The 67,465-nt window shown below is 45.1% G+C and overlaps 1 protein-coding gene across 2 annotated transcripts; it reads right to left on the reverse strand.

Moving 5' to 3' along the window:
- Positions 1 to 23,789: 23,789 nt before the first annotated feature.
- Positions 23,790 to 60,358, reverse strand: midn (midnolin). Of its 2 annotated transcripts, XM_071345145.1 has the most exons (9): positions 60,342 to 60,358; positions 60,141 to 60,218; positions 56,797 to 57,024; positions 54,744 to 54,831; positions 54,463 to 54,525; positions 39,676 to 40,218; positions 37,556 to 37,706; positions 36,943 to 37,272; positions 23,790 to 27,366 (listed from the first exon to the last, which is right to left on the reverse strand). In XM_071345145.1, exons 3-9 carry the CDS (start codon positions 57,015 to 57,017, stop codon positions 27,104 to 27,106), a joined length of 1,659 nt encoding a protein of 552 aa, XP_071201246.1. In that variant the 5' UTR covers positions 57,018 to 57,024; positions 60,141 to 60,218; positions 60,342 to 60,358; the 3' UTR covers positions 23,790 to 27,103. The 2 variants fall into 2 exon arrangements, with proteins under 2 accessions (XP_071201246.1, XP_071201245.1); XM_071345144.1 differs by lacking the exons at positions 60,141 to 60,218; positions 60,342 to 60,358 and having other exon boundaries at positions 56,797 to 57,737.
- Between the last annotated feature and the right edge of the window lie 7,107 nt (positions 60,359 to 67,465).

Consider the following 67,465-nt stretch of genomic DNA (forward strand, 5'->3'; position numbering starts at 1 on the left):
TAGCCAAATAACTAAATATGAGTCTTTCATCTGATGTATTGATTATGCTGTTATCCTGGGTGGCAGGTAGCATAGTGGTTAAGAGCATTGGGCCAGTATCTGAAAGGTTGCTGGTTTGAATCCCCAAGCTGACTAGGTGAAAAATCTGCCGATGTGCTCTTGAGCAAGGCACTTAACCCTTTTTTTTTTTTTTTTTTTTTTTTTTTTTAATTTTATCCCCTTTTCTCCCCAATTTTTCGTGGTATCCAATCGCTAGTAATTACTATCTTGTCTCATCGCTACAACTCCCGTACGGGCTCGGGAGAGACGAAGGTCGAAAGTCATGCGTCCTCCGAAGCACAACCCAACCTAGCCGCACTGCTTCTTAACACAGCGCGCCTCCAACCCGGAAGCCAGCCGCACCAATGTGTCGGAGGAAACACCGTGCACCCGCCCCCTCGGTTAGCGCGCACTGCGCCCGGCCCGCCACAGGAGTCGCTGGAGCGCGATGAGACAAGGATATCCCTACCGGCCAAACCCTCCCTAACCCGGACGACGCTAAGCCAATTGTGCGTCGCCCCACGGACCTCCCGGTCGCGGCCGGCTGCGACAGAGCCTGGGCGCGAACCCAGACTCTGGTGGCGCAGCATAGCACTGCGATGCAGTGCTCTAGACCACTGCGCCACCCGGGAGGCCTCAAGGCACTTAACCCTTATTCCTCTGGATAAGAGCGTCTGCTGAAATCTTATATTACATCATGTGCTGATCTATATGATTTGCTGTAACTTGGTTTCAGAACCTTGTTCTTTATCAAGCACTTTGCTAAACAGTGTATCTCTTATTTACTTCATTCTCTCAAGTTCAAACTAAGCACAACAGAAGACCCTGGCACACTGAAATAAACCAGATAGAACTTAACAGCTTAAATAATCTTAGAATCCCATCCATCTAGCTCAGCGGCGTGAGGCCTCTGTGAGGTGATGGTGGACAGGGTCACAGCGGTCAGCCAGCCCGTCAGACACTGCTCTAAACACTGCCCTATTGTTTCTGCTTGTCTTCCGGCCGGCTGTTAGCTCTGGTCTGTGTGTGATGCAGTCCAGACTCTGCCGTGTGTGGTGGGTGTGCCTCATACTCAGCCCTGTGACACTAGACACAGACAGACACCAACAAGAAGCAAGGAAGGAAGGAAGTGGATCTCAGAGTCCACTCAGCCACCAGCCAAATGGCCGTCCAGCAGCCAGCTCACACTAGTCAACAGTTCAACGGGTTTGTTCTGCTTTCACAGGCTTCCAGAAGAGGAAATGGGAGAGTCAACTAAAATAAATTCCTGGCTAGCCCTTTCCTGCAGTCAAATGACTAGTGGCCTCACGGGTGGAATATTTTAAATATTTTTTATAATTTCATAATTAATAAACATTATTATTTTTTAAATCTGCCCAAAATCTGGTGTTTCTATGTCAAACTGTTTTGTTATATTTCAGTCTTCTGTGATGTGTATAAAGAGTCATATTGGAATGGAAATTCAAAATTTAATACATTTCAACTCAGTATTTGAGATGGTACTGGTGTCTTCTTTTTTTAAGCCCATTTAAAAAATATATATATTTCACCTTTATTTAACCAGGTAGGCTAATTGAGAACAAGTTCTCATTTGCAACTGCGACCTGGCCAAAATAAAGCAAAGCAGTTCGACACATACAGCAACACAGAGTTACACATGGAATAAACAAACATACAGTCAATAATACAGTAGAAACATGTGCATGTGCAAATGAGGTAGGATAAGAGAGGTAAGGCAATACATAGGCTATGGTGGCAAGGTAATTACAATATAGCAGTTAAACACTGGAATGGTAGGATGTGCAGAAGATGAATGTGCAAGTTGAGATACTGGGGTGCAAAGGAGCAAGATAAATAAATAACAGTATGGGGATGAGGTAGATTGGATGGGCTATTTACAGATTAGCTATATACAGTTGCAGTGATCTGTGAGCTGCTCTGACAGCTGGTGCTTAAAGCTAGTGAGGGAGGTAAGAGTCTCCAGCTTCAGAGATTTTTGCAGTTCGTTCCAGTCATTGGCAGCAGAGAACTGGAAGGAGAGGCGGCCAAAGGAAGAATTGGCTTTGGGGGTGACCAGTGAGATATACCTAATGGAGCGCGTGCTACGGGTGGGTGCTGCTATGGTGACCAGTGAGCTGAGATAAGGCGGGGCTTTACCTAGCAGAGACTTGTAGATGATCTGGAGCCAGTGGGTTTGAAACGAGTATGAAGCGAGGTCCAGCCAACGAGATCATACAGGTCGCAGTGGTGGGTAGTATATGGGGCTTTGGTGACAAAACGGATGGCACTGTGATAGACTGCATCCAATTGGTTGAGTGTTGGAGGCTATTTTGTAAATGACATCGCCGAAGTCGAGGATCGGTAGGATAGTCAGTTTTATGAGGGTATGTTTGGCAGCATGAGTGAAGGAGGCTTTGTTTTGCGAAATAGGAAGCCAATTCTAGATTTAACTTTGGATTGGAGATGTTTGATGTGAGTCTGGAAGGAGAGTTTACAGTTTAACCAGACACCTAGGTATTTGCAGTTATTTGCAGTCCACATATTCTAAGTCAGAACCGTCCAGAGTAGTGATACTGGGCGGGCGGGCAGGTGCGGTCAGCGATCGGTTGAAGAGCATGCATTTAGTTTAACTTGCATTTAAGAGCAGTTGGAGGCCACGGAAGGAGAGTTGTATGGCATTGAAGCTCATCTGGAGGTTAGTTAACACAGTGTCCAACGAAGGGCCAGAGGTATACAGAATGGTGTCGTCTGCGAAGAGGTGGATCAAAGAATCACCAGCAGCGAGAGCGACATCATTGATGTATACAGAGAAGAGAGTCGGCCCGAGAATTGAACCCTGTGGCACCCCCATAGAGACTGTGTGTGAGGTGTATACTTTTGTTTCAAAGTAGATTTGTTAATGACTACCAAGAAACACTCTGTGTGACCCTGATTTAGCCCACTGCAGTAAAAGGTTAAATTGTTGACCTGCGAAATAAGGACCTAAAAATGGCCAAGCTACGAATCATATTAATTTCACATTAACACACCTAATACTACCTAATACCTGCTTCTATGTATTTCCCCTCACAAACTACTGAATCATCATGGTTTTGAGGAGCTGGGGCTGGAGCTGAGAGTTGAATGTTTGGGCGGCAGTTAGTCAGAAGTCATGGGAGTGTTTGGCAGGCGGTGTTTCCTGTTTCCTGTTGAGGGGCGAAGAGGAGTCTCATGGTTCCCTGCAAAGACAGGCAGTGGAGGGTAAACAGAGGGAATCCCACCCCTGCCATCACTACACACCAGCATGGAAATTTCAGAATAGTTTCCACAGAGGGATCCCCGTCCCCTGGCCTTTCAGCATGACAAAGGAAGTCAGTGTGTCTGTCTGCCCGGCTCAGCCAATGAGAGGCAGATATGGTGATTTAAATCCAATCAAATCACAGAAATGTATATGCTGTTTGAAAACTACATCTAGGCCTACTTGGGAAAATATATATGGTGTCGATATTATAATGCAAGTTTTATTGAATTAAGCCCTATGTTTTTTTCTGATACCATCATATGAAACTTTCAATCACAACAAAGACAACACAACAAAGAGAAATCCGTTTTATTATATTTCCTCTGGTTCAGGGTTATTATTTGTGGGCCCTTTGTTGTGATTCGTGTCAAGTCTTTGAAAAATGAACAGCATTGAAAAACAATGACAGATACAGATGTAGGATCTTAATTTGATCACCCTGCAGCAGAAAATGTAAAACTTGTAGTGTATTTGAGGTTTAAAAAGGCTTCTGAAGTTATTAATTTCCACTTTGGAAAAATGTATCAACCCCTACAAGAATGCCTATTAATTATAATCCACATAATTCAAATTAAGATTCTACATCTGTACATGAAGAGCAACACGACTATGAGAGAAAGGTTGTGAACATATCACCATGATGCAATGGTGTGCAACCATGGTGCCCTTTGTGAATGTTCTGGGGGATTAGCCTAGTTTGGGAAATGTCATAGTCTTTGCTTACCTCCGCACAGCGCACAGTCTTCACTTAGATGGTGACCTTATTTTTGTCTTATCTATGCCATCCATGTGAGACCTCTGTTCATACATTTATAATTCAAAATAATTTCTCAAGTTCAAAATGTGCATTTCAGGAGAATTGGGAGTCTGATTTGCATTCACATCCGGAGGTAGCAGCATTTGTTTTGACAACGTTGTAAAACCGCCGATCTGCTTAATGGTGAAGTGATTTGGTGCCCCTAAATATTTGATGTTAATGTAATAGGAAAGTCATGAAAGCTTTTCAAATCTCAATTTATCGTGTCAACCGATCATTGATTTAACCTGCAAATGTATGGAACCTTTCCTCCACTTCCTGGAGGGCAAAAGGATGAATGGTTGGACTGTAAATAGCATGTCCAACTCCCAATGAGAAATGTTTCCACATTTTATATTGCAAAGGGGCTTATCTCATTTTAATTATTTACTTGCGAGTGTGATGGAGTGCCTCAGGGAGAAATATTGATTACACAGATTTAGGACCTGCTGCCTGGCTAAATGGCATACTGGGATACTTAAATGTGAATGTCAATGTAGGGAGGTCTGGCTATCTCACACCCCAAAGACAAAACACACAAATAAACTGAGGCGACAAAACATAAGATTGGATACACAGGGAAAGGTCAGTCATTTCTGCATTAAATCAAATCTCATCTGCCTTACTGTATGACCAGTGAATAGGACTATTATTACGGTAAATATAGTAATGGAACTGGCCTTGTAAGTAGCTTCTAACTTTCTCGTGTTCTTCTTATTTCTTATTTTTATTTCTTGTGTATTTTTGTTCTTCCTTATGTTATGTATAGTATTACATTGGTATTGATTACTGGAGCTGGCAAGAAAGGCATGTCACTGTACTTGTGCACGTGACATTAAAACTTGAAACTAGGAAAGCTAGTTTCAGACAAAATTTTTGACATATTGACAGAAAATGGACATTAAAATACGCGTATCCATCGGTTTCTGACAAGCAAGAGATCCAATCCATACCACTCATTATGTTCCAGATCCTGCCTGTTCAAACACAACGATATGAATCCACACACAAGTTCTATTCTGTCAGACAGACAGGGTTAACACCCATAACTGGGTCTTGGTTAGTACCCTGTCTGTTCCTCTACTTGTCATCAACAACAGCTGTACATGAATAGTGTAGCAGAAGGAACACCACTGATCTGGAGCTCAGACAGAGACTGAGACCCTTCTGTGATGATCAGGGGCAGTCACACTGGCGGGTCAAGGATCGTCCGTCCTGCATGGGGGCCAACGCACACAGATCAATACATAATATCTTACTAATTGAATTCGACCTGGATCGACCCAGAGGGCGGCTGGCTGCGATCTGTGGGCGAGTGCACAGTAAATACTAATGATCAGCATGGGGTAGGGGGTGAGGGATGGCGACTGGGGGTCTGGGGGGGCAGGCGGGGGGGAATGTCTGCTCTGAGGGGGAGATGAGAGGTGGGGGTTGAGGAGAGGGGTTTGGGTGGGCAGGGATGGGGGAATGCGGTATCAGTTGATCACATGAAGCCAGGGGGTCAGCCAGATTCCCCTATCATTACCTTAAAATGTTTTCACCTCAAAATGAATCTCCATAATAGTGTTCTTGTTTGGACATGGTCAATTTGACAGTCTCTGTAAAGTTGTTTGTGTGTGCAAGTGTGTGTGTGTGTGTGTGTGTGTGCGTGTGTTTGTGTGTGTGTTCGTGTGTGTTTGTTTTACCCCCATGTCTACTGGAAATAGCTGACGGAGTCATCTTGTGCTTTTCTAACAGTACCCCAGCCTCTTCAGACTCTGGCATGGCATCATTATATGTACTGTGCATACAGCAGTAATTCCACATATATCAATAGAAATGAAACGGTTAGTTGTTTTTCCAACTACACTGAACAAAAATATAAACACAACGTGCGACAATTTCAAAGATTTTACTGAATTACAGTTCATATAAGGAAATCAGTCAAATGAAATAAATTCATTAGGCCCTAATCTATGGATTTCACATGACTGGGAATACAGATATGCATCTGTTGGTCACAGATACCTTAAAATAAACGTAGGGTCGTGGATCAGAACACTAGTCAGTATCTGATGTGACCACCTTTTGCAGCGTGACACATCTCCTTCACATAGAGTTGATCAGGCTGTTGATTGTGGCCTGTGGAACGTTGTCTCACTCCTCTTCAATGTCTGAAGTTGCTGGACATTGCCGGGAACTGGAACACGTGGTCGTACGCGTTGATCCAGAGGATCCCAAACATGCTCAACATGTCTGGTGAGTATTCAGGCCATGGAAGAACTTGGACATTTTCAGCTTCCAGTAATTGTTTACAGATCTTTGCGACATGGGGCCGTGTATTATCATGCTGAAACATGAGGTGATGGCGGCGGATGAATGGCACGTCAATGGGCCTCAGGATCTTCTCATGTTATATCTGTGCATTGCATAAAGTGCAATTGTGTTTGTTGTCTGTAGCTTATGCCTGCCCATACCATAACCCGACCGCCACCATGAGGCACTCTGTTCACAACGTTGACATCAGCAAACCGCTCGCACACACAACGCCTTACACGTGGTCTGTGGTTGTGAGGCCTGTTGGACATACTGTCAAATTCTCTAAAACGATGTTGGAGGCAGCTTATGGTAGAGAAATGAACATTCAATTCTCTGGCAACAGCTCTGGTGGACATTCCTGCAGTCAGCATGCCAATTGCAGGCTCCCTGAAACTTTTAGACATCTTTGTTGTGTGACAAAACTGCACATTTTAGAGTGACATTTTATTGCCCCCAGCACAAGGTGCACCTGTGTAATGATCATGCTGTTTAATCAGCTTCTAGATGTGCCACACCTGTCAGATGGATGGATTATCTTGACAAAGAAGAAATGTTCACTAACAGGGATGTAAACACATTTGTGCACAACATTTGAGAGAAATAAGCTTGTTGTGCCTAAGGAACATTTCTGGGATATTTTATTTCAGCTCATGAAACATGGGTCCAACCCTTTACATGTTGCGTTCATATTTTTGTTCAGTATAAATATGTGTTTGTATTTTTCTAAGAAATATATGTTTGGTTTTCTCTCTGTGTAATAATCTCTTTCGGGCAAGATAATACAAAGGCCGTTTGGATCATTTTTCTCCTTTCCTAATGTGATATCTATCTGATGCAACATAACATACATTCATTGTAACATGTAGTTCTCTATTCCTCAAAAAAATAAAGGTCACATACTGAACGTCAACGTTCACATCAAGATTTCACTTTATCCTATTTCCACTACCACTATGACAGGTCACACGGTCACACCATGACAGGTCACACTGTTAAGCCCTGCTGAAAGTCGTTTACCAGAAATGAGTGCAGAATTGTCTACAGTAAGCTAATCATACTGAGAATTAACAGATTCTCCATACCAGGAACAAAAACACTCCTTGGCAGTTTCTTTGGCCAGTTTAGTTTTTCTAACGACAGATTACTATGTTTGTTTTTACAGAACCGGCGTCTGTCGAAGCAATAAGCGAGGACATCTGTGTATCTGACAGCCTTCAATGGGGTCAAACTGAAGAACAATCTGTGGCAAAAAGCTCTCGGTCAATTCCACCCAGCAACACAGCTCTCGCGACAAGGCCAATGTGTTGGTATCATTTACATGGCCAGGGGAGGGTACATTTATTTGAGTCCATCTAATTGACATTTGTGGATCGATGTAACAAAAAGCCTCTCTGCAGAGTCTGCCAATACACACCTATTCCCAGGAGACCCCTGGGTCCACAATGCCACGTGCATGGGGCCTGGCACCTCATCTGTCACAACTATCTGCCCGGTCCAGAGGACCTCTTCCCATTCTGCACCTGCCCCACCACACAATCTCCATTGATCAACGGGGGTACCTATCCCTCCTCTAAGACGCTTATATTGTTGGAGGCACAGCTCACCGGGGGTCCTGACTGATCCCACCATGGACAATTGGATCACACAAGAGGTATATATTTGATGGGTTAGTAGATGTGTCACTGTGGGAAACGCTTCGTCTATTGTCAACCAATTCCCAGAGCATACCTCAGCTATGATAGAATGAAATAGAATACAGATATTACTCATAGAAATCATTATCCCAGGATTCCTACGATAAGTCATGATGACTGTTGTGCATTAAAATGCCTTAATAACGTCAGTGTTGTAGAACCGCTGGCCCTTTGAAGATAAGTGGTCCTATGTAACCTGATGACGTGGACTAGTTCTAATCACAGTCCAATTTGGCCGTTTCAGCTCGGAAACATGACCATGCTGAACAGCACCCACAGATGTTTTCTGTGGATTGGTCTTCTGAGTGGATTTAAGTTCTTGGTTGGATCATCATAACTGACACTCATTGGTCAGTCATTGTAACACTCTGGTACTATTGACTTGCATCACTTCCTGGTGGAATCCCAGAGCATCTGGTTCCTCAGTGGGGGGGGGGGGGGGGGGGAGCACAGCCTAATGAGTGTAAGACACGTTCTGAGAGGAGTGAAACCCAGGCTGCCCCAGCACCTGTCACCCGTCTTTCAACTGGCTGTTTCAGGAGAAAGAGGGAGGGAAGGGAGGGAGGGAATGAGAGAAGGCAGGGCGGGGTGGGGTGGAGAACAAGTCTGTCTGGATGATTATAGGGGGCAAACAAGCAGACGTGCAGGTGGTGAGTGGGTGAGGGGCAGGGTGTGTGTACACACTGTAAGTGTTTGTGTGTGTGTGTGTGTGTGTGTGTGTGTGTGTGTGTGTGTGTGTGTGTGGGTGTGTGTGTGTGTGTGTGTGTGTGTGTGTGTGTGTGTGTGTGGGGGTGTGTGTGTGTGTGTGTGTGTCTGCGCGTGCGCGTGCGCGTGCTTGTATGTGTGTGTGTTTGGGGGGGGGGGGGGGGGGTTAGTAACCCAAGCTGAGATGCCCTCTCCCCCCAAGCCCACAGATTTAGGTGGCATTTCAGAGAAGGCTCAGCGTGGGTGGCTCAGGGTTAAGTCTTCCCCCCATCCCACTCCTCCTCCTCCGCACCCCAGACCCCCCGCCCAGTCCCCCTCTGCAACCCCCTACCTCCACCACGTGCCCAAAGCACTATCAGTTCCCCCACTCTACCCCCTCCCTCCACCAACGCCACCGCCCACCCTTCGCCTAACTCCCGTTCTAAGTAGGGCCTCCTTTATGGATATAGTCTGAGCCCCACCTCCAAGCCTCCATGCTAATAGACCAGTAGCCCCATCAGCATTAGCCCGGGCCTAATTACCATCAGTGAAGCCATAATTAGTGAGGGGTTTTTGTAGCGTTGGTGCAAATGCTGCGGTTTAATGAGCCAGTGGGGAGAGAGGTCAGGACGAGGGGAGCAGAGACAAGAGGGAGCATCACCCTCAGAGGAAGCTCAACCACTCAGGGTCATACAGCATACATCTGCTCCAATGGGGTTGTACAGTTATTGTTTTTTTAGGGAATGATTTGTGTTACACAGACAACACTTAAGGAACCAAAATAATATGCATTCACGACAAGTGATTCTACTGAGGCAGTTTTGGGCATTTATTCACATAGTTAGGGTAGGAGTGCTGATATAGAATCAGTTTATCCTTTTAGATCATAATGAATAACATTATATGGACAGGGGGACCTGATCCGAGATCAGCACGTCTCTGAGCTCAATTACTTATTTTCCTCAGTACATACAGTATATGATGCAAATGAATACAGCAGAGTTGTTTCTGCAATATAAAATGAGATGGGAAGTAGGCTATGTGAATAGTGTCACTAACTTATATCCAGCGTCACTGACAGAATTACAAACCAAGCTATGGCTGACTGGATATGTGTTTTCAATACAGATCACAAGACAAAATCCAAACAGGGTAACAAGGTTCTGAGGTTACTTGAATAATACATTGAAATAATGGCATCAGAAAATCCCAATGCATTGTTATTATTTCTCTCCTATTGTGGTGTTTGCACAATAACATATTTCTATTTGTTACACTTAAGTAATGGCTGTCATTATTTAGACTGCACTACTTAAACACTGTCCTTGATTGCGTACAGTACATAGTGAACATATGGCCTTTGCCAAGAGAGCCATTTTCTTAAAGGACAAAGCTGTCAAAACATTTGGCAGCGCTCTCATCGTTTTCTGTAAGCATTCAAAAGTTCCTCAGAGTCTTTGTTTGTTTTATGTCTCCCGCAGCTGCTCCCTCTTGGTCTCTCTGTGCTAGAAATGACGTCAAGCGAACGAGAAAGGCGAGCCTTCCTCGCTGCTTATGGTTTCAGTTTGTTACCATGGCAGCACGCCCCACTTCCTGCCAGAGTAGGGCTTCCTGTGTTCATACATTTTTTTGTGCGTGCACTCCAGAGGAGATACTAAGATGTGTTTACAATACAATATGAGGGGTTTTATGAACAATGAGCTCAGGGCTTTCCTTAAATTATATCAACGTGGTCAAGGACATATCTGTGGTCATCGTAAGCCTGTCTGTCTTCCTGGTGAACGTGAATTCCTTTCGTACCCGTGAGGATACACTATATGATTTTAGATTTTTTATTTTAGTTTATTATTATGGTATCAAGAATCTTCAGGATACACAGCCCACATGGACTTATAGTACACTGTATTTGCTGTAGCCAGAAACAACAACAAAAATATAATAGTTGTATGTGCACATGCAGTACATACGTACATGTAGTCATGGATATCCACATACATACATACATACATACATACATACATACATACATACATACCAGTGGTGTGTATTCATGGGTGCCACAGGCTTCCCCCAAAACATTTACCAAGAAAAAAAATACTAAAACAAAATAATGTATCTTTCGTCTCTCTTTGTTTCATCATTTTCCTTCAATTTGCAAGAAGCTGAATGTATCTCACAGGAGAAAGCATCCGAGCAAGCGAAACAGCGCCCCTATGTCTCTATATGTGTAGCCCATCTGTCTGATCCTGTCTGGTCAAAACGAGTATGATATTACTGATGCTTGTAGTGTTGAATGCAAGGAAAGCCCGTGAGCATTTGGCCTCCCTTGATAAAAAAAGGGTATACAATAATAGTCCATCAGAATTGAGTGAGCTCAACTGTGAATGGTCCTCGCACACCAAAACAAAATGTCAAGGGAAGCCAGTTTGGATTTGTCTTCACACCAATCGCATCACATCAAAAGCCAAACGTCACTGGCAGAAAAAAACTTGAATTGTTGCATCTCTTTGTGTTGTTGTCTTCCGGTGGCTAGCTAGCTCAAATTGTCCATTTCCTAAAAGGGTGGAGATAGGGGTTTGGACTTACTTAATTCTCCATACTGGCCAATGATTATAACGGTGATTCTGATCCAACCATAAATTCATACATTGTTCCTCTGACCTGAGAGGATGGAAGCTCAATATGTAGTATTGATAGTCTAGGACAACAAAAAATAAAAGTGTGTACTGTATGACAGAGTCATAGACCGGTTCGTCAACATGAAAGAGAGGAGGATGGCATTGGCGTTTCTCTACAAGTAGGGTGAGTCAACATGTTTTTCTACTTGCACGCACACACGCATGCACGTAACCCCCCCCCCCCCCCCCCCCACACACACACACACACACACACAAACACACACACACACACACAGAAATCAGAACCATGGACAGCCACATCATATCTTTTAGTTGTCATTGTATTAGACTAAGCATAGGTCATTTTATGATGTTGAAATGTTGATGTTGAAATGGTGCTGGAATAGTGGAGGCAGCGCCTGTTTTCTTTGTGACTTGCGGTAACTCTCCGTGGTTCTAAATCAATAGTTGTTTAGTAGTCCGAAAATGTCGGAAACGTTAACTTGCTTGACCATGCTGTAGGTCATGTAACTGTTTGTTACAGGCAATATGCTTTGTGGACTTCACAGGACAGATGTTGCACTCCGGTTTTGTGATGAAACAAAAGTGTGGTTGAATTTATTAAACCACTGTGTTTTCTTATTGTCTCTGCCTTAGGCCTATATATCACAGTGGCAAGGCATATGAACTAACAGGTTATAGAGCAAACAACACAATTATCACAACACATAGATTGTAATATGGCTTTTTTTCTTGTCTTGACTTCCCCAGTGATTTTACCAACACACCGCTAATGGTACGTACATTCATATTTGCCTTCCTACGGGAATTAAAAACGATTTAAAAACAAAAACCTTTAAATTATACAACTTGGAGTGGACGTGATGCCGCGGAGCTGAGCAGACGTTGACAAACCGAGCTCTTCAAAGTTATTCTATTATTACCTAAATAACAACGTTGAAACAATATTCTAACATCGGCTGATAAATTGTCAAGTACTTAACTTCCCAAAGAGCCATGGACCGCCGACCGAGAGGCAAGAAGAACGACCAAAACGTCGTTGATTCCCAAGATAACGATAACGCTAGCAAGATTAGCATTAGCCCTCATAACTCAAACGACAGTTCCAGACTGTTGCTCTCGGCCCCTTGCGAGCCTGCCGACATGCTGGCTACTCTCCTCCGGGAAATTCAGGACGGTAACAAAGGTCTTTCTATGAAAATCGATAAGAGAACGGCTGAACTCCATTCTTCCATCGACGACCTGAAATCCTCCATGAATGATCTCCTTTTGAGAACGACTGAGGCAGAGTTGCGCATTAGCACAGTTGAAGACACCATCGCTCGACATGACCAGGTCTTGATACAACTGCAAAAGGACAATGCCTACCTCAAAAACAAGGTAGATCAGATGGAGAACCAGAGCAGACGTAGTAATATCCGTGTGGTGGGATTGAAAGAGGACAGCGAGGGCCGTGACCCGGCCCGTTTCTTCACTCAATGGATCCCGGATGTCCTAGGCACAATCAACTTCACCAAGCCACTGGAAATCGAACGCGCCCACAGAACATCAGCGCCGAAACCCCGGCCAGATGAGCCCCCACGGGCCGTCCTGATCAGGTTCCTCCGTTTCCAAGACAGAGAGAAGGTACTGCAACTCGCAAAAGCCAAAGGGGACATAACCATTGATGGCAAGAGGGTCAGCCTTTTCCCGGATATGAGCGCGGATCTCGCAAGACGTCGCAAGCAGTTCAGACCTGCCGCCAAAGCACTGAAGGAGAAGAACATCATCGGCTACCTCATCCACCCTGCGCGGATGAAAGTTCAGTACAAAGGCCGAAGCCATCTCTTCAACACACCGGGAGAAGTGTACACTTTTCTCAAAGAACTGAGCAACGTCTGAGCCAGGACGGTCTCTTTGGGGGATAAGATGCAGTTTGTTTGTTTTCTCTTATCCGGACTGAACCGCTGATATCCTCCGGTCGCTATAATTGATTTGTACATTTTCAACTAACCGTATCTTTCCGGGGTGAGTTCTATTACATTTACAGGAGAGTATATTTTGGTTTAGTCCATATCACTGGGCGAAGCAAATAAGTGGGTTTAGGCCCACTGCTTTCCCCCTCATTTATGTTAATCTTTCGAAAAGAGACTCAAGCAGCCCTTACCGTGGGCAGTAAATATTCAGCCATAAATGTCTATTCACAACGTTTGTTTTCAATTTAGAGAGCTCGCAGGTTTTAGTTTACGCCAAGGTTTAGCTAGTAAGAGCAAGATGGAAAGCGAGCAGCAACGTATCTCTACAAGTGTATTCATGTTTGATTGTTGGGATTGTGGTTTTAGTCTAACAATCGGGGTGGGGGGGGGGGGGGGGGGGATTCTTAATTCCCCCCCCCTTTTTTCTATGTTTATTGTTTCCTTCCTAAAGAGACACATAGGTCACTTCTGTGTTCAAACCAAAGTTGAAACATTTCCTAACTATCTACATATGATAGAATTCCATTCAGTTACATATTTGAAACCCAACTATGCTTAATCCACTAAAATATGTCACATTCAACGTAAAAGGTCTTAACAGCCCGATTAAAAGGAAGAGAGTCTATACATACCTTAAGAAATTAAAGGCTGACATTGTGTTTTTACAAGAAACACATCTCACAGCCAGTGAACACAAGAAATTGAAGAGGGAATGGGTAGGACAAGTTTTTGCGTCCTCTTTTAACTCCAAAGCAAGAGGAACTGCAATTTTGATAAGTAGACACATCCCCTTCTGCGTCAACAACACCATCTCTGATCCCTCTGGCAGGTTTGTTTTGGTGCAGGGGCATATGTTTTCAGAGTCTTGGACCCTATTGAATATCTATGCTCCTAACTTCGATGACCATATGTTTATTCAGAATGTCTTCCTTCAGGTTGCTCAAGCACCACCAGGATGGTTACTGGTTGGAGGAGATTTTAATTTTTGTTTAGATACAGTTCTTGATAGGTCCTCTGATAAACCCTCACTTCTTACCAAAGCCGGCAAACTCACCATGTCATTCATGAAAGATCTCAATTTACTAGACATCTGGAGACAGTTGCACCCACAGGATAGGGACTACTCTTTTTATTCACACCCACATAAGACACACACACGCATAGATAACTTTTTAATATCGACACAACTGTTTCATAGAGTGTTAGATGTTGAGTATCTCCCCAGATTGCTTAGTGACCATTCTCCCCTGGTATTATCAATCTCCATTCCTACCAAGGTAAATGGAGCATATAGATGGAGACTAAATTCTACACTCCTAAAGCAACCTGAATTTTGTGCATTCATCAAAGAGCAGATCAATATTTTCACTTTGACAAACAAACCCTCCGCTCCTGACAGTTTCATTCTTTGGGACACATTGAAGGCCTATCTGAGGGGACAGATCATTTCCTATACTAAAGGGCTGAAGAGAAAACACGGTGCGGAACTGAGTGCCCTTGAATCTGAAATCTCAGAGCGAGAGAAAACCTACCAAAGAGGCCCGACTAAAGATCTATACAGGCTTTTGGTAAATAAAAAACTGAAATATAATATTCTGAACACATATCAAGCTGAGAGGGCCATCACTAAATCAAAACAGCGTTATTACGAGCTTGGAGAGAAAGCTCACAAAGTATTGGCATGGCAACTGAAAGCAGAGGAAAGTAAGAGGACAATTAATGCTATAGAAACTCTTACTAATGAGATATCTTTCAACCCTACTGAAATTAATAATACTTTTAAGAAATACTATGAAGACCTCTACACTTCCCAATCAAGCGATGATCTATCAGAGATCGACTCCTTTCTCTCCTCTCTCAACCTCCCATGCCTGTCAGGGGAAGACAGCGAGCGCCTGAGTGAACACTTCTCAGTTCCTGAATTGTTGGAGGCCATTAAATCCTTACCTTCTAATAAATCTCCTGGGGAGGATGGCTTCCCTCCAGAGTTCTATAAAGAATTTAGGGAGCTGTTGGTCCCCTACCTTATGGAGGTACTTAAAAAAGCCAGGGAAGACAACTACTTTCCAGAGTCTTTCTCTCAAGCAGTGATTACTGTAATCCACAAGAAAGGGAAAAATCCACTAAAGTGCGCCTCATATAGACCAATCTCTCTCCTTAACACAGATTGTAAGCTGGTCACCAAGATGCTATCTAAGAGACTGGAGTCATGTCTTCCCCTGTTGGTCAACCCAGATCAGACTGGCTTCATAATTAATAGATTGTCCTCCAATAATCTCAGAAGGTTCTTTGATATAATTCACCTTGCTAACAAAAACAAAATACCTAGTGTCGCAGTCTCCCTCGATGCTGAAAAGGCCTTTGATAGGGTTGAATGGCCATACCTCTTTCGCGTCTTGGAAAAGTTTGGTTTAGGCACCGTGTTTGTAAATTTGATAAAATCACTCTACAAATCTCCTAAAGCTAGGATTGCTACCAACGGGATTACTTCCTCCTCTTTCCCTCTCTATAGGGGGAACAAACAAGGTTGCCCAATTAGCCCCCACCTCTTTGCCCTCGCCATCGAACCGTTGGCTGAGGCTATTAGAACGTGCCCTGACATACATGGCTTTGAGGTGGGCCCCCATACCCATAAATTATCACTCTTTGCGGACGACCTTATCTTATTTCTAACAAACCCAGAACACTCCCTCTCTCACTTGCAGATCCTGCTACAGTGTTATAGTTCTTTCTCTGGATATAAGGTCAATTTAGATAAAAGCGAAATCTTACCGTTGTCTGTCTTTGACCATCATACCATCAAGCACAAGTTCCCTTTTAGATGGTCGCCTATGTGCTTCACATATTTGGGCATAATGGTGGATGGTAACCTGAACAACCTCTATAAACTCAATCTGGCCAGTTTGTTACAAAAGGTGGAGGGTGACCTTTGTAAATGGATGGACTTACCTCTCACTCTACTGGGTAGAATCAATGTAATTAAAATGAATGTCCTGCCCAGATTTCTATATCTGTTTCAATCTCTCCCTATCCCTGTCCCCGCAGCATTCTTTTCCTCTCTCGACAAGATGACCAGACGGTTTATCTGGCACGGCAAAACCCCTAGGGTTGGCCTGGATAAACTGACCCTGGATTACAGTCAAGGAGGCTTAAACCTCCCCAATTTTAGAATGTACTACTGGGCAGCACAGTCGAGGTTTCTGGCTCAGAGGTTTGATAAGGGTCCCTCTCCCTCATGGTTGAACATTGAAAAGCTTGAGGTAAACGATGACACTGGGGCAGAATTGTTTTACAAATGGGACAGAAAATCTATTAAAACCATCACAGACAACCCTTTAATCATACATTCTGTCCTGACATGGTGCAAACTGCAAGAGCTGTTCGGACGAGGGGGATTCCTTTCCCCTAAAACCCCTTTATGGAACAATAGATTGATTCCTATGTTTTTCCAGAATAGTAACTTTAGACCATGGTCTGATAAGGGGATCACTCTTCTGGAACATTGTTACGAGGAGGGAGTTCTTATGTCTTTTGATCAGCTGAAACAGAAATACCACTTGCCTAACAGGGACTTCTTTAGCTACCTACAACTACGAAACTTTATTAGGGTGTCTCTCAAGGGACAATGGAACCTACCTAAGATGTCACCTATTGAACAACTCTGCCACGCAGACCAACCACTGTTCAAGACCATTTCCCGTGTTTACGATGCTCTTATGTCAGGACTAACACTGACCGGGCTAGATAAACCCCGACTTAGATGGGAAAAAGATCTGGGTATTGATCTTGATGAGGGTCTATGGAGTGACCTATGCAGGAATGGTGTCACATCCACACTGAACTCCAGATACAGACTGATCCAGTTTAATTTCCTCCATCAGCTCTATATCACGCCATCTAGACTGCACAAGTTCAACACTGATATCTCCTCCCTATGTTTTAGATGTGGCTCAGATGAAGGAACATTCCTCCATTCCACTTGGCAGTGTTCAAAACTACACGGTTTCTGGCAGGGGGTATGCGATACCATATCCTCAATTCATGGGGTTGCATTCCCTTTAGACCCGGAGGTCTGTCTACTGGGCAACTTTACTAACACCAATCTTAGGCAAAGCCATACTATAAAGCTAACAGAAATATTGCTAGCGATTGCCAAGAAATGTATTGCCTTGAAATGGAAATTGGATTCCCCCCTGCCAGTTGCAATGTGGCTATCAGAAGTTAATAGTTGTATCCCACTGGAGAAAATCACTTACCGCTTGAGGAATAAGTTAAATACATTTTACAGAATTTGGAAACCTTTTATTGACTATATGGAGAATCTCCCCCCACATCACATTGAATGAATCTCTATATTATCCTTATATAATGTTTCACACGTAATGTATAATATGTAACCTACGGCAGGTGACCATATGATCCAATGTCTCATTATAATCTTTTTTTATTGTATGTTTGTTTGTATATATAATTATAATTTGTTTGATTTTTACTTTTTGTTACGCTCATCTGTTACTGTCACTTTGTCCTATTGTTGTCTAATGTCTTTTCACGTTTGTCTTGAATGTTGTTAATTGGAAAATGCAAAAATAAAATATTCAAAAAAAAAAATTATACAACTTATCTTGTCGCATCTTCCAAGTCTTGGAAATACAATTTGCAACCAGGATTGTTTTTTCTTCTAAATAGCCATTCAAGTGTTTTTTTCATTACTAATCCACAAAAGCTACTCTCAAATCATCATATAAAGTACAACAACAATGCAGTGGATTCTCGACCTCCCTAAATCACCGACAGTACATAGTCGCTCTTCTTCATCTATGCCATTGAACCTTAGTACTACAATTGCCAGAGGCAGTATCTTCTGTACACACGCACGCACACACACACACACACACACACACACACACACACACACACACACACACACACACACACACACACACACACACACACACACACACACACACACACACACACACACACACACACACACACACACACACACACACACACCATTCTGTCCATTCCCAAACCTTGTCTGACATTCCCATCAACACCCATTTGCAATACAACTACTATAATTATCCCTTTACTTAAAACATTTTCTCCTGGAATGCAGATGTTTAGACATGTTATTTCAAAAGACCGTGAAATTGTAGATGCAAAACCAAAAAGTGGTATATCTTGGTCAAAATCTGCTCTTTGATGTGATTGAAAGTGCTCTTTGACGTTGCCATTAAATACATAAACACTGGTTGCAAATGATAAACCATGTTGTACGTGTGTGTTTTAAATGGTGTGAGATTCCCTGTGCCTGTCTGTGACGTTCACCAGAGATCTGCGTCAACTCGACTAGTACGTACAGCCATATGTCTTCCCAGCCACCTCCTCTTCCTCTGGTAACATGATACTGCTGAGCAGACAACTGTTATGTCATTAACACAGGCCTCTCTCTCTCGCTCTCTCTCTCTCTCTCTCTCTCTCTCTCTCTCTCTCTCTCTCTCTCTCTCTCTCTCTCTCTCTCTCTCTGCCTCTATTTCTCTCTGCCTCCATCTCTCTCTCTATCTGCCACCTCTCTCTGCCACTCTCTCTCTCTGCCTCTCTTTCTCTGCCTCTCTCTCTGCCTCTCTTTCTCTCTGCCTCTATCTCTTTCTCCCCCTCTGCCTCTCTCTCTATCTCTATTTCTCTCTCTGCCTCTCTATCTCTCCCTCTCTCTCTCTGCCTCTCTCTCTCTCTCTCGTACTCCAATGCCTAAAACGAGACCTTTGAGCTGGGTGCAGAGATTTGACTATGTGTGGGTTTATCATATTTTCCACTGAGGCGAGCATTGAGCATGTGACAGCAGTGTATACACAGCAAAGAGCTCTGTTGAGAGACTACCTTGAGGTCGACACCCTGGTAAAGAATCAATGCTGCATCTAAGAATGCAGAAGCTGCGATATTCTATTCTTGCAGCTGTATGCTATTTTATTATGCCGACTATCCCACGTATTTTGGGTTGGTTTGCAGAATCCCTGCCCTGGCGTCAGAGAGGGAGGGGCAGACAGGAAGACCATCCTCCCTCAGCCTCAGCCTCAGCTGCAGTGTGGAGTTGGAGTCATGCCAGTTCCCTTACATCCAGCCCTGTGCTGCACTCTGTATCAATGACCTCAGCTGTTTCTCCCCACTGTAATGCCATTCCATAACTCATAGTGCCACATTTACTGATGATGGGGGTGAGGAAGAGGGGGGTGCTTTCTGGGAAAGAAAAATGCGAACGAGGCCGGCCTAAAGTACTGGACTCTGGCTGCCCTATAGCACCTGTTGGAAGGCAACCAAAACGCTGCCTGCCTCACTCTGCCCTTTTAGAAGAGCAGCACACTATTAATCACGTGGTTTGTACAGCAGTCCTGGTCAGCTCGGAGCAGCAATACACATCACCATTAAGTTAGACAGCTTCATAAATAGGCAGGGAGCCTGAGTGTCTAACAGAGGTTCAGCCTACACTGAACACGCTGTGGTGGGAGTGTTGAGGGCTAGTGTGTAGGTCAGGTTAGGGCCCGTGTCACAGCCAGTAAATGGGAGGATGAGCAACAGGCGAGCAGCCAGCTTGACACTGATTATTAATTTGTAAAGGCACCCTGTGACTGGCTGTGGCTTTGTAGGCGAGAGGTGGTAGCAGCCAGGCGAGCAGAGCAGAGAGGAAGGCGGATGGGAGCAGGGCCTGTCGAGGTGAAACAAGCTCAGCTCAACTCGCCATCTTTCTCACCACAGCTGCTAAAGGTCACCGGAGCAACTGTACGCCAAGCCCTGCTCTTTACTAGAAAGAAGAAGAGAAAGAAACGCCTCAAAATACAGCGTTGAGCACATGACAGCCACAGCAGAGGCCACCAGCTAATTCTGCTGTGAGCGACCACAAAGTCTTTAGCAGGTGGGTACTTGGATGTACAGACCAGAATGTCAAACCTAAATGTTAACCCAAATTATCAAAAGAAGCTCACCTTCACTTTGTGGTACTTTTGAACATTGCATAATTAACAAAAGGCCCCCACAGTATATTGCTCCTATGCAATTTTTAAAAGTGACAATGGCTCAATCCGATCCTTCTCAGAAATGTTTGAACTTTCCTTTATCTTTCTAACCAACCATGGACAGTTGACAGTTGACTAGCGGCCAGTACGTGGTTGTGTTAGTCAACATCCTGTTTACACTAGGTCTACTCTAACCATGACTCCTGTGTCCTTCCCACTGGTCAGGAGGGCATGCGATAGGGTCAGCTCTGAGGGGTCAGTCTTCGTTGATGTGAATGGTCAGCTACCCCCGCAGTTTCACTCACTCTCCATGTGATGTTCTGTGCAGCGCATCACGGACGAGTGCATGAAGAGAGCCTGAACAGATATCAAAGGTCCCCTCGGATCACGGCTGCATTAATATCCACCATGTAATATTTCAAACATTCTTCTCTTTTAAGTGGGCAGGGGGACAAACAAGAACTGGACAAAAGGAAACAGAGTCCCAGCAGCATCTGACAGAAGTCATGAGAACTACAGCTGCACACAAGAGCCTGAGAGGATATTAGTTCTCGCTCAAATTCTTGTTTGTGTCCAGGAGAGCGCTCTTTCAATGTGTTCAGTCCATTACCCAGACTCTGACTTCAGCCAGGACTTATTGATCACAAGAGGTTGTTTTCTGATCGTGGACATGATTCTTATGCAACGCGATGTTCACAGAGTTGTGTAACCATCGGACACGAAGGAAGACTTCGTAAACAGTTGAGTTGAATCAAATGATTTTAGTTATCATTCAAATGTATCCAATCTTCTCAAAGTAAGCCTGGTTTCGCAAACAGAAAGTCATCAACATTATGTAGAGGATGTAACCTAATGTCCTATCATTTCACACTTGAACAACAAAAGGGCATAGTTGTTTAGTGAGATGTCAAGGTTTTTTCCGTTGGTGCGCACTTCTCTGTCACATGTCGAGGATACAGCTGAGGCTGACTGAAATGAGACAACATGTGAAAACCCAAGAACAGAGCCTCTTGTATCCCAGAACCACAGGATTTTCAGTTTGTGGTGGCAGTTGTGGTCTCAGTGAACACAGACGGTCTTTCTATCTCTTCCCTCCTGCTCAGTTTCACTCTAGAGTAGAAACTCACACACTCACACGCAAACACACTCACAATCACGCGCTCACAGATAGTGACACCAGGCCTGCCGGCATCACTCACAGTGTGGAGGCAGAGAAGTTTACCAAGTCAGAGTAGAAAAAGAGGGCCTCTTCTGGGAAATTCATCAACCCATGGTTGTAATATTACTGTGCACCCAGTATGTGAACACAATAGTTCTCTCTATCTCTGCTCTCGCTCTCTCTCGGTTCACACAGCAGGGTAATAGACAGCTACAGGGGCAAGGTGAATGCACAAACAACAAAGACACAAAAGGTACAGGGGGTGCAATTGGGTTTGCAATATTTTCAGCAAATGTATGTCAACATCTTTTTTTCTCAGCTGTGTTTTTGTTCATTTACAGCTATAGGTTTCTTTTAACAGATCAAAAGCCAGACCAGACAGACAGTTATGGCAGTTATTGTAACAGGCAAACCTCATTTCTTACACACCTGCACCAAGGGATGTCTGTCTGCTAGGGGTTTGATCTTTCCAATTCTACAGTAGATTACATTGTAATCTACTGGATATCAATGTCATCCGTACATTCTATTGTTTTCTGAGGAGTAACCAAATCAATAACTCCAGGGTACCCCAGGGTTCAATAATGTGTCTCCTTACATTTCTTCCCCAAATGGACTCGCATATCTATCATCGGAATAGTTACTTCTATGAATATGATAGAGGTTTCCCTCACAATATCTTCGAAGCTCTATCCCTGCTCTCAGCTAAAATGGTCCATCGAGAGTTTAGTTCTGGGAACTGATTCCTAAATCGAATGGCGGAGTTTGATCAATGGCTAATCTTTAGTTTCACCGATATTCTGCCTTCGTGTGGGATTCCTTATTAAAGTGGCATGTCAAGCATTTATTTCCTGCTGTAGGCTGTGTACATGCTTGTGTAGAGAAGGGCAGCGAGTGGGAGGGTTTGATTAGCTGCATCTATCATCATGGGGAAAGAAAGGGGTGAGGAGTTTCACCTCTACAGTCCTAGTCCATAGCTATCTTCCATAGCCAAGGTCTCAAAAAGGCTATACATCTGCTGGCTGGAGGATGGCACAGATGGTATTTATTGTATTGTAATCGGATAACAAAAGCACCACGCTCTGATACCACGTCAGAGATAAAAGTGTGTGGATCATCCAAGGCCTAAATACTACAAAAGGAAAGACCACATATTTGGTCAAAGTGGATCATTAGTGATTGCTAAAAGACTCAGAACTTCCTAGGAAAATACAGCACTTTACCACTTAATGCTAAAATGAAACAAATTGCTTCTTCCTCCTAAATGTTACCCTTATCTTCTTTTCTGTACAGATGTAAGATCTTAATTTGATCACCCTTTGAAAATAAATTAGACATTTCAAACTTAATTTTCCCTTCACCCCGAGAAAAATGTCCATGAATTATAATCCACACAATAATTCACATTTCCTGTTGCTGCAGGATTATTTTCCTGCCGTAGCAAACTGTATCAAATTAAGATCCTACATTTGTAATCCACAAACTTTAGTAGCTCTAAATTATTCTCTTCCTTTATTTAGCAGACCTCGTTACAAGATCACTATAGCAACACACCACTTTCAAAACAGCTTTTTCCCCCACAGCTTTGCTGCTTTCCCCTGTAAATAACATCCATCCAGGGAATGTGATGCAGCATTAGCCTGACACATTCTGAGCAGCAATGCCTTGACATACAGTAGCTTGGTCCTTTCAAGTGCAAGTCTTTCAGGCATTTCCTCATATCCAAGACATGCTGTTCTGTTCTGTTCTGAGCAGCCTTCCTTCTCCAATCTGAGTGTGTGCTTCAGAACCTGACACTCTAACTGCAGGAATTAGAGAGCTAGCTCATTTCACATGAACTACTTGCTTACCAACTGCTCTGCACTACCATCTCTCTCTCCAATCTGCCACTCCGTTCTCTTTTCTCTACTTCCTCTCATCCTCAGCCCGGCTGGGGATAAGTGGGAGATCTCATCTGTCTGTTCTTGCTCTCTTCTATCATTCTCCCCGGTGGTAGAGTGAGCCAGCTGGTATACTAGCTCAAATCTTTGCCATTGTATATGATGGGTAAAGTAATACTTTATCAATGTACTTCCTAGCTCTTCTTCTTTTTCCTAATGTCACTCCTATCTGATTACCTTATGAAACAGACTTTCATATGAAACCCAACTCTTATTCGGTACATTTCACTCAATACTCAAAATTCAATAATCTTCAATGTGGATTTGAACAACACCGACACAGACCATTGGGAGTACTCATTTTGTTTTTTATTTATTACCTAAAAAAGAAAAATGTTCTATCACAAGTCACACTGAAATGTATTGCTTAAGAAAAAAATATATGTAGACATTTTTTAGTTTTTTAGGGGAAACATGATTTCCGTTATATTTCACCAAAAACAAAATAGGACAGAGGCATTAGTCGTTTCTACGTCCCAACCACCTTCTCCCACTTAAAAAAATGCACAAAGAAATACAGAATTCACAGTTACCATTTTGGTTTCATAAATTAATACAGCCACACATGTGCTACACCGGTCTATAGCTAGAACATTGTAAATTGTATTCTTGACTCCTGTTATTATTTTTCAATGGTTGGCTACAAGAAAGAACAGGCAACTTAAATGATGTGATCAGAACTCCACCTACAAACTGTTTTGTAAATGCCCTCCCCACACCCTCTTTTGTCCCATCATCTCATCCCATGTCATCATTTTATGTTTTTTTTTTTTTTTCACACATAAGTGAGGCACACACAGAGTATAGTTCATACATATATCAAAAATCTAATTAAATTTAGGGGGTGGGGGTGAATTGTCCTTTGAAATGTCTTGTCCAAGGAGACAGGAAGTGCATGTCATGTGGTCTCACGTCCTCAGAAGACACCTGTCCAGTCAGAGTCAGGGCACTTTGTTGCCATAGTAGCACACTGCAGTCAAAACTTCCACCTCAGGTACTTTGTTTTGTCAATGTTGGTGGGCAGGACAGAGTGGGGTGTTCGGACAAAGAAGACAGACAAACATAGCAACACAATGGAGAGAAAATGGGAAGACCGATTGAGGAACAAACACAGATTACAAACACATCGATATTAATTCACTCAACGTGCTTACCCCTAAAAACTACAGCTCCCATGTGGTTACAGCCTTTTATATGAATTAATGAATTCATCAATGGAAATCATTTGTTCATCTTATATCTGACCCACACTGCAAGGGCAACGTTTTAAGGCACAGAAGCCTTGACATAATAGAGACTCCACCTGCTAAAAGCACAAACAAGAGATGCCCGAATCCTCAGTGACAATGGCGTCTTCACAAAACACAGGTAAAGAAACAAACAAACATCCCCACCGTGTCCCCCAGTCCCCACGTGTCTCGTTTAGTGAAAGGTAAGGCCACTGACAAAAAGACAAGGTTTACCAAACAGGTAATTTCCCACTGAAAACTCTGTGAGTGCAATCAAGGTAGGGTAGGGTCAGACATTGTGTTTGACATAGAAGTTTGGGTTCTGTGACGATGCGTACGCTGGTCCAATGGTTTTCCCTGTTAGTTAGTCCCAAACATGCACCTTGTTGAACACTATGTTATTGAGTTAGGCTGAGAGGACTAAGGGCTGGTTGCTGCCTGGGTCCTTGTCTCCATGTTGAGGAGAACGGTGTTGGTTGAACCAGCGTTTAGGGAGGAAAGTCAATTGCTCTTTGCTCATGATCATCACTGTCCAGGGAATGTTCAGTTCAGAGTGAGCAAGATATGAGTCCATTCTTACTTCATCTGTTTTGGTTTGCTTTGAGAATACTTGGAGCAGCTGCTGTTCTATGGAAATAATAACCTAACCAACAAAAGCAGCTAAGCATTATTTCTCCACAAATTCTCCAAAGCACCAGTTTCATGTATATATTTTTTCTTCCAACAATAAAAAGGTCAGGATAATTCACACTTTTTGCATGCAAAGAAAAGTCACTTTTCCCCCGTCTATCAAAGTCCCATGTAGCAGCAAATCTCTTAGTAAGTCTGTAAATGGCCTAATCTGATATGTGAGGGAATCCATTGGTGGAGGCACTGGTTGATGAAACTGGAGACAGGTTCCCTGCTTGGGATTTCTTAGCTTTCTTCCACCTCTCTTTTCCATTATTAGAAAGTAGCTTGACATAATCAAAATTTTCTAACAAATGCCTTGGTTTAGAGTGGGATGTTGGTTCAAAAAGGAATACATGGGAAAGATATCTAGAGCATCTGAATGGCGAGAAACGGAGAGTATTCTCTGTACTTGTTTGAGTGACGAAAGGGGTGAATCAGCCATCTTAACTGTCACACACAAACACCCATACGCACACGCTTATAAACCCCTGCTAAATATCATACAAATGTGAGATCCCCGCCTATATTTGAAATAGGCCTGTAGTTGGGTTCAATGGGATTTTTATCCATTATTTGTTTGTGGCTATATGACCCTAATGAGTGAATGAGCTGATGAATGATTGAATAAATATGTTTGTTAGCTATCAATTTAATGAATGGCTTGACCCAAGCCATACTTGGCTACTGTTTTTTGAAAACAGCAGATAAAAAGTGAAATAAAAATAGATTTGTTTCCATATACATTTTTTAATCATGATTTTAAAATCTTCTGAAGCACTCCATTAATATTTATTTTGTTTATTCATTAATTAATTCCTATTAATACCCTACTGTATGTTACTGACGTTGCTGTTTATGTAATAGTCAAAACTTTAGTCAAAACCCCATTTCCAATGAGTCATTGCTCCTCATATCCCACTTCCTGCACACTCTGACCTGCTGTTCCAAAATCATGAAAAATGTGCAAATCAACGACTACTTTTTAAACTGTTTATGAAAACCTGAATGCTTTTTGAACAATGCTACATATTTGTTTAGAAAAAATAAAATAATATTACGTTTCAAAATGGAAATAAAAAGATAACCCTATAGGTAAAAAGTCGACTCTGGTCGGTGAAGTGGAGACCTGGAATGCCCATTAGAGTAGTCCAGGGATGGCTCTGGGGGCAGGGGTTGTCTGTCTGTCTGTTTGTCCTGTGTGTAGTTACACCACGGCCCCAGCCACTGACAATCCTGCTCACAAGTCCAGTGTGAATCTCTCTCCAGAGTTCTCCTTGGAAAAATAAAACAGAAAAAAAGACCAAAACACCACCACCATCCAAGTCTGCTCTGCTCAGTTTTAGTTGTTCCTCATAGGAAGTACATATTTGCAGTCCGTATGCATAACGTAGTCTTGTAAGTCCATACATATCCGTTCCCAGTCCAAACGTCAAAAATCTTTTGTTGTTTTTGTTGTCTATTTCTAATGGTAGGAGGCTGTTGAGGACATGACAAGATGAAAGACAACAGGGAGCCTTTTGGTGTGACAGTTCGTTGTCCCAGCGAGAGAAGAGGATGACTAGGTTTCTTCCCTCTCTCTTTTTTTCATGCTCCAAACTCGGCTCCAGCCTGTTTTCCACCCCTCTGAAACCATCCCCAACTTCCTTAACCCGGGTTCTCTGCTGCCTCTTCATTATCCAGCCAATCAGTATCCTTGTCTTTGTCATTACGCCATGACGAACTCAGTCTTCATGTCGGCCTTTACGTCGGGCTTCCACACCGAGTCATCGAAGTCGAGGTCCATGGATCCCTCGCTGGACATGCTGCTGTTGCTGTTGCTGCGTCCCGCCTTGCGGTTGGGCAGCCAGTGGTAGGGCGCTCTGGAGTCCCGCCTTGCCTTCCGGCGCAGGCGCTTCTGCTGCATCAGGAGCTGTAGACGCTCCACCTTGCAGCGTGTCGCACGGTTCTCTGTCTGACGCACACGGTCACCTGGAGGGAGGAGAGGAAAACAGAAGGTCAAGCATTTTTCAAACAGTCATATTTTTCCATTACCTTTTGATACACCCTGCTTTGCAAGACGTACAGAGCATTGTCCAACAGAGCACAGTTCAACAGAGCACAGTCCAACAGAGCACAGTCCAACAGAGCACAGTACAACAGAGCACAGATCAACAGAGCACAGTCCAACAGAGCACAGTCCAACAGAGCACAGTCCAACAGAGCACAGTTCAACAGAGCACAGTCCAACAGAGCACAGTCCAACAGAGCACAGTCCAACAGAGCACAGTCCAACAGAGCACAGTCCAACAGAGCACAGTCCAACAGAGCACAGTCCAACAGAGCACAGTCCAACAGAGCACAGTCCAACAGAGCACAGTCCAACAGAGCACAGTCCAACAGAGCACAGTCCAACAGAGCAACAAATAAAAAATGAATAAAACATATGTAGGTTCTTAGAGGAGAATGTATTTTTGAGGGAACAGAGAGTTGTGTTCAGTATGTGCTCAGTGTGCGCTCAGTGTGTGTTCAGTGTGCGCTCAGTGTGCGTTCAGTGTGCGCTCAGTGTGTGTTCAGTGTGCGCTCAGTGTGCGTTCAGTGTGCGTTCAGTGTGCGTTCAGCGTGCGTTCAGTGTGCGTTCAGTGTGCGTTCAGTGTTATCTAAGGCCAGGCAGAGGACAAAAAAACATAGGCTGGTTTGGTAATGATGCTGGGGAGAGAGAGAAATAGACATGCTGCTGTGATCATTCTGTAGGCTCTGAGACACACGCACACACACACACACACACACACACACACACACACACACACACACACACACACACACACACACACACACACACACACACACACACACACACACACACACACACACACACTTTTGTTAGTGTCGGGTGTGTAATGAAATGCCCCACTGTGAAATATTAGCCCTGTGTCCTTCTTCTCAAACCCTTATCACTGGGAGAAAACCACTGGGACAGTCTCCTTGAGATTGCACAATCACCGAGAGAGCACACACTCACTACTGCACGTACCCTCTAATTTCTGCCTATCATATGCAGTCACATAACCATGGCTGACATCCCAAATGAGTGTCTTTGTCAGAGCTGTGCGACTAAGTGCATTTCTGGCTGTTGATGTGCCTATAGCAGAGGCTGATCTCCAGGGAAAGGCCTTCGGTTCCATTGTGAATGCCTGCCCACACCACCCAACTCAGCCTTCATTTCATTTAGAAATACATTCAGGAGCTGGAGAGGAAGGGACGGCAACCACAATCAATTAGCTAGCTCCATTAGTATCTGTCTCAGAATGAAATAATTAAATAATGGTCTAGAATGTCAATAACCCAAAGCACAGCCCATCTCTCCCTCTTTCTCAAAAACATACACACACACACACACACACACACACACGGACAAACACACAAAACGCACGCGCACACATGCAAGGACACACTCGACCACACTGAGGCACACACAGGCACACACACTTACACACCTCGCACACCAAACACACAAGCACGTACACACTGACACACAAACACACACGGCAGCCGCAGCAGAAGCAGTAGCTTTTAACATGGATCGATGGCAAATTAAAAAGACCTATTGATTAAACTTTAGCTCTAGTGCAGCCATCCATCTCCAGCCGAGGACACCGCTATTGGCTTTCAATAGAAAATGCAAGCGAATGGAAATGGTAAGCGAAGAGAGCCTGGGATTTTTTCTTTTTCCCCCTCTACTCCTTCTTTATGACTGCAGTTTCCTGCTTCCAGCTCATTGACCCAGCATCCCCCTCGACCTCCCACGGCTTCCCACTACCCCTCTACCCCCCCCCCCCCCCCCTCCTCCTCCATGGGCCAGTGTCCCCAGAGAGGGCTAGGTGGGGTGGAGGGGAAGGGCGCGGGCTGTGGAATTCCGCCCTACGGGTGATGGGGAAGGGAATGGGGTAGGTGGAAGTTTTTTCCAAATCGATTGTGCCTTCCCTCCTCCTCCTCCTCTTCCCCCATCGGAATGAATTCCAGACTCTGTGTGGGCTTAATTTACCTCTTCCCTTCATTTGCTTATCGGATTGAGCAGAGCGATTCTCTGGCTATAAATATTCACTAGTCCTGGCAGTGCATACTAACTAACTGCATTAAACAGAACAAGGACTGGGCTATTCAGCACGTTATTCAATGTTTTCCACACTAGATAAGAGTGTGTGTCTATATGATGTCGTATGCCACAGGACTATATCTCCTGCCTAGTGTATAAGGGTAACAAGGGGGTTCTTGTGCATTAGGGGCATTGTTCAGCTGCCTGCATGCAACGGCTATACATTCTGCCAGGGGCTTTGTTCCCGCTGCGCCCCCCCCCCCCTCCTCTCCCCTCCTCTCTTCTCTTACACAGGAAAGAAACCCCTCTATGTTCGCTCTCTCTCTTTCTATGAGAGAAAGGGGATTTCTCTCTCCTTCCGCTGCCCTTTATGTATCTCTCTCTGCCTCTCTCTCGCTCTCTCTACATCTCTCTCTAGTCTAAAGCCACAGACAAGCGTGGGGTTGTCTCCTGCACCTAAAAGCTGGTCAGGCGGGGGTTACACAGCTCAAGCCCTGCTGAATGAGGAAGGACTGGAGCCTGGGGCATGGCCTCATTATAGGACACACACACAAACAAATACACACACACACACACACACAAATGTGCCCATGCAGTTACACAAACTCCGGAGGTTCTTTACAAGTCATCAGACACACAACCTCTCTGTCTCCACACTTTAATACTGTGTAAAGACTACAGCCATTTTCCCTGCTTTTAAATGTCAAGTATATGTGAGTTTGGCTGCCGCACGCACTGACTTTAACCCAGTCTCACACACACGTTAACACACAGACACTCGCGTGGGCAGTGTGGTGTGGGGTCCTGAATGCATTCCCGGTGCAGCCATTCGTCCGGCCTTTAGCTTGGCTGGAACCCTGGGAATGTTTTTGGCTAGTCATTAACCACACAACACTGCTATTATTAGAGCACACACACACACACACACACACACACACACACACACACACACACACACACACACACACACACACACACACACACACACACACACACACACACACACACACACACACACACACACACACCGGCCTGCTTGTATAGATGCTGGAGCTGACGTGAGCAGTAGAACTGGAGGGAAGCAGGGAGGGAGAATACCTGACCACTGTGACTGACCCAAACTTGACTATTTACAGACTCAGTGAGCATAGCCTTGCTATTGAGAAAGACCGCCGTAGGCAGACCTGGCTCTCAAGAGAAGACAGGCTATGTGCACACTGCCCACAAAATGAGGTGGAAACTGAGCTGCACTTCCTAACCTCCTGCCAAATGTATGACCATATTAGAGACACATATTTCCCTCAGATTACACAGATCCACAAAGAATTCAAAAACAAACCCAATATTGATAAACTCCCATATCTACTGGGTGAAATACCACAATGTGGCATCACAGCAGCAAGATTTGTGACATGTTGCCACAAGAAAAGTGCAACCAGTGAAGAACAAACACCATTGTAAATACAACCCATATTTATGTTTATTTTCCCTTTTGTACTTTAACTATTTGCACATTGTTACAACACTGTATATAGACATAATAAGACATTTGAAATGTCTTTATTCTTTTGGAACTTTTGTGAGTGTAATGTTTACTGTTCATTTTTATTGTTTATTTCACTTTTGTTTATTATCTACTTCACTTGCTTTGTCAACGTTAACATATATTTCCCATGCCAATAAAGACCTTGAATTGAATTGAAATTGAATTGAGTTGAATTGATAGAAAGATAGAGGTGGATGGGAGGAAGGAAACAAGGACAAACACACCAGCAGGGAGAATCACATCTTCCTTCGTGTTCCTCTGTGACCTAACACTGCTCTCTGACGCATATCGCACAGAGAAAGAAGTAACAACACATCTTTTCTTGGGAATCACCAGAAGCAAATATTAGGCAAGGGACAGGTCAGGGGCAGAGAGAACAAGGAATACACTCCCTCCCTCCCTCCCTCCCTCCCTCCCTCCCTCCCTCCCTCCCTCCCTCCCTCCCTCCCTCCATGTACTCTCTCTCCCTCTCTGGTCACGCAACCCTCCTGCACCCTGTGCTGCTCCTCCATCAGCACTGTCTGTACCCGTCCTCCCCTGGAGCGGAGCTGTGTGTATGTGTCCTCAGTAGACACTCAGGGCTTTCACAGGCCCAGTTAAAGCCTACAGAGACTAAAGGCATTGACAGGAGTAAACCATAGACACAGTGCCGTAGCTGACTGAGCCATGAGGACAAAACCCTCTCCAACTTCCCCCCTGCTGTGCAGCTGCTCAGGGCACACCAATGAGAACCACGTACACCTGGCCTCACACTCCTCCCTTTACCATCCATCCCTCTCTCTCTACCTCCCCCACCCCCCTCTCGCTCTCTCTCTCTCTCTCTCTGTACCTTCTCCTGTCCTCTCATCTCACCCTGTGTGGACAAACCCCAAGAAACCAGAGGGAGGGGTGTGAGGTTGTTGGCGTGTGTGTATAGGGTGAGCATATGGAGATTACTCCAAAAGCCCATGTGGAATCCCTGAACTCCACCAAGCAGAAAAACAACCGGAGAGGCTCCCCCTACCCCTCACCCTCCACTGTGCCAGAGAATGACTGTAAACACCCCACTAACACACAAGCTATTTTACACACAGTACTGCATGCAGGTTGGGGGTGGGGTAGTATTTCAGCTGGACTTAGTAGCTACTGACCACTATGTTGCAAGGCAGAGAGACGAGAGAGAGAGAGAGAGAGAGAAAGAGGCTGATCTATGAATAATCAATGCGTTCTAGAGCCTGGCCAAAGAGGGAGGGAACGAGGGCGGCAGAGAAGGAGGAGGGCTGCGTAGGAAGGATGCAGAAGAGATTAAAGGAGCTTCTCCTCTATTGATCCCTTAAAGATTCCGCTTCATTAACAGTTGTCCAAGTGTTGTTGTTTGTTGTTGTTTGTTTGTTTGCCTTGATAATTCTTGTGATCTCACGGAAGGAGAGCTGTGTTTTCTGAGCATCAGGGGATCAGGCGGAGTGGGTGAGGGCTCAAACTACAGTGAAAACAACCTGGGTTTAATTACAGGAAAACCGTGCTTTTTAAGGTCTTCCAGTACATCCCACCAAAATCTGCAGTAGCCGAAGGGGGCTTGATACTTGTCCTCCATTTGTATGCAGTGGTATGGAGCCCCACCTATTCTAGAGTCAATCAAACGTAATTTTGCGTAACACTGAAAAAAACACTGTGTTCATACAGGCCTACTTCTCTGAGTAAAGCGTGACACAGAGCCAACCCCCTGAGGCCTTGCAGTTTCCCCGTGCTCCTCTACTCTCCTAATCCCTGTGGCATCCATAAATCACTGCAGCTACAGGCCCATCATCCAACACAGCCACATGTCATTCCTGGTTGGCCTGGGCCCTGGGCCAGCAGCAGAGCAGGGAACAGCCCAGAGGGTAAACACAGGCCTGGGAAACATAGACAGCACACAGCCCTGCCTTTGTCCTGCCATCCATCCTAACCATCTGGAGCCCAGGGAAGAAGACAGAGAGAGGAAAGGTAGAAAGGCAACCCAATGGAAAAGAAGGGTCCAAACTGAAGGAGTCAGACCAGTCAAAGGGAGCGAACGAACATCCCCGTTTTGACAGGCGTTGAAAGGGCATCGACAACCCTGCAGGGGAATGAGGTCTTAAATGACTTTTAGACGCAATTTGCATTTTCTCTTCTTTCCCCCCCGCTCTCTCTCTCTCTTGTCATTCGACAATGAAAGGGCACCTGACGCGGTTGGTTGGCTGTCGTTGCTATAGGTCGAGACAGATAGGCTGGGGGTTAGATGGCTCGGTTACTGTTGCTCAGCAGTGTGTGTGTCATTGGCCGCCGGGTGGCTGCTTACATGCTTGCTGACAGGCGGGTGATGAATTATGTACAGTGGCCTGCTGTCCTGGCCTGTTGTCCTAGCCTGGTGTCCTAGCCTGGTGGATCAACCACGGCTGAAGCACGACAGACAGGGAGAGCAGGGTGAGGGCTCAGGACACCTGTCAGACTGAATCTGACACACACAGGTCAGAAATGACGAGAAGAGACATAGTCCAGAGACGAAGTGAGGACTGAGACAGAAGTTAAAGGGGAGGACCATATGAAGGGCTACCACATTAGAACAGAGTTAGGTGTTCAGAATTAGCCATGTTGACAACTCTAACGCGACGCAGTGGCAGACTAAAGAGCGTTAACATTTTAACACAAATTAGTCTTCCAGTAGAATGCACCCACCGCAAAGGTAATTCGCTCTGGGCTGGATTAAACAAGCTGGGAGAGGAATTTAGCCATTCCCACCCAATCCCGCTTTCTCTCCTTCTCTCTCTCACTCTCTCTCTCTCTCTCTCTTTCTCTCCTTCTCTCTCTCTTTCTCTCTGTGCACACACAGCTCCACCCTGCCTCCCGCAGCCAGAGCCTGAACTAGACTAACCCGACCTGACAGATACTGAGTAGATCGGAGGGAGGAAGAGACAAGAGGGGGAGGAGAGGATATCTACCCCTCCTTTCCTTCTTTCAGGACTCATTTTGTTCATTTTCGTCCTCTCTGTTGAACCAGCAGCTGCAGTGGGAGTGGGTCTTAAAGCTAGGTCTAATCCTAAGGCATAGAGAGCTCTCTCACTCCCTCTTTTCCTCACTATTTTTCTCTTTCCTTCTCTCCTTCTCACTCGCTCAGCCCTACAATGGCGCAGCCTGGTTCCCTGGGGGGGGGGGGGGGGGGGGGGGTGTCCCACTGAGCAAAGGAATTCAGCTAACAATTAGCCTAACACCCCCTTCTTAAGCCCTGCCCTCAGACAAAAAGGCATTGGCCCCTGGGCCTAACAAAGCTCTGCACTCAGCAGTCACCACCACCAACACAACCAGCCACGCTGCCACATCACAACCAAAACCAAACTAATCTAGCTAGCTCACTAGGCTGACTTGTCCTGCTATCTCCGGATGGCTCGAATGCTCTTTATTCACCGCCGCCTCCTACCTTCTCCTCCCCTCTCTCCACATGAACTTGCAGTGGAAAGGGTAAAGGCTCTCCGGAGATAGCAGAGCTATGTGACATTTTCATGAGGCTGTCTCAACCTGAGGTAATGTAACACAGACAGCAGACTGGGAAGGCACTAAGCAGTAAGCATAGGTTATTCCTGTAGGCCAATGGAAGCGGGCTTCTGCGAAGAGTTAAGCTGTCGTCTTTCACCAGGTGTCGGCTGATAAGAACGTCGTCTCACGGTTTTACCGGAACACTTAGTCACCTGCCTTCTAAAATGTTCCTCACCAAGCATTCCACAGTCACACAGCCAGCCAACCAGACAGACAGCTTCCGTCCATACAGAAAAGCCCCAACATTAATTGGTAAGGAAGTTCGGCCGGTTGCCGGTCTGACTCGAAAGGCATTTCTTTTGCCTTTCTGTTTTTCCAGTGACGGCACAAATTAATCTGTGGGCAGTTAGCTGACGGCCGGATATAAAAACAATGTTATGAATGGAGGCTTAGTGTGTATGTTGTTTTTTCTTCCTCCCGCTGCGCCCCGAACACAATGCACATTCTTTCAGCGCTCACATTTCTGAATAAATCTATCTATTTAAAGTCTGAGTGGACACAGGCGACCATTGATGGCGAACAGGCTTGGAAGAGACCAGAGAGAGATGGCTTTTACAGATGAGGCTACTTTTGGACAGCGACGGAGGAAGCAGTGGGACGGTCCATTGACGGGAGAGACGGGGAGAATGGGACAAAGAAAGAGAGAAAAAAAGCAGGGGATGACGGCTGAGTGGAGGAATGGGAGGGGGGAGGAACGGGGGAAAGGGGCTTCCTGGGTTAAGAAAATAAGCTCTTATTATTTCAACTGTGCAGAACTTATTTTAAAAGGGCTCACTGGATACTGCAGAGTCCCCTGGACGTTGGGTGAACTTTTGGTCCATGCTTCGATGAAGTGCTCCATTCTATCGCAATGCCAAGTTACAATACATGGGCTGATATCAGTCTTTGTCTACCATGGACAATGGGATTCATGTTTTAATTTCAAACAAAGAGGCCACATAAAACTTTAATCAGGGCCATTCAGAGATCCTCCCCCACTATCCAACTCTATTCAACATGCAACAAGAGCAGCTCATGGAAGAAAAGTTAAATTTCCTCTGGCAAGGTTTAAAAAAGCAGAGTGGGGACAATGTGTTTCCGCACAAAGACTACCTGACACACGCCTGTGAATGTTATCAGTGGTGAGGATCTGTCCTAGCCTCTGTGTGGATGGGCAGTAATCCCCAGTCCAGCCCTCCGAGGGGTAAACCTATCCCCTCAGCACAGAGACAAAGACAAAGACATGTCTACTTCTGCTGCTTCTGCTGCTGCTGCGTCTGCCTGACAATCTGAGCCTTATGGAACAAGCCTAGAGAAGAGCTGCTGCATTCCCATGGAGGACCCCAATTCTCCCCCTCATACTCCTCTCCTCCACCTCATACTCCTCTCCTCCACCTCATACTCCTCTCCTCCCCCTCATACTCCTCTCCTCCTCCTCATACTCCTCTCCTCCTCCTCATACTCCTCTCCTCCTCCTCATACTCCTCTCCTCCTCATACTCCTCTCCTCCACCTCATACTCCTCTCCTTCCCCTCATACTCCTCTCCTCCACCTCATACTCCTCTCCTCCCCCTCATACTCCTCTCCTCCACCTCATACTCCTCTCCTCCCCCTCATACTCCTCTCCTCCTCCTCATACTCCTCTCCTCCCCCTCATACTCCTCTCCTCCCCCTCATACTCCTCTCCTCCTCCTCCTCCTCCTCTCCTCCCCCTCATACTCCTCTCCTCCCCTTCATACTCCTCTCCTCCCCCTCATACTCCTCTCCTCCACCCTTCCAACCTCTGTATTCCCTTTCTTTCTCTTTCCTTTTGAGCAAGGATATTATCTTTTCGAGTCCGGCAATAAATGTGGGGATAATACGTTTATTTTATTTTTTTAACCTTTATTTAACTGGGCAAGTCAGTTAAGAACAAATTCTTGTTTATAATGACGGCCTAGGAACAGTGGGTTAACTACCTTGTTCAGGGGCAGAACGACAGCTTTTTACCTTGTCAGCTCGGGGATTCAATCTAGCAACCTTTCAGTTACTAGTCCAACGCTCTAACCACTAGGCTACCTGCCGCCCCAAACAGTATTTGTTAAACAGTTAAACAGTATTTGAATAGAAACACAACGGCAGAAACAAAGTTGCTTATGAATCCTCTTATGGGCTCTACAATAGACCAGCGGCTCATCTAAATTCAAGCTCTTGACGACAGTCGTTTCAATCACTCTCATCCACAACAACAACAACTGGAGCAACATCTGTTGCTCTGCTGCACAGGGGCTCAAATACAGTGAAGGGCCTGTGTGTGTGTGTGTGTGTGTGTGTGTGTGTGTGTGTGTGTGTGTGTGTGTGTGTGTGTGTGTGTGTGTGTGTGTGTGTGTGTGTGTGTGTGTGTGTGTGTGTGTGTGTGTGTGTGGATATCACTACTCACCAGGGGGCTTGCACATGCGGATCTGGCTCTGACACTGCACCAGCGGGTGGAGGGGGGGTGAGATGGGGCTGCTGGCAGGCACCGAGGTAGCTTTGGCAGAGATGCCGGCAATGCCAGCGGTGGTGGCTGGGGGTGAGGGAGGGGGTGAAGGCGATGGGGAGGCAGGCGAGGGCGAGCCACACTGCGTCTGGTAGCGGAGCTGGGTGAGGGAGGGGGGCACGCCCTGGTAGTGGCGCGTGGCACTCAGGAGGTCGTTGAGGATCTGCAGGATGGTGCCGATGTCTCGCCTGGGCCGCCCGGTGCCATCCTGGCAGTTAGGATGCAAAGTGCCTGAGGGAGGAAAGAGAGAGAGAGAGAGAGAGAGAGAGAGAGAGAGAGAGAGAGAGAGAGAGAGAGAGAGAGAGAGAGAGAGAGAGAGAGAGAGAGAGAGAGAGAGAGAGAGAGAGCGATGGAGAGAGTGTTACAACGCCCCTCAGCTCCAGTCTAACCACATGTAACATCCCCAGACCAAGCCTAGTAAGACACAGTAGTAATCTGCGCCACTGAGAGTGTTAAGCCATAGTCTGGAAGTTAGTGCCTTAGTCTTAGTGCAATGCTATTAGGCCTCACTCACCTGAAAAAGTCCCTGAGAAGACCCCAGGAGCGTGGTTGACGAAGCTTTCAATAATGGCACCTGGTTTGCGGGAGGAGGAGGAGGAGGAGGAGGAAGAGGAGCGTGCTGAAGCACTGGTGCCGTTACTGGGGCTCTTAGCACTGCAGTTAGCCTGTGGAGGAGAGGAGACAGTCTGACATTAGAGACAAACCTTCAACACACCAACACTCTGCCTTCAGTGAGTGATAATAAATATAAATCCACTCGACAGCAATTGTGATTAGTTAAATTATGTCCATAAGATGTATGTATGTAATACGGGGTCATATAAAACATGCTACTGAAATAGAAAAGTTTACCACAGTTTATGTTATTGAGATGATGAGGCAGTGACTTGAAACTCGTAACAGCCATGCCGTAATAGCCATGTCGTAACAGCCATGTCGTAACAGCCATGCCGTAACAGCCATGTCGTAACAGCCATGCCGTAACAGCCATGCCGTAACAGCCATGCCGTAACAGCCATGTCGTAACAGCCATGCCGTAACAGCCATGCCGTAACAGCCATGTCGTAACATGGACCCTAATATTTACCATGTTGGTCCACGTATAGGGACACATTATGCGCTGAATTAACCTGAGCTGTGTCCTGAGAGCTCCTGTTACTCTCCCTGACATCAGACCCAGTCCCTGATCTTTTATTTGCCCTTTCTCTGCTCTGTGAACTGTGAAAGTAAAACTGTGAAAGTGAAAGTCTAACCCACAGGAGGAGGAGGAGGATGAGGAAGAGCTAAGAGGGAGAGGAAGGGAGACGTTTCAGAGTGAAGAAGAAAAATGACCGTTTCCTTTATTCACTGTTCTATGTGGCATCTCAAACTAAACTACACTAACCCGCATCTGGTTTTGTTTCTGAAAACTCACAGAGTTGAATTCAGGCGAAGAGAGATTGAAGAAAAAAAACAAACCAAGTTGGTGGAAATCAACTGCCATTAAAAGACAGACAGATAGCCTAGCTCCAGGCTGCCATTAAAAGACAGATAGATAGCCTAGCTCCAGTCTGCCATTAAAAGACAGATAGATAGCCTAGCTCCAGGCTGTCAATAAAAGACAGATAGATAGCCTAGCTCCAGGCTGCCAATAAAAGACAGATAGATAGCCTAGCTCCAGGCTGCCATTAAAAGACAGATAGATAGCCTAGCTCCAGGCTGCCATTAAAAGACAGATAGATAGCCTAGATCCAGGCTGCCATTAAAAGACAGATAGATAGCCTAGCTCCAGGCTGCCATTAAAAGACAGATAGATAGCCTAGCTCCAGGCTGCCATTAAAAGACAGATAGATAGCCTAGCTCCAGTCTGCCATTAAAAGACAAATAGATAGCCTAGCTCCAGTCTGCCATTAAAAGACAGATAGATAGCCTAGCTCCAGGCTGCCATTAAAAGACAGATAGATAGCCTAGCTCCAGTCTGCCATTAAAAGACAGATAGATAGCCTAGATCCAGGCTGCCATTAAAAGACAGATAGATAGCCTAGCTCCAGTCTGCCATTAAAAGACAGACAGATAGATAGCCTAGCTCCAGGCTGCCATTAAAAGACAGATAGATCGCCTAGGTCCAGTCTGCCATTAAAAGACAGATAGATCGCCTAGGTCCAGTCTGCCATTAAAAGACAGATAGATAGCCTAGCTTCAGGCTGCCATTAAAAGACAGATAGATAGCCTAGCTCCAGGCTGCCATTAAAAGACAGATAGATAGCCTAGCTCCAGGCTGCCATTAAAAGACAGATAGATAGCCTAGCTCCAGGCTGCCATTAAAATACAGATAGATAGCCTAGTCCAGTCTGCCATTAAAAGACAGATAGATAGCCTAGCTCCAGTCTGCCATTAAAAGACAGATAGATAGCCTAGCTCCAGGCTACAGTGAGAGAGGCCTGCTTACCAGCGAGGGGGCTGATGATCAACAAAACAACAACCTACGCAGACTAACTCATTAACTTCTTTCTCTCTCTCTTCCTTCCATTTCTATCTTTCATCCTTTCATCTTTCCTGCTGTGTTCTGGCCCTCCTTTGTGTAACCGTGGTACGCTGTGAGTAATACAGCATTAAGAAAGCAGTAGTAGGTTGATTGGTAAGTAAGGGTCTTACCTCAGGGCAGGGGACTGCAGTGGGGGTGCTTTGGGGGGCGGAGCCAGGGCTGGGGCTGGGTCGGCCCGGGAAGGGCTGGTGGGAGCGACTAAACATACTGCCGGGCAGCTGGGAGGGACGAGGAGCAGGAGGGGTGTTGCAGTGACTTGAAGAGAGGGAAGAGGAGGAGGGGTACATGGGAGGAGAGGGCTGGTGTGAGGGGGCAGGGGGGAAGGCTGCTGAGCTGGTGGAGGGAGGGGGCACTGGATGGGGCCGGGACAGGTGGGGGTGAGGATGGGAGTGGGATTGGGGGTGGGGATGTGGATGGGGGTGGTGGTGGTGGGGGGTGGGGACGCGGGGGTGATGCCCGCTGGTGGACCCTCCAGGTGCTCCTGTGGACTGTCCCATGGTGCCCTCTGCACCCCCACGGGCAATGAGGTGCCTGTGCTGTAACTGCTGCCCTCCAGACTGCTGGGCTGCCAACTGCAGCTGAACGAACATCATGTGATCACCCACTCGCAGCGCCAGGGTCAGAGGAGAGCGGCCAGACAGGAAGTCACTGACCTGGAGACAGGAGGAAGAGAAGAGAGTTGAGTCACCTAGTTCACAAACAACAAAAACATTATACATCGAATGCTAATGCAAAGTACAGTACATTAAATGCATACTAACTAAATATATACCAGTATACCTCATATAGGTACATGTGCACACCAACTGACAAAAGAGAAGGTCTGTTAGCTCTTGATCATTGTTTTCCAGGCTTGGGGCTTTGTTAATGAGTTGAACAAAAGCACATGTATGGATATGAGAACAGAGAGACAAAACAGTACATTGAGCTGCATTGAATTCCCCCCTCAGAGAGGCTGGTGAAGCAGATACAACACACTATCCCATCCTGTAATCAATCACTGCCCTGAACACTGAAACACTAGGCTATTTACATTTGCTGGGTGGATGAAGGGAGCCTTTGGAAAACACACATGGACGGACGCAGACACACACACACGCATGCCCCCCCCCCCAACACACACACTCCTGTTCCAACTATCCCTATAATCCAGAGTCTGAACATCGTTACCATTCACCAGACATACAAAGGCCACCCTTCCGTCTGGCCCCGGGCCTGAAAATTCAGACCTTCGATAGAGGAAGTCAGACCCACCCGCCCCGCAGCTCATAATACCCGATTGTTCGGGGGTCCACAGCGGATCTGGAAGGGCTGCCCATTTTAGGAGCGCCGAGAACGGGCCCCGGGGCCAAGCATGGAGGCACTGACCCACTCACTCCAGGACACACACCACAGAGAGACGTGTCACCACTTGGCCTGGAGGACACATTAGTCCCACACTGCTCCAACAATCTCCCTGGTGTCTCACCCTCCCACGCCCAGGGCCTTTCTACTGCTCTGGCCACTCATAGAGGGTTGTGGTGGTGGTGAAGGGAGAGCATTGACGGGTCAGAGAGCTCCACTCGCCACTCAGTACACTGAGGTAATGACGTCTCAGGTTCTCCCAAATAGAAACAGGAGTACAAGAGGCTATCAGGACAATGTGACACTTAAGTTCGGAAAAACTTCAACACCCTGTGTGCATTCCTAAGAGAAAGAGGGAGGGAGGGAGGGAGAGAGCGAGAGAGAGGAGAGACAGAGGACAGAGCACAGAGAACAGAGAGAGTGCTCCCTCCAGACCCATAAGCCTTTGGGGTGTGCTTGTGTGTGCTGACCTGTTTTTAACCTTCTGAATCACCAGGCTCTGCCCTCCATCATGTCCCCCTTTTTCTTTTGCTTATTTATTTTTCTATCGACCGCCGGCTCTCTGCAGCCACGGTGACCTTTACACGTTGGTATTGACACACATTGGAGGAGAGGAGCGAGGGAGGGGGGAGGAGGGAGGACGAAGGGGGTGGGGGGACGTCACCCAACACAACACCTCTTTCTCTCAGCATCTCACAATTAAGCAAAACGACTATTGAACTGGCATAGGAATATGAACCCAAGATTATTCACAAGTCCTAATCATGTTAACACCATGTTAACACAGTGACTGTCGATGATGTTGATGACGACTAAAATAAATACAAGCACTGAACCATAGTGGTGCTGTTCTTGGTAAGGGCAGGCACGGGAAAGCAGAGGACAAACACAGAGGTGAGATGGTTTTAGGAAACTCCTCACACAAAGGTCACCTGTTAGTCAACCAAGGGGGACAGGCGAAAAGAGAGAGGGAAGAGAGGAGAGCGGGATCGAACGGAAGGAGGGGTAGTTGATTGTGTCCCTCACTGACAGCTGTCAGGAGAATGACTAGGCAGTTTGCAAAACCCTGTCACACACACAAAAGAGAACAAAACACACACACACACAAAGCCAAAGGCCTTGAGGGAGTCACAGAGCTGTGTTTGATTAGGGGGGGTAGAGCGAAGAGATGGCAGTGTGTATGGGGGGATGACACATCAGTGTGGCTGCGTTGAGAGAGAGAGGAGGGAGAGAGAGGAGGGAGAGAGAGAGAGGAGGGAGAGAGAGAGAGGAGGGAGAGAGAGGGAGGAGGGAGAGAGAGAGGAGGGAGAGAGAGAGAGAGGAGGGAGAGAGAGAGAGAGAGAGGAGGGAGAGAGAGAGGAGGGAGAGAGAGAGAGGAGGGAGAGAGAGAGAGAGAGAGAGAGAGAGAGAGGAGAGAGAGAGAGAGGAGGGAGAGAGAGAGGAGGGAGAGAGAGAGAGAGGAGGGAGAGAGAGAGAGGAGGGAGAGAGAGAGAGAGGAGGGAGAGAGAGAGAGGGAGAGAGAGAGGAGGGAGAGAGAGAGAGAGAGAGAGAGAGAGAGAGAGAGAGAGAGAGAGAGAGAGAGAGAGAGAGAGAGAGAGAGAGAGAGAGAGAGAGAGAGAGAGAGAGAGGAGGGAGAGAGAGAGAGAGGAGGGAGAGAGAGAGAGGAGGGAGAGAGAGAGAGGAGGGAGAGAGAGAGAGGAGGGAGAGAGAGAGAGGAGGGAGAGAGAGAGGAGGGAGAGAGAGAGAGGAGGGAGAGAGAGAGGAGGGAGAGAGAGAGAGGAGGGAGAGAGAGAGAGAGAGAGAGAGAGAGAGAGAGAGAGAGAGAGAGAGAGAGAGAGAGAGAGAGAGAGAGAGAGATTGATTAAATTAAATTAATCAAAACAGGAACATTTTACATTTGGCTAGAAATTCAAAAGGAAATTATCTTAACAGAGAAAAATGTCCTCCTGTGTGCTACCTATATCCCCCCACTAGAATCCCCATACTTTAATAAAGACAGCTTCTGCATCCTGGAGGGGGAAATCAATCATTTCCAGGCCCAGGGACATGTATTAGTCTGTGGCGACCTAAATGCCAGAACTGGACAAGAACCTGACACCCTCAGCACACAGGGGGACAAACACCTGCCTGCAGGTGACAGCATTCCCTCCCCCATATGCCCCCCTAGGCACAACTATGACAACATAACCAACAAAAACGGGTCACAACTCCTGCAGCTCTGTCGCACGCTGGGTATGTACATAGTCAATGGTAGGCTTCGAGGGGACTCCTATGGTAGGTTCACCTATAGCTCATCTCTTGGCAGTAGCACTGTAGACTACTTTATCACTGACCTCAACCCAGAGTCTCTCAGAGCGTTCACAGTCAGCCCACTGACACCCCTATCAGACCACAGCAAAATCACAGTCTACTTGAACAGAGCAATACTCAATCATGAGGCATCAAAGCCAAAGGAACTGAGTAACATTAAGAAATGCTATAGATGGAAGGAATGCAGTTTGGAAACCTACCAAAAAACAATTAGGCAACAGCAAATTCAATCCCTTTTAGACAACTTCCTGGGTAAAATGTTCCACTGCAATAGTGAAGGTGTAAACTTGGCAGTAGAAAATCTTAACAGTATATTTGACCTCTCAGCTTCCCTATCAAATCTAAAAATCTCAAATAGAAAACCGAAGAAAATGAACAACAATGACAAATGGTTTGATAAAGAATGCAAAAATCTAAGAAATAAATTGAGGAACCTGTCCAACCAAAAACATAGAGACCCGGAAAACCTGAGTCTACGCCTTCACTATGGCGAATCACTAAAACAATACAGAAATACACTACGGAAAAAGAAGGAACAGCACGTCAGAAATCAGCTCAATGTAATTGAAGACTCCATAGACTCTAACCAATTCTGGGAAAATTGGAAAACACTAAACAAACAACAACACGAAGAATTATCTATCCAAAATGGAGATGTATGGGTAAACCACTTCTCCAATCTTTTTGGCTCTATAACAAAGAATAAAGAACAAAAACATATACATGATCAAATACAAATCCTAGAATCAACTATTAAAGACTACCAGAACCCATTGGATTCTCCAATTACCTTGAATGAGTTACAGGACAAAATAAAAACCCTCCAACCCAAAAAGGCCTGTGGTGTTGATGGTATCCTTAATGAAATGATCAAATATACAGACAACAAATTCCAATTGGCTATACTAAAACTCTTTAACATCGTCCTTAGCTCTGGCATCTTCCCCAATATTTGGAACCAAGGACTGATCACCCCAATCCACAAAAGTGGAGACAAATTTGACCCCAATAACTACCGTGGAATATGCGTCAACAGTAACCTTGGGAAAATACTCTGCATTATCATTAACAGCAGACTCGTACATTTCCTCAATGAAAACAATGTACTGAGCAAATGTCAAATTGGCTTTTTACCAAATTACCGTACAACAGACCATGTATTCACCCTACACACCCTAATTGACAACCAAACAAACCAAAACAAAGGCAAAGTCTTCTCATGCTTTGTTGATTTCAAAAAAGCCTTCGACTCAATTTGGCATGAGGGTCTGCTATACAAATTGATGGAAAGTGGTGTTGGGGGTAAAACATACGACATTATAAAATCCATGTACACAAACAACAAGTGTGCGGTTAAAATTGGCAAAAAACACACACATTTCTTCACACAGGGTCGTGGGGTGAGACAGGGATGCAGCTTAAGCCCCACCCTCTTCAACATATATATCAACGAATTGGCGCGGGCACTAGAACAGTCTGCAGCACCCGGTCTCACCCTACTAGAATCCGAAGTCAAATGTCTACTGTTTGCTGATGATCTGGTGCTTCTGTCACCAACCAAGGAGGGCCTACAGCAGCACCTAGATCTTCTGCACAGATTCTGTCAGACCTGGGCCCTGACAGTAAATCTCAGTAAGACCAAAATAATGGTGTTCCAAAAAAGGTCCAGTCACCAGGACCACAAATTCCATCTAGACACCGTTGCCCTAGAGCACACAAAAAACTATACATACCTCGGCCTAAACATCAGCACCACAGGTAACTTCCACAAAGCTGTGAACGATCTGAGAGACAAGGCAAGAAGGGCCTTCTATGCCATCAAAAGGAACATAAATTTCAACATACCAATTAGGATCTGGCTAAAAATACTTGAATCAGTCATAGAGCCCATTGCCCTTTATGGTTGTGAGGTCTGGGGTCCGCTCACCAACCAAGATTTCACAAAATGGGACAAACACCAAATTGAGACTCTGCATGCAGAATTCTGCAAAAATATCCTCCGTGTACAACGTAGAACACCAAATAATGCATGCAGAGCAGAATTAGGCCGATACCCACTAATTATCAAAATCCAGAAAAGAGCCGTTAAATTCTACAACCACCTAAAAGGAAGCGATTCCCAAACCTTCCATAACAAAGCCATCACCTACAGAGAGATGAACCTGGAGAAGAGTCCCCTAAGCAAGCTGGTCCTAGGGCTCTGTTCACAAACACAAACACACCCCACAGAGCCCCAGGACAACAGCACAATTAGACCCAACCAAATCATGAGAAAACAAAAAGATAATTACTTGACACATTGGAAAGAATTAACAAAAAAACAGAGCAAACTAGAATGCTATTTGGCCCTAAACAGAGAGTACACAGTGGCAGAATACCTGACCACTGTGACTGACCCAAACTTAAGGAAAGCTTTGACTATGTACAGACTCAGTGAGCATAGCCTTGCTATTGAGAAAGGCCGCCGTAGGCAGACATGGCTCTCAAGAGAAGACAGGCTATGTGCACACTGCCCACAAAATGAGGTGGAAACTGAGCTGCACTTCCTAACCTCCTGCCCAATGTATGACCATATTAGAGAGACATATTTCCCTCAGATTACACAGATCCACAAAGAATTCGAAAACAAATCCAATTTTGATAAACTCCCATATCTACTGGGTGAAATTCCACAGTGTGCCATCACAGCAGCAAGATTTGTGACCTGTTGCCACAAGAAAAGGGCAACCAGTGAAGAACAAACACCACTGTAAATACAACCCATATTTATGTTTATTTATTTTAACTTGTGTGCTTTAACCATTTGTACATTGTTACAACACTGCATATATATAATATGACATTTGTAATGTCTTTATTGTTTTGAAACTTCTGTATGTGTAATGTTTACTGTTCATTTTTATTGTTTATTTGACTTTTGTATATTACCTACCTCACTTGCTTTGGCAATGTTAACACATGTTTCCCATGCCAATAAAGCCCCTTGAATTGAATTGAATTGAATTGAATTGAGAGAGAGAGAGAGAGAGAGAGAGAGAGAGAGAGAGAGGAGGGAGAGAGAGAGAGGAGGGAGAGAGAGAGAGTAAGAGAGAGAGAGAGGAGGGAGAGAGAGAGAGGAGGGAAAGAGAGAAAGGAGGGAGAGAGAGAGAGGAGGGAGAGAGAGAGAGAGAGAGAGAGGAGGGAGAGAGAGAGGAGGGAGAGAGAGAGTAAGAGAGAGAGAGAGGAGGGAGAGAGAAAGAGGAATAGAGAGGCATTCCATCTCCACTTAAAGACTAGTGTGGATTATTAAAAAACACACCAAAATTAGATTGATGATGCGTTCATACCGAGCTCCCAACGCTGCATGGCAAACCTCAAATTAGATACGCAAAACTCCCCTCTCCTGTTCAGTCTCTCTGTTTTTCTCCATCCCTCACTCCCTCACTCCGTCACTCCCTCTGTACATGTGTCACTCCTGGCCCTGGTGTCTCACTGGTTGACTCATAAAGCCAATTCTGAAGTTCTCACCTAAACCCCATGACCCAGCCTGTGTTTCACACACGTAACACCGTGTGTGTGGAGACCTCCCCTCTTTAACCATCTGCTTACACACACACCGCCAACCGCCCACCACAATGTTCCCATTAGATCAAAATGAAAAAGGCCACAAGCCCACATAAACAAATGCATTAAGCGACCTAAGCAATGGCAGGAGCTACAGAACTCTCAGCCTGCCCTTTAAACCTCTCACTCTCAGGTCTTTGTGGTCCCTGCCTTATTTTCCCCTCCAGAAATAAGTAAGGAACCCAAATAAACCCCCGGGCTCAGAATTTCAGCCTGGGTCTGATTAGTCATTCTGCCCTCCGTGTCAGATTGAAAGGGGAGGACAGAATGGGAGATGGGACAGGCTGCAGTTAGGAGCCGGGGGGTGGAGCCAGGGGTGGAGCTGGGGGTGGAGCCACGGGCTGTGAACTGGAACACCTGAAATAGGTCAGTCTCCTAAGAGATAGGAGGTAACACTAACAGCTACAGCCAGGTGGTACATACTGCAGGAGAGGCTGTTGAAACCATAACGTAAAAACAGCTCAGATAGAGTTTCACTACCTAGAAAACCTCAGTGGTTACGGCACATCCCTGTCCGTACACGCCTTTCTGCTCTCTCTCGAGACAAGTCTGTGTGAGGTTGATGTCAGGGACAAAAAAAATAACTAAGCAGACAAAGAGCCTCCATCGGAGTCTTTAAGTCTTCAACCTCCACCTTCCTTCGTCCTTGGTGTCTTTACAAATTCCAAAGCCCTAGGAAGACAGCCACTCCAGTAGTGGGGGATGGCAGTGAGCCTGAGTTACGTTTAGACAGACAGGCATGGCCTTTTCATTGTTCCTATCATCCTGACTCAGCGAGAGTGGTATGTGGAAGCGAAGAGCGAGGACAAACTATAAGAACAAAGCGTGCGTTTGTCTGACAAAAGCGTCGTCTTGAACGGTATATTTCGTAGACAGTGCTGTGATAAATCAATGATAGCCTATCTGTTAACTGGGTGTTTAAGAAGATACAGAGACACCTGGCTCTGTTCAGATCAACCTGACCTCCATCTGCCATTTTGTTTTTGTTGTTGGGGTGTCATTTTGTGTAGTTGTAGCAGCAGGCTTCGGTTGCTATGCAGTGACAGGAGGATATGATAAGCGGAGACCGGGGAGGAGGGAGAGAGGATGGATGGGGGGATGAGGGAGAAAGAGAGGATGTAGAGAAGGGGGGATGGGGTAGGGTGTCAGAGAGGAGATGGTGGTGGATGGTGATGAAATATTCAGTGAGAGTGTGACTCTGCCTCCTTTTCCCTTTTTTTCTCCAACTCTGCAGTTGACAGTTTTATTTATTGGGGTCCCTGTGGTTCAAGGAACTCATTTGCAGGCGTTCTTCCTTTGCACACTAAGCATACTGAGAGAGAGTAGGAGAGACGGATGAAAGGAGGGAGGGAGAGAGAGAGGGAGCTGGGAACAGGACTGAGCTGACATTCATGAACAACTGAGCAGCATTTGCGTCAGAGCCCAGAGAGGATAGGGATCTGTAGAAGGGTTCAAGCGAAGGAATCGCCCTTCTCCTTCAGCTGCATTACGGCTGAGTAGCTCCTGGTCAACCTATCAAACAGATAGGTGAAGGGGGGAAGAGGTCAGAAACCACCTTATTAACCTGCCTATCCACCCAAATGTTTTGATCGCACCGGGAAACTATTGATACGCTCCTTGTGCAGACAGGCACTGGGTAAAGATGCAATAACACGATTCTCAAAAGAGGAGAAAAAAATCAATCATGCCACAAATCCTAAAAAGCAGGCCCCGTCTTCAAAGGACCCTTCATTGGAGAGATAGCCGTCTGTAATAGTGCCCGATAGGAAACATAAAGCGAAGAGGGTGAATGAGAAACAGTGAGCCAGCTGGCTATCAGCGAATTTGACCAGCTAGGTGGAAAAAAAGAGACAGAATGGCAAAGTTCATAATGATAAGGTTCCTGGTTCCAACCCTCCACCCCCCCCTCCATCCCTCCATCCCTCCATCCCTCTGGCCCTCTACATTACCTCTGCTTCCAGCCAAGCACAATGGCTTTGAAGGTTCTAAGGCAACATAGGCAAAGCAATCCAGTCTATTCGCTCGCCTTGACGTATTACATCTCCTGCTGCTATCACGGGTGCATCCCTCTCTCATCCACACTCTCCATTCTCTAGGCGATCAAAGATGGTGCAACACCAATGCACAAGGTCTTTGATTCCAACTGAATGAATACGTTCTGACTAGTCTCTGCGATAAGGGGGCGGGGGAGAGAGAACGAGGGCCAGGCTTAACCACATGCTCTACAACAGGACACAACATTTGGAGTAGATGCCCATTCATTATTATTCGGCAGCGCTGAGATGCGGTAGCCGGTAGAATTTGTGTGTACTATTTACACAGAGGGAGTACAAAACGGGAGCTATATGTGATGCCATCATAGCAAATGAACATTACAATTACACTTGTTTCAACTGGTCTCAACCCATCGAATTTAGAATGGGTACATCAGGGGGCCGGTCATAACATAGTCCGCAGGGCTGATGCCTTTGAACGGTGGTGAGAAAACGAAACCCACCCAACACCTCCTGTACAGTTGTGTTGTGCTAATTACCTACATTTGACATTGGGCTATTTTTCTATCTGTTGTGATATTCCTGGCTTCCACCGCCTCCCACACGCTAGCCCAGTCAGTCACGATCACCATGCTGCAGGGGCACTTGAAGCACAAAGGCGGCCAGCGGATGAAGAACAATGACGGGCACGACACAATACACACACACTTTATTTTCGCTGGACACACACGCACTCACACAATCTTTGTCACTCTCTCTCAAATACAAAACACACACACACACAGAAACAACAGGACAAAGAAAATATCTGCAAATCCATCTCCCCCGTTTCTCAAACACACCTTGGCACCCCTCCTGTATGTGCCTGTCTGTATCAGAAAGAGATTACACAGGTGTAGAGACACTCCACCAGCTTAATGCGCTCCCAGGCTAGGATTTATAGGTCACGGAAACAAATAGTCCCTCTATTCACTGTTGTCTTTCAGTCTTATAATATACAATTCCATTTACACATTCTGCTCCGAAATTATTTATTTCTGTAGCCTTCATTTACGAGAAGGCAAGACTCCTGCCTGTATACAAAAAGCTTTGATTTGATGCAGGGAGACAGCAGGCTGGTTTTATAGATGGGGAGATGCTCTCCTATTGACATGGCAAGTCAGTAATTTTTCAATTCTTTCCACTCCCAAATCCTCAATACAATTAAAGAACAATGATTTCCAGTAGTGTCTGACTGGCTGATTAACTACCATCTTGATGAGGTGGGTATAGAGCAGGGGTCTGGAAAAAGAAACATATTGACCAATTGCTTTGAGCAGTGTGCTAGGCACACAGGCACGGACAGACACACGCACCACACACACACACAGTTTATGATGTACTTCTAACACATGAACAGAATACCTTATCTAGAAAAGCACTTGGACAATCTGACTATAAGGTGTAGGTGTATGAACGGACCATGTAGTTATAACCCTATTGTCACGCCCTGACTTTAGTTATATTTGTTTTCTTTGTTTTTTTGGTTAGGTCAGGGTGTGACAAGGGTGGTTTGTTTAGTTTTTGAATTGTCTAGGGGTTTTTGTCTTGTCTAGGGTTTTTGTTTGTCTATGGGGATTTTGTATGGTCTAGGGGTTTGTAGGTTTATGGTGGCCTGAGTTGGTTCCCAATCAGAGACAGCTGTTTCTTGTTGTCTCTGATTGGGGAGCCTATTTAGGTTGCCATTTTCCATGTTGGTTTTGTGGGTAGTTGTTTTCTGTTTTGTGTGTCTGCACCAGACAGAACTGTTTCGTTTGTTCCACTTTGTTATTTTTTGTTTGAGTGTTCAGCTTTATTAAAAATCATGAACACGTACCACGCTGCACCTTGGTCTACTCCTTCTTCCTCAGACGAACATCGTTACACCTATGATAAGACAAGGCCTTATCGGAGCTCCATCACCAGCACAACACTTCTCTACTCCTCTACCTCAGAGGTGACCTTTTCTCCTCTCCTCCTCCCTCCCTCCCTCTGCTCATCTCCTCATCTTTGAGTCACGCCTGTCCTTCCAAACATCCTCCCTCCGTGGCTCAGAACAACCTGTACACAACACGCCACAACGGCCAAAAACAAATCAACGTGACTCACCAAGGCCACCTATGGCTCCCTCCTCTCCCTGCCTTTCCGTCCCACATCCCCCCTGCCTGGCCTGGCCCACCAAGCTCCCTGGAGGAGGGGAGCTGGTGGAAATGATGAGAGGGGTGACCCAGAGGTGATCCTCCACATAATGTTAGATCCCACTATTAGCATCTATCTGTTTTAAGACACAATGACAATGCTGATGACAATGCTGGCTCTTATTCAGAGCCCAGCGGAGGCTGGTGGAGGAGGGTGTTGGGAGACAGAGAGAAGGAAGAGAGAAAAGGTACAGCAGAAATGTAACAATGTACTCCTCAGGGACCTGGCCAACATACAGCCTCCCCAAAGACAAGCTGTGTTCTTACTCCAGGAAAATATGTCAATCTTCTCCTCCCTGCCGTCCCCCCTCTATCCTTCCAGCTGGGCTATACATTGATTTTGGCATCATAGCATCATAACACTGTTTCACTTAATTGGCTCCAGCCTACGTGGAAAACAGAGTCATCGGGGAGACCTTAACCTCAAGCTTGACTCTCAGTCATTGTTTTTGTATTGGAGGGTTGGTCGGCTAGGCAGGTTTTGTGGACTGGACTGGAGTTTATTCTTTAAAACGTGGAACAAAGGGAGAGGTGGGGGAAGGGGAGGGCAGTGCATGGGGGATGGTTAGGTTAAGTGGCTTGGTTTCCTATAAGCACCCATGAGCAAACACTCACGATGTTCAATGAATAAACTGTCTTTTCCAAACCAAGATATCATCACTCAATAACAGTTGACGATGCTGATTATACTCAACCACGGTAAGCATCCCTCTTCCTCTCCCTAGATAGCTACCATATTTCTCACAAACAGACCAGTAGCTACATCCCTCTGAGTCCAAGCTCGAAGGGGGCTTTCATTCTTCCATCAACAGAAGCAAGCCTCTTAAATACAGCCTGCTGCACAGACAGACACTCTCTCAGGCTCAACCTAAACCTATCTCTGGCAGACAGAGGGAGAAAACCAGCCCAGTCTTGATGGACTGTCAGGAGGTGGTGGCTTAATGCAGATTAGATGTCAGGAGAAAATTCGCCTGGAAAAGCCAAGAAGAAGAATTAAGGGAGCCAGTGCCCTTGATAGAGGCCAGCCTATTCTGTCACCGTCTGAATATAGCAGGAGCCTACTGGAGGCAGCGGGCAGGCATTAGGCAGAGAACAAAACTTGCAAACCACAGCACATTCAAATGATAGGGCGGTGGACGAGTTGAGAGAGAGAGAGAGAGAGAGAGAGAGAGAGAGAGAGAGAGAGAGAGAGAGAGAGAGAGAGAGAGAGAGAGAGAGAGAGAGAGAGAGAGAGAGAGAGAGAGAGAGAGAGAGAGAGAGAGAGAGAGAGAGAGAGAGAGAGAGAGAGAGAGAGAGAGAGAGAGAGAGAGAGAGAGAGAGAGAGAGAGAGAGAGAGAGAGAGAGATAAAAGGTCCTCCCTTTCCATGAAACACTTTCCCTCTCGCTCTACGGAAGTCCGAAATAGATCTCTCCCTGGAAGCTACCTCGCTGGGCAGGTTGTGGAGTACTCTTCTGAATCCCAGTATGAAGCAGGAGAATACTGGAAGCCGTTATCAGCTGGGCTTCTATGAACAGACTGAACTTCCTGGTACAAAACCTGATCTCCAATCCCGACCAGACTACACATAGTTGGGGGGAGGGAGGAGGGCGACAGATGGGGACGTTTAACCTACCACTTTCCTAATGTTATCAGCAAGCAACTAGCCACCACATCTTATTCCTATGGCTATTTTTGGAATCGTAGGGGTATCGGTTAACCTATCAGACACATTTAAGAGCTCAGTGCATTGATTGATTTTTGATAGCCTCCAAGTTGGAGGAGGAAATGAACGGGAAAGCTCTTGTGTTCCTATTTTCTAATCTTACCCGGTATCTGTAATCTCTCCCCAATCTATATCGTCCCATTCCGCCTCATGAATTATGAAGTGGGAATCAATTCTCCTAGATAAAAAACCCCCACATTCAATCTGTTTCATATGGGTTACTTGCTTTACTAAACTTTCATTGTTGGCTGTGCATATGAGCACATTGAATGACTCACCAGGAGACATGAATAGTTCCACCATCTCACGTTCTTACAGTAAAGTCTTGAGAAACAAGAGGCAGGCTTGATGAAGAAGGAAGTCCTACCAATGTGACTCATAATGACTGTAGGGCCTAACTACTGTACATGCCCTTTCCTGCTGCCTGCCTTCCCCGTGAGAGGAGGAGAGGCGAGGCGAAGGCAACAGGTCTTGAATACAGAGCTGTGGAAAGTCAGGGCACAGACTGTTTGATGTTGGCACTGTTGAAGTATGGGAAAGCCTTGCCTAGTGGAAACAGCAGTCAGTGTGGGCCACCCGGCAAAGTCGTAACGCATGATGATAAAGGCTTGCTTCCAGCCCAACCAACCCCCACGCACACACACAAACGCACTCACTCATCTGTCGTCACCGTTGTGCTGTGCGCAGGCAGGCTAGGCGCTGAGATCACACACACAATAACGCCAGGATTTCCAGTGTAAAAATATCAGCGGGAGAGAAGCCACACTGAGGTTTTGACATGTGTTTAAAGTTTTTGACTTTACCAGCAGCCCTGCTAGAAGACTTTATGTTCTCAATCTTTATCATCTTGATGTTACTTGAGAAAACTTGCTACATCAATGTCACACAAAACCTCAAAATATAAGTGTGCAACTAGTCCATTTTATTGAGGTCGTATCTAACATTAGTGACATATTTTTACTGCAACTATTACGTGCATCACAGAGACACAGCACACCTTGAGTCAGTCAGCTGCTGAGACAATACGTCATCACTGTCTCTCTCTCTCTCTCTCTGAGGTTGAGGAGGTGAGGTGAGATCAGATCTTATCCCTTTACTTTCAGTACTGATCATATCAGTGACTCAGACCAAACCAGTGACTCATATTCATGCTGTATTTCAACAGTTCCAGAGAGGTACATCGAGTTCTTGGCCACTGTGTTCTCGTGCATGCATTCTATGCTTCCAGGAACTATAGGCTAATATTGATTGAAATGCCTATCTGTCAGTTGAATCTCTGTTTATGAGTTTAGTGTATATCTGTGTTGGCTTCCTGGAAACATCTCTCTGAGTCTCTGTGGTGAGAGGAGAGCCAGAAAGGAGAGCCAGTCAGGGCTTTGCACAGAGAGAGGGTGGGGGGGGGGTGACTTCACTCTCAATCAGGCCCATGGTGGGTGGGGTTTGCTTGGGCTTGCTTGTTTAAGAGGCTAAGATTACACATGGGAAGAGTCTGGTGTATCAGCAGCCTTTGTCTTATATGAGGTCTTCTCTATCCTGCTCCAGCTTCACATGCAAACAGGTCTCATGCACTTTAAAACACACTGCTTCTTTTCAGGGGCAATCTGTTTAAGTTAAACCAGCTGTATGTCAAAGCACTTCTGTAATCATTGGATGATCTCCAACGCAGGTCTAGTGAACGGTCTTCTCATGAAGGTCACTTAAATACCATTATTTGAGAGAGTTCTTACCTGAGTTTCTGTTAAACTCTCCAAAGCTTGCATCACTGACTGTTCTGGTCTTGATGCTTGAGACTTCAAAGAAAGAACAACATGATTTACTGGTGAGCCTTAGTAGACAAAGAAGAAAGGCTGAGCCTTGTGCATTCAAAGATGACTGAGAGGAGATCAACACAGACTTAATTACCTACATTAATCTGTCTGATGCTATTAACACGTATTATCTTGAACCCAAACAACCCCCCAGGGCGTTTAGCAAAACACACACAGACGAGGTGTATAATTATCCTTACCATTAAGCCTGCTTCAACTGTAGGTACAAGGGTTAACTTGCTCCCATCAGAGATCCCGAGGTCCTGGAGTTTTCCTGAACTCAGACGCCTGAGGGGGAGAAATAAATAACCATATTAGTTTACAGTCAAACTGACATTTTAACTGATGAACTGACATTACTCTATTCACGTTTCAGAAGCACCAACCTTTGTACAGTTAGGTGAGTCTTCAACATGTATTTAGAAAAACAACCTGTATGAAAGTCTGCTTGACGGAGAGCTAGCGTATTGATCCGCTGTCATACACTATTTCAATTTCAAGTAGTGGGGCTTGACAACTGTTAACAGTGGATATTTGACACCGCTGCCATTGCCTGAAGGAGAGGACTATTTTCTCTCATGATGCTGGACAGGAGGTTATGACAACTTCTTGGAGGACAGCAAAATCTGATAGTTGAGGGTTATGACCTCTCCATAAACATTGCATGTTCCATTTGAAACGATGAATAATGTGTGTTTATTCACATGAAATAGACCTAAGCGTTTGCATTTGTACAAAATCTTTCAATTAACAGCCTACTATTTGACTTCCCTAAAAAGCGTAGTTTGGTCCATTCATGTTCACTATTTGAGAACCATGAGCATGCAACGCCTTACTCATCATCGGGTGGAGACAGGTTTATGTGTGCTCTCTGATGACAGTTACTGGAAAGACTTTCCAACACATTGAAATGGTATGTAACCATAGGGCGCTCATTTGCATTTAAATGTTTGCATTCTTGTACAACTAATGCGTTTAGGAACACTTGTAGGCCTACGCCTATTTACTGAATAGCCATGTCATTTGTCATTCTGAATGGTCATTTTCAGGACCTCATCGGGTCAAAAAAGAGGTGGGGAAAACGCGCGGCTAGTGGAAGCGTTGTGAGAAGCCCACTGTACAGTGGGCACTAAAAGTCACACCTCCAGCTGAAGAAAGGCAGTCAGCAGCGCCTAACGTCAGGTATTTGGAGAGAGAATCAAAAAAAGGTTCTCGGTTTTAAGGGCTGATGTGATTTGGAGGCGATTACACCGGGAGCCATGGGACGGTTGTTATTTAAAAGCAAAAAAAACAATGCGACTGGTTGATGTGAAAGTACAAAGACACCTTTAACATACCAACTCCCCTCCCCTCCATTGTCATTTAACTCACGAAAATCCGACTCAATTGAAAACCAGCTAATATTACCGTTTCAGTTTGCTTTACAGTGCAGATAGATTGTAGATTGTAACGCGTTGTTAAAACTATCCCCATTGTTCTCGAGTGCTCCCCTATTCAAAATGGCAAATACGTGTTCTCCCAATTTTCTCCAGGGGAGTTCCTTGTAATAAAACGTGAGCATAAACCAATGCATATGCGTTCCCTGGTGTGAGAGGAGATTGTAGAAAGCTGGGTGTAACCATAGATAATGAAAGAGAAGGAATGAAAGAGATTCCTTGTGCTTCGCCCTCATCTAATCTTACCATAACCCCAACCATGGAATAAATACAATTGTGCTCCCCACTTACGTATAGCGTCAATTCGATTCTAAACACAAAGCCTCTAAATAATTGTGTATTTTTTAAGACCAAATCCAATGTTCAGACAGATGGCAGCTGGATAAATAAAGTAAACATGCACTGTATGCATTTCATTCAGCTGTTAATCATTTGTATAATATATTTAATCATTAATGGTATGGTATGTATAATGAACGCTGAAGGAGGCAGTGCAATGTGCCCCACGACTCGCTCATAAATGCTGCTCCAAACCTTGACTGACCAATGTGCGTCTCCCATGCGCAATTCGATACTTGCCGCACTGGCCGGCTTTAATGGTCAATAGCTGCTTAGCTTGAATATAGTGCTGCTGATATGACATCTATGCCATTCTTGATCTACACAATGTGTTACAGATTAAATAAATGCAAAATATAGACATCAATAGAAATCAGTGATTTGTACAGAGCAAATGTATGTAAAATGTAGTCTACTATATCATGTATGCACATAACATTTGACCGTAGGATATACTGATGTTTATAGATGTACTCACGTTTCTTTGTGTAGAAGGGTGAGTCTTTCTTTTGGTACTTTGAGTCTCTGAGAAAGCCTTCTCTTCAGTCCTTCCACAGTCTCCTCCAGGGGAAGAGAGAGCTCGAAGCGTGTGCCGGTTGTGGAATGGATGTACAAATTCATGGAGGGTTCACTCGGGACGGCCTCGCAAGACGGAGCCCCGCGGCTGGTGCAGCTCCGGGCGCTAGGATGTTGGTCCATTCGATAGCTTGTGGTCAGGGGGGAGACAAGGCGAGTGGAGCGGGGTTGGAGAGAAAGAGCAGACCCTTTACGCAGTGTCCCTTGTTTTCAGAGAGTGAAACTGCTTGCATTCAAAAGAAAGAAATAGAATCTCTCTCCTGGTGTCTTTCTGTATACCGAGTCTGAATAAACCAGTTTCCCCTCTTCTGATTATATAATGAGAATATTCCCCGAACGAGTCTAATAGAGAAATACTTTGTTGCGCTTTTCTTGTGTATGCGGCTTGCTCAAGAGATGTTCCAACTTCCACTCCAAAATGTTCCAGATTTTTAAATGCTACAGAGGTGGATGAATGCCAGGCAGCTATACTAGTATCACAGGAAATATGCCAAGGGCCATCAATTAGAACTATTGCCTTTCTGAGAGAAAATGCGCAATATAGGCTATACCTTTCTGTCCTTATTGTTTTAAATGCATTGGACTGAAAACTGCCTTGAAGCCAAATACAAGACCTACAGAATGCAAAAGCCTCATTAGATTAATACAGTAAAGCTCTCTGCTGCGCACCCATGCCCACCGCAGCTCCAATGAAAAATCGACACTGAGCATTGTCACAAAGTAGCTCACTTCCACCACGCCAAAAACACGCCTACAGTCCGCAGACATTCTACCCAATCACAAGAGAAGTCCTTTAGGACGCTGTTGATCTAAACCAATGGCAAAAGTAGATTCACACCCACGTGGAGGACAGATGTCTCGTTTTTTCTCTTCCACACCATTTTGGTCACAAACACCAATCGGATTGAAGGGGGCTAGGCCTTGGAGCGTCACGCAATAATACGATAGTTCCAGCCCACTCAGGCAATTTTAGGCCATTCATAATATATTACAATCACAACATATAGCCCTATAAGTGGTGGAATTTCAAATCCTAAACTAAAGGCTGCTGTAATGAAAACAAACTATGTAATATTCTTACACAGATGCTTTATGTGGGTAGGACTTTAAATGTAGGATGATGTTTTATTATAGGTTATGCAGACTACAATGGCAGCAATGCATGTAGGTTGCCACATTGTCCATATCCTATAACTATGTTATGTATATTCAATGTTGCGAAATCTCAAGTTTCACCTGTTGGCTGTCATCGTCATCATTTATAGTACAGTGCTGACGTCATTTCCTTCCTTCTAACCTATGCTGCATCCAAATCCATTAGGAGGTAATCGCGCGCGGAATGCAAATAACACATTAAACCGGGTATTCTCTTCAGGAAGTGCGGTTCAGCATCAGATCTTTGAGATGTTCTCGGAAAAGAATATGGACACTGGTAGCAAACAGGGCTCGGCTCCTACGTCATGCATTCCCTACAATCAGCTTTACAAGAAAAAGAGCCCATGTTTGCTCCTCAGATCCACCGGATATTCCGTGCGTATGTCTACGGGTAATTGCGCATTGCCAACTGGTTAGACACTATCCATATGTTATTCCAATGGACTTCTCTGAAAGCCCATACCATTTTTTTCTGCAACATGAACTCACATACCATACTTGGGCGACAGTTAAGCTTGTCAACTACTAAATATCACAGACATCAGGTTACTTCAGAGAAGTGCTTTCTCCATTTTTCCTCCTGGAAAATCTCACTGGCTTGGGCTACATGGCCATAAGAGCCATAAGAGAAAATGTTCAAACGGGCCACCACTGTAACTTAACCTATGTACAGTAAAGGGAGAAATATGTATATGTGTATTCTATGTGGGGCAACTATCGACAAAGGGCGCTGAATAAAACCAGATACTCGCTCGCCCTCCAGTGGTCAATGTGGGCACTTTGGGAGGCTGAATTTGACAGGTGAATCCCAACTCTGTTGACCCCTAGGACCTAGGCGGTCTCCACACCTGTTGTAACAGGTTGTTGGCGCTATAATCTGGTTAGAACATCGAATCCACAAGCACTGAATCTGAATCTTATTGTTTTCAGGAAAGGCAAGAAGGCATCAATGTTGAAGCACACATTGCCTATTGTTGCAGGTGTTTTTAACAAATGTGTAATTTATTTAACTAGGCAAGTCAGTTAAGAACAAAATTCTTATTTTCAGTGACGGCCTAGGAACAGTCGGTTAACTGCCTTGTTCAGGGGCAGAAAAACAAATGTTCCTTTTTTTTTTTTACATTGTCAGCTCAGGGATTCGATTTTGCAACCTTTCAGTTACTAGTCCAATGATCTAACCACTAGGCTACCTGCCGCCCCATGACAGTAGAAGTAAGCTAGCCTACCGGTAATGACCCTCTGAGTATAGGTACAGCTGACTGAGAGTCGGTGTAGCCTAATGATATCATATCACAGACTGCGCTTGATGTCTATAAAGAGAGGCAGGTTGTGTTGCTTATATTGACATTATGGGTGCTGTCATCAGCTATCCTATAAGTCAGTGATAACCACCACTGTTATTGTCTGCAGATGGCAGGTAGCATCAGTTGACATATCAATTGAATCTTGCATAGCCTACATGTAGTTCTATAATTTCGAAACTCTTAAAAGTTGGCAAAACAACAGTGAAATGTGATGCATGCAGCCTAAACAAACCAAACTGTGACACAATGTAGGCTATTCATTTCAGTTATTGTCTACGTGCCTCAGGTGGCCATTTATAACATTACAAAAAATGGTTTTGCTTATACATTTCCAAAGGTAACTTACCTCAAATGTGAGGTAAGAAACATGAACAAAGCCATTCCCGCACCTGTTTCGGTAAAAATCTGAGTGACGGGCTGGAGAAATATAACCGATCTCAAATTCATAAACAGAGCTCTGGATGCAAGGACTGACCATCCATGTCACAATTATAGTTTTAACCGTGTTTTGAAGCTATATAGTGTTTGTTTACATTTACTGTGTTTATTTTGGTTTCTGATGGGGTAGGACAGTTGAACTGAGCTCATGAGGCATTTATAAGTTATATTCTTCAAGAATCAATGTGTACATATCATTCATTTACAAGTCCAAAAATTAATGTAGCAACTGCAGATTGCCCCTTTGAGTCAAAGTTATTAAAACTATAGAATCATCATTTACCACATTATACAAATATGAATTATGACTATAGGTTTGACATGATTCCAAAGTTGGAATGGAACTTACCAATTATTGTGGCGAGAACTTTAAAGCTTTTGTTTTTCAAAAACGTTTCCCCAGATTTGGCATGTAAATCTTCCCAAACTGAGAAACACAGGTATGTCCAGTAAAGATATGTTAGCATCCACTGTGACAGTAAATTCTCAGACAAATCTGTGAGTCTTCACTGTAGTAAGGACCACTCTGTAGCCTATTCCTCTTGCTTACCACTTGAGTGTCTTAAAATGCCCGTGTGATGTTTGCGCATCGGTGTCTTTTGTATTACCAGCACAATTCGGGAGATGAGGCACCTCTTATCCTAGCCCTCTAGGTCTAGGATATGGGTGGAGAGTATGGTTCTTGATATGTCAGCATGTGATTTAAGGTAGCCACGGAATTCCTCCTCACATGCGAGTTCCTTTCCAAGACCTGCTGCCTGATTCGTTCTCCACTATCGGAAAGAATGTGCTTGCGCAAAGGTTTAAATCGCTTCACGGGATTGGTAGGGTCTCTGTGGGAGTGCCTCTACGGTAGTCTAAACAAGGGTAAGAACTTTAATCACTCTAAGGACAAGGTCCTTATAAATCATATTCAACTGACTTACGACCTTAACAAAAAGTAAATGAAGTATAGATATTTCAGGGGTGTAACCTTCCGCTGACGACAAGAAAGAAAACATTCAAAGAAGAAAAAAATCTCTTGGCAACCAGTGTAGGAAAACACAGTGCATGGTTACAAACTCACCTGAATACAAATAAACAAAAGTTATTTCAGCAAATGACCAGTTCTGCAGGTGATAATATACCTGGAAATCATCAAACAATGGCAATCCTATACCAGGAATCGGACTTTGACACAGTTATTACACATTCAATATACACAAATACAAGTGCCTCATTGTTCATGTGGTAGTGTAGATGTCAGTTTGTGTGCAGACTTGTCAAAAAACCCTTACATGAAGTCCATCAGTAGATTTGATGCAGTAAGTTGCAGTGTAGTCAGTATATGGTAGGCTAAAAAGGTATTGTTATTCATTCATGTGTTGTTTCAGTATCAAATCCAATCAAACTTTATTTAAAGTGTAGGCCTGTTTAAAATCGCAACACACTTCACATTAAAACAATAAAGTATGGGAGCACACTGTACAAAAATGCCAATGTTGTTTAAAACACAGTTGTGTGATTCAATATACCTGATGCCCCTTATTTTCTTAAAGACAGGGTGTTGTTATTATGTTCACTAGTCTTGTTGAGGCAAGTGAGGCCAATGCATTTTAATGATGAACCTGTACCCACAGGCGTAGACGCTGGTGGGATGACTCTGAGGGAGTCACAGTCCCAAACATCACGACTCAGTCACATCACAGCATGCTGAGTAAGCCTCTTCCCAGCCCAGAGAGAGAAGGAGGGTGGGGGAATCGGGGGAGGGGGACTGAGAGAGAGATGAGGATGAGAAACAAGCACCACTGTCTGCTGCACTGTAAAATAAAATCTAGCTGTTTCAACTAATTATTAATAAGTAACTGCTTCCACAGCCTTTTTTTTGTTTACTCAACTTTTCGGTCCAAGTGTTACCTGAACAATCCAAAAAATAGTTGGCCCAAACCTAGCTCCAACAACATAGCTAAGGCAGTAGGAAGCTCTCTCATCCATTTATACGCAAATGATACAGTCTTATACTCAGCTGACCCCTCCCCTGATTTTGTGTTAAATGCTCTACAACAAAGCTTTGTTAATGTCCAACTAGCTTTCTCTACCCTTAACCTTGTTCTGAACACCTCCAAAATAAAGGTCATGTGGTTTGGTAAGAAGAATGTACCTCTCCCCAAAGGTCTTCTCATTGGACCCTATGATCACTCGGCTACACAGCTGACGCCTGCTGAACTCGGCACTTCATTTTGTTTATCTGTCGGCCCCAGCCTCGAACTCAGGCCCTGTGTGTGGCTAACTGACCCTCTCTGCCCATTTATCGCCATTTACCCATTGTTGTCTCACCCATTTTTGTCTTAGCTCTCCCAATCAATACATGTGATTGCTTTATGCCTCTCTCTAATGTCAATATGCCTTGTATACTGTTGTTTAGGGCAGCTCTCATTGTTTTATTTTACTGTGGAGCCCCTAGTCCTGCTCAACATGCCTCAGATATCCCCCTTGTCCCACCCCCCAAACATGCGGAGACCGCACCTAGCTTAACTGGCGCCTCCAGAGATGCAACCTCTCTCATCGTCACTCAATGCCTAGGTTTACCCCCACTGTACTCGCACCCTACCATACCCTTGTCTGTACACTATGCCCTGAATCTATCCTACCACGCCCAGAAATCTGCTCCTTTTATTCTCTGTTCCCAAAGCACTAGACAACCAGTTCTTATAGCTTTTAGCCGTACCCTCATCCTACTCCTCCTCTGTTCCTCTGGTGATGTAGAGGTTAACCCAGTCCCTGTGTGTCCCCAGGCGCTCTCATTTGCTGACTTCTGCAACCGTAAAAGCCTTGGGTTCATGCATGTTAACATCAGAAGCCTCCTCCCTAAGTTTGCTTCATTCACTGCTTTAGCACACTCTGCCAACCCTGATGTCCTAGCCGTCTGAATCCTGGCTTAGGAAGGCCACCAAAAATTCTGAAATTTCCATCCCAATTACATTTTCCATCAAGACAGAACTGCTAAAGAGGGCGGAATTGCAATCTACTGTAGAGATAGCCTGCAGAGTTCTGTCATACTATCCAGGTCTATGCCCAAACAGTTCGAGCTTCTACTTTTAAAGATCCATCTCTCCAGAAAAAAGTCCCTCACTGTTGCCGCTTGTTATAGACCCCCCTCAGCTCCCAGCTGTGCCCTGGACACCATATGTGAATTGCCCCAATCTATTGTCAGAGTTCGTACTGCTAGCTGACCTAAATTGGGATATGCTTAACACCACGGCCGTCCTACAATCTAAGCTAGATGCCCTCAATCTCACACAAATTATCAAAGAACCTACCAGGTACAAGCCCACATCCATAAACATGGGCACCCTCATAGATATCATCCTGACCAACTTGCCCTCTAAATACACCTCTGCTGTTTTCCGCGGTCAAACGATCACCCCTCATCACTGTCAAACGCTCTCTAAAACACTTCTGCGAGCAGGCCTTTCTAATCGACCTGGCCGGGTATCCTGGAAGGATATTGATCTCATCCCATCTGTAGAGGATGCCTGGTTGTTCTTTAAAAGTGCTTTTCTCACCATCTTAAATATGCATGCCCCTTTCAAAAAAAATTGAACTAAGAACAGATATAGCCCTTGCTTCACTCCAGATTTGACTGCCCTTGACCAGCACAAAAACACCCTGTGGCGTACTGCACTAGCATCGAATGGTCCGCGCAATATGCAACTTTTCAGGGAAGTCAGGAACCGAAACACACAGTCAGTTAGGAAAGCAAAGGCTAGCTTTTTAAAACATACATTTTCATCCTGCAGCACTAATTCCAAAAAGTTTCGGGTCACTGTAAAATCCATGGAGAATAAGAGTACCTCCTCCCAGCTGCCCACTGCACTGATACTAGGAAACGCTGTCACCACTGATAAATCCACGATAATCGAGAATTTCAATAAGCATTTCTCTATGGCTGGCCATGCTTTCCACCTGGCTACCCCAACACCGGCCAACAGCTCTGCACCCCCCGCAGCAACTGGCCCAAGCCCCCCCCGCTTCTCTTTCACCCAAATCCAGACAGCTGATGTTCTGAAAGAGCTGCAAAATCTGGATCCCTACAAATCAGCTGGGCTAGACAATCTGGACCCTCTCTTCCTAAAGCTATCCTCCGCTATTATTGCAACCCCTATTACTAGTCTGTTCAGCCACTCTTTCGTATTGTCTGAGATTCCTAAAGATTGGAAAGCGGCCACGGTCATCCCCCTCTTCAAAGGGGGAGACACTCCAGACCCAAACTGTTACAGACCTATATCCATCCTGCCCTGCCCTTCTAGTCTTCGAAAGCCAAGTGAACAAACAGATCACCGACCATTTCGAATCCCACCGTACCTTCTCCGCTATGCAATCTGGTTTCAGAGCTGGTCATGGGTGCACCTCAGCCACGCTCAAGGTACTAAATTATATCATAACCGCCATCGATAAAAGACAGTACTGTGCAGCCGTCTTCATCAACCTGGCCAAGGCTTTCGACTATGTCAATCACCGTATTCTTATCGGCAGACTCAACAGCCTTGGTTTCTCAAATGACTGCCTCGCCTGGTTCACTAACTACTTCTCAGATAGAGTTCAGTGTCAAATCGGAGGGCCTGTTGTCCGGACCTCTAGCAGTCTCTATGGAGGTGCCACAGGGTTCAATTCTCGGGCCAACTAATTTCTCTGTATATATCAATGATGTCGCTCTTGCTGCGGGTGATTCGTTGATCCACCTCTACGCAGACGATACCATTCTGTATACATCTCGCACTTCTTTGGACACTGTGTTAACAAACCTCCAAACGAGCTTCAACACCATACAACACTCCTTCCGTGGCCTCCAACTGCTCTTAAATGCTGGTAAAACGAAATGCATGCTCTTCAACCGATCGCTGCCCGCACCGGCCCGCCCAACTAGCATCACTACTCTGGACGGTTTTGACCTAGAATATGTGGACAACTATACATACCTAGGTGTCTGGCTAGACTGTAAACTCTCCTTCCAGACTCACATTAAGCATATCCAATCCAAAGTTAAATCTATAATCGGCTTCCTATTTCGCAAAAAAGCCTCCTTCACTCATGCTGTCAAACTTACCCTCGTAAAACTGACCTGCTGTTTTCAACTCTTAATGATCGGCTATGAAAAGCCAACTGACATTTATTCCTGATTATTATTTGACCATGCTTGTCATTTATGAACATTTTGAACATCTTGGCTCTCTCTAATTCTCTCCTTCTCTCTTTCTTTCTCTCTCTCGGAGGACCTGAGCCCTAGGACCATACGTCAGGACTACCGGGCATGATGACTCCTTGCTGTCCCCAGTCCACCTGGCCTTGCTGCTGTTCCAGTTTCAACTGTTCTGCCTGCGGTTATGGAACCCCTACCTGTCCCAGACCTGCTGTTTTCAACTCTTAATGATCGGCTATGAAAAGCCAACTGACATTTATTCCTGATTATTATTTGACCATGCTTGTCATTTATGAACATTTTGAACATCTTGGCCATGTTCTGTTATAATCTCCACCCGGCACAGCCAGAAGAGGACTGGCCACCCCTCATAGCCTGGTTCCTCTCTAGGTTTCTTCCTAGGTTTTGGCCTTTCTAGGGAGTTTTTCCTAGCCACCGTGCTTCTACACCTGCATTGCTTGCTGTTTGGGGTTTTAGGCTGGGTTTCTGTACAGCACTTCGAGATATTAGCTGATGTACGAAGGGCTATATAAAATAAACTTGATTGATTGATTGATTGACTATCCTACCAATCCTTGACTTCGGCGATGTCATTTACAAAATAGCCTCCAACACTCTGCTCAGCAAATTGGATGCAGTCTATCACAGTGCCATCCGTTTTGTCACCAAAGCCCCATATACTACCCACCACTGCGACCTGTATGCTCTCGTTGGCTGGTCCTCGCTACATATTCGTCGCCAAACCCACTGGCTCCAGGTCATCTATAAGTCTTTGCTAGGTATAGCTCCGCCTTATCTCAGCTTACTGGTCACCATAGCAACACCCACCCATAGCACGCGCTCCAGCAGGTATATTTCACTGGTCATCCCCAAAGCCAACACCCCCTTTGGCCGCCTTTCCTTCCAGTTCTCTGCTGCCAATGACTGGAACGAATTGCAAAAATCACAGAAGTTGGAGACTTATATCTCCCTTACTAACTTTAAGCATCAGCTGTCAGAGCAGCTTACCGATCGCTGCAGCTGTACACAGCCCATCTGTAAATAGCCCATCCAACCAACTACCTACCTCATCCCCATATTTGTTTTTGTTTTTCTGCTCTTTTGCACACCAGTATTTCTACTTGTACATCTGCACATATATCACTCCAGTGTAAATTGCTAAATTGTAATTCCTTCACCACTATTGGCCTATTTATTGCATTACCTCCTTTGCATACACTGTATACAGATTTTTCTATTGTGTTATTGACTGTATGTTTATTGATGTGTAACTCTGTGTTGTTGTTTTTGTCACACTGCTTTGCTTTATCTTGGCCAGGTCGCAGTTGTAAATGAGAACTTGTTCTCAACTGGCCTACCTGGTTAAATAAAGGTGAAATAAAATAAATAAACAGGTGTGATTACTACCTCTGAGGGTTTAGAACTTGAGGTAGTCACCTCATACAAGTACTCGGGAGTATGGCTAGAAGGTACACTGTTCTTCTCTCAGCACATATCAAAGCTGCAGGCTAAAGTTAAATCTAGACTTGGTTTCCTCTAACGTAATCGCACCTCTTTCACCCCAGCTGCCAAACTAACCCTGATTCAGATGACCATCCTACCCATGCTAGATTACGGAGACATAATTTATAGATCGGCAGGTTAGGGTGCTCTCGAACGGCTAGATGTTCTTTACCATTCGGCCATCAGATTTGCCACCAATGCTCCTTGTAGGACACGTCACTGCACTCTATACTACTCTGTAAACTGGTAATCTCTGTATACCGTTCGCAAGACCCACTGGCTGATGCTTATTTATAAAACCCTCTTAGGCCTCACTCCTCCCTATCTAAGATATCTACTGCAGCCCTCATCCTCCACATACATCTGCCAGTCACATTCTGTTAAAGGTCCCCAAAGCACACACATCCCTGGGTCGCTCGTCTTTTCAGTTCGCTGCAGCTAGTAACTGGAACGAGCTGCAACAATCACTCAAACTGGACAGTTTTATCTCAATCTCTTCAGACTCAATCATGGACACTCTGACAGTTGTAGCTGCTTTGCGTGATATATTGTCTCTAGCTTCTTGCCCTTTGTGCTGTTGTCTGCCCAATAATGTTTGTACCATGTTTTGTACTGCTACCATGTGTTTCTACCATATTGTTGTCATGTTGCTACCATGCTGTGTTGTCATGTGTTGCTGCCTTGCTATGTTGTCTTAGGTCTCTCTTTATGTAGTGTTGTCTCTTTTGTCGTGATGTGCGTTTTGTCCTATTTTTTTTTTTTTAAATCCCAGCCCCCACAGGGGGCCTTTTGCTAGGGCCTCATTGTAAATAAGAATTTGTTCTTAACTGACTTGCCTAGTTAAAAATACGTAAAACTTGAGAAAACTTAGTATTGCTACAGCTGACTGACAGTTGGGGTAACCTAATAAAATCATATCACAGACTGCTTGACATCTATAAAAGAGAGCAGGTTGTGTTGCTTATAATTACATAATGGGTGCTGTCATCAGC

This window comes from Salvelinus alpinus, chromosome 16 (assembly GCF_045679555.1).
Source record: "Salvelinus alpinus chromosome 16, SLU_Salpinus.1, whole genome shotgun sequence".
NCBI classification, from domain to species: Eukaryota; Metazoa; Chordata; class Actinopteri; order Salmoniformes; family Salmonidae; genus Salvelinus; species Salvelinus alpinus.

Bases quoted from the DNA above. Each gene is read 5' to 3' on its own strand.
- midn (XM_071345145.1), bottom strand. From the start codon at position 57,017: ATGGACCAACATCCTAGCGCCCGGAGCTGCACCAGCCGCGGGGCTCCG. The intron at 54,832-56,796 runs GTGAGTACATCT...TCTCCCCCTCAG, and splicing joins ACCCTTCTACACAAAGAAAC to GCGTCTGAGTTCAGGAAAAC. The intron at 54,526-54,743 runs GTAAGGATAATT...CTTTCTTTGAAG, and splicing joins CAGTTGAAGCAGGCTTAATG to TCTCAAGCATCAAGACCAGA.